The sequence below is a fragment of the Diceros bicornis genome, chromosome 29 (assembly GCF_020826845.1).
Source record: "Diceros bicornis minor isolate mBicDic1 chromosome 29, mDicBic1.mat.cur, whole genome shotgun sequence".
NCBI classification, from domain to species: Eukaryota; Metazoa; Chordata; class Mammalia; order Perissodactyla; family Rhinocerotidae; genus Diceros; species Diceros bicornis.
Window position 1 is genome coordinate 12,719,460 of NC_080768.1, and position 72,089 is coordinate 12,791,548.

Consider the following 72,089-nt stretch of genomic DNA (forward strand, 5'->3'; position numbering starts at 1 on the left):
TCATACCATTTATTTAAAGTCATAAATCATATATTTATTTACTTACTGGTTTATTTGTTTGTCTTTCTTGACCTCTAAAGTGTTATTTCCTTAGAGTGGGGATATTTCTTGTGCAAAATTCTTGTGTGTGGTACCTACAATAGTACCTGACACCATTGAGGTATAAGGTTGTTGTAGGTTGTTTATTTCCCTAATAAACAATTGGTGAAAAAGTGTCAGTAAAATAACTGAATAGGACATATTAGAACATCAGGAGTTATACATTGAATTTGATTATGTTCAGTAAACCATATGGTACAGATATTTTTGGCATCTGCTAAATAATGAGGATATGAAACTAAACATCAATAACTTACAAACCTATATCAGATGTGAAGTGATTCAAAATATTAAAATAACCTGTGATACTTTCATATATATTAACTCATATATATTAAATCATGTTGCAAATAATCGTGTTGGTATTTTAATGATAAAATTAGTCATTGGTGTTGAACATGGCACTGATTTTAACAGAACTTCATTCAAAACATGACTAGTTTGGTTCCTATTCATGTGATTTAATGTCAAGTGGTCTGCATTGAGAGCTTACTTGTAGTATGTCTTCTGGGTAGCAGCTGTGGCTACGGTTTGCAGGGGCAACTGCTGTTCATATTTCTGTCTCTTCACCTTAGAAGCTATACGTGCTCTCTTTTTGTTGCCATTGAATCATGGCCACTTAGCTTACTGCATGTTGCATGATGCTGCCATCTCCTAGCAGTAAATAGCACATGCTGTCTTGTTTAAAGCTGTATTTCAACATTATGTTTCCCCTCCACATTTCAGATAAACTTATTTTGGATCCCAACTCTACAGTCTTTGAGTTATAAGAGTTTTAGAAGTATAATAATACTGATGATCATGATAAAAAAGAAGAATTTGGTGACGTTGTTAATGCTGATAATAATGAGAGTGATAAATCAAGAATGTTTTAGAGTCTCTGCCCATAGTAAACCTTGGATATGATGCTATTTGGATGACATTAATTAGCACTTTCTTAGTTAATCAAAGTAAGAGCTAGCTGCCTTTTACTTCATTAAGGATGTATTTTAAAAGAGGATAAGAACCCATCTGGCTTGCAAATGCTGGCTTTTCTTCACTCATTAGCCTCATTCTCAGGTGCTTAGTTGTCTATTAAAAGTTTTTGCTTGCTTTCCAACGGGCCATACAAAAAGAACAGAATGTTTTACCTCAACAAAAACACATTTTCCATTCAGTAATTGTGAATTAATTTAATGTTAGACACTATGGCTAGAATTGTCAATACTGTGCTAAATGCTTCATAAATGCTAAATGCTTTATAAATAAAATTATAATATCCAGCGCCTTTTTTTTTTTTCTTGTGAGGAAGATCAGCACTGAGCTAATATCTGATGCCAATCCTCCTCTTTTTGCTGAGGAAGACTGGCCCTGAGCTAACATCCGTGCCCATCTTCCTCTACTTTATTTGGGACGCCGCCACAGCATGGCTCTACCAGCAGTGCGAGGGTGTGCGCCCGGGATCCAAACCGGCGAACCCTGGGCCGCCGCAGTGGAGTGCGCACACTTAACTGCTTGCACCACTGGGCCTGCCCCAGTGCCTTATTTTTTAATTTATGCATGTTAATGAAGTGCCAATATGGAAACTATATATTTTAATGTTTTTTATCTGCAGTAGTTACACAAATGTGCTTAATTCTTTTTTCTTACTTAAATGAAATTCTGTTGTTCTCTATCATAATTGAAAAGCTCATGTTTCTCAAAAAAATAAAATTCTTACCTAGCTCAAAATTGTAAGATAAACAAAAATAATTACATGTAAGTTTCCATTAGGTTTGTTTGCATTTTTAAGAAAATTCAATTATACAGAATTGATTCATTCTTGGTGCATCATACACTTTCATCATAGACATTTATCTATTCATTTATTTTTCTGTGTGTTTTTAATAATATACTGAACAGTAATGAACACTCCACTCAGCCAAATAACTACCTATACGTTCTTTCCTTTAGCCATTTCTCTGATTTATTTAACAAGTTGTTACAATAAGTATTTTATACCAGGAGACGTCACATAATTTTCATTAAATTTGATTCCAGAAATTTCCATATTTCTGAAAATGTAAATTCAACACATAAATGCCTATAATTGTTAAAAGAAAAAAAAAGCAGTAACTATAAACATTAGAAGTTATTTTGTTGTTTGTTTTTTGATAAGTCTCAACTGTCATTGTATCCTCAATGTATTAGCCATGGCCAGTAGCATTTTCTATTTGTTTCCAAGAGAAGCAGAGGTAACGACAATACTGAATTAATTTTATTTGCATGGCATATACTACAGTTTAATTTGCGGGTTTAACACATAAGGGTCTTATGAAATATTTAGCTACAAATTGTTTTGTGTGGGCATATTACATAAAGATTGTGCCTTTATAAAACTATGTGAATAACACTCTGGCAATTACTACTTCAGAGTGCTGAGTTTCATAGGAGTTTTTATCTTCACCATTTGTGGATATGTAATTATTCTTTAATATTTCAATTAATAATTGCCTCTGAGGCTATACATGTATACTCAAATGGCAATTTATCTGAGTGACATAAAATTTTATATTTTGTATCATATAACAGGACTCTCAAACAATAAATGTCAACTATTATAACTCTTTACATTCAAAAATGGAAAAAGTATTGAAAAATCATACAATCAACATATTTTTAGTAAAATACTACTTTGGGAGTAGTGGTAGAATAGGTCAAAATAATATTGTATCACGGTTGTAATCATAGGAGTTTCGTGTTTAAAGACTTCTCTTTAAATTATTTTATTTTATTAAAGTATAGTTAAGTTTGAAAAAGGTGAAATTACTTATTAATATCACATAACTTATTAGCAAGAGACCAAAGGTGGAATTCGTATTACCCTGTGGTTCAATAGGGTCATAAAACATTCAAATTGGGCAAGAATTTCAGGAATCTTTCATCTTAGTCTAAAGGATTAAGCAATTTTTGTAATATAAAGTTTTACTTTCACTTCCTAGGATGGAGATTACTGAGATGCAATGAAAATAACTGAGACCTTGAAATCAGATAGATCTCAGGTTGAATATCAGCCCTGACACCATATTCCCTTGAACAAGTTCCTAAGTATCTCATCTCAGAGTTTTTCTTTCTTCAACAGGAAAACAGATGTTGTGCCTCAGAAATAGTAAAAGATGTAAAACTGAGGACGCTGTCTAGAATCTAGAGATTTTTCAATAAATGTTAATTATCTCTCTTTTCCCAATATGGTGTTTCGAGGCAGGTAGTCTTGCCTTTCCAACTGGGGGATGCTTTAAGCAACAATCAGATATAAGCGGAAGACAAGGCAAAAAGAAATGGGACTAATGTAAAGGCATGACTCATTGTGTTCCCAAAAAGTGTGCTAAGGAAATAAGGAGGGAGCTTTTTAATGTTACAAGAACTCAGAAGAAGTAGCGATTCTTATAAATGGACAAGAACAGAATGGAGTTAGTCAGAAAGACAAGGTTGTGGAAAGGGGCCAATTGGGAGTAGAGCAAATTAGTAATTCATAATCTCATTCACTTACCTAATTTTAAAACTTACAATTCTTGTATAAAAAGCACCTTGATTGGCAACTCAATGTTTCATGGAAGAAAGCTACTCTGTCTACATAACAAAAATAACATACAACATAATTAAAATGATAAACAGGATCTTGAGATTTCATACATTTTAAGATATATTTTCCCCATTTTGAAGTAACACTACATTTTATGCTGAGAAATATAATAATGTTTGTAATACTGGTATACTAGAATATTCTATAATTTCTTTTACTGCATTTGAGACCACTCCATGGAGTATTTTGAAGTATCAACAGAATGCTAGTTCCTGAAATTCTCTCTAAACACCAATAGCACAGCTAACTGCGAAGTCCAATCTTGATCATTGCCTGAAAGGGATGTGTGGCTCAGAGTGCCTGCTCCCTATCCAAGAGTAAATGGACACATGGGCCTGGACTGCACTTATTTGAAGGATTTTTACAATTAATATTAATGTCAAAATTAGGAACAAATATAAGGTGGTTATAGCTTACAGTGTTGAACATAGATTGAAATTGATGGAAATTGCCCTTGTCCAGTAAAAAAATGTATTCAAAATCCATGATGTTTCAAAAGCAAATGATGCTGAGAACTGCTCACATCTATATATAGACAGCCTGGGATAAATTGATTGGTCTGCCTCAGCCTCTTACTCATGTCTTTCAAACCAAAAAAAAAAAAAAAGGAAAAGAAAAACATTGGAAGTTTCCCAAGACATCAGCTGTTTTAGAAAAATCTCTTCCAGAAAAGTTTTCTTTCTTTCTATTTTGTCAAGATGTTATTAGACAAACTGTTGAATATTGAGACTGCCCACATAGTGCTAGTCATCTGAAAGAGACCTGAACAAATTTAATCAATTCAGGCAATCCTTAAGATGTTTTGTCTACATAGTGACTCCAAACATCTGTGCATTTGCACATATGAACGTTACTAAAATATCTGGAGAACCAACTGAATTTTTACAATTTTGACACAATATGTTTTTCTATTTGACACAGACTTATATTGTCACGTTTATCCAGCCTCTGTTTGATTTAATGATCTGAGATTACTTCTTACTTCTTAGTGGTTTAAAGATTGTGCATTTTTCCAAATTTATAATGGATATAGATAAACTGTTGATTTAAGTAGAGTTATTTTAACTAACTTTACGATATATTCAGTCAGTAGAGTCATGTCAAATATGTTTGAATATTTAAACCAGGAAAAAATTAATTGATGTAATCAAGAAATATGCAGATCAAATGCTATCGATGTAATACATTAGAGCATGATGTTTACACACCACAACTGTAGAGTAACTTAGTCCCTTCTGAGAACTCCTGCCTTAAGAGGGGTGCATATTTTGTCCCTGTAGAGTCCAAGATTCTGAGGAATATTTTTATAGTTTTGCACAGATCATGGAAATATTGATAGTCGAAAGTACCAGTATACCTCCTCGAACAGCCACGGACTCTGTTATGTTTTATGTACCAGTTACGTCTTACAGCAGTGACGTCACAATATTTTACTAAGTAAGTACTTTGAAAATAAGACAAGGGAGATATATTCTTGAGGAGTAAGCCAGGTCCAGTGTAATATTGAGCTAAATCCCAGAAGAAATGAAATGCCCTAGCTTAAATTTTCAGGTTTTTTACTCTTTTTGGAGGGACAGGATTAGTGGCTGGCTTCTAGCCCACACCACAGACCTGGTGAACATATTGAGCAAACGAGACAGTCATTAATCAAGAACATCGTATGCCCCAGTATTAGGGATGGAGAATTTCCATTTACCCTCGAGAAGCCCTTCGCCATATGCTATCTGGAAAAGCTCGTCTCCCCTAGACTCAGCCCTCACACTAAAGGTAGCATTATCATTTTCAAAATGGTAAACTAGCCTACCGTTTTAATAGTCTATGCTGGTTAAGATTCTAGTCATAAGATAACCAACTGTCCTGGTTTGCCTGGAATAGATTGATTTCCTGGGATGAAGGAATTTCAGTGCCAAGCCTGGGAAATCTCCAGTCCAGCAAGGACACATTGGTCACTGTAAGTCTAGAATAGTTTCACTTCCTGAAGTTTTTTGATAATTTTCTAGTTGGTTAGTAGATTTAAAAAAAAAAAAATGTTGTTTTTCCTTATATCAAGTTCTGTCATGTTCTTGCTCTCTGAATTTTTAAAACTCATTTTTCAATTGGTAAAATCCCATACAGAGCCCCATACTTGATGTAGGAGTTTCCATCAAAAGAATTTTCCTTAAAAAAAAAAAAAAAAAATTCCCTTTATTGTTCGGAAGTAAACCTGGTTTGGTACCATTGCTTAGGTCCCTGTAAGTTATGTGCTCCTTAAGGATAAAAGGTTTCCTAATCTTTTCTCTGGAAAAACAAAAGATCTCCCTTCTTACTACATAAGCAGCCTTCCAAGCCTTCATCCTCGACTCTGAACAAAATAGGAGAGGAAATCAGAAACCTTAGTAGGAGATGCAACCTGGGAAAGCACACCTTAGCTATGGACACCTTGATTTAGTTCTATCTTGTTTGGAATGAATGGGAGCATCTTTGCTCCATCATTCTTTGGTACTTACCAAGTTGGCAATTTTCACCATGAACCGTCTCCTACAGCAGAAAGTATTGCTAATACAAAAAGAAGGGGTATGGATAGATGTTACTGCCATAAGCCTTAAATTTTGAGGTCTAAATAACCTACCCTCAATCTCTTAGTGATTTCAGTGTTAAAACTATCCACAACCCCCTTTTATTGGTTACATTGTTAAAAAAAATCTCTTCCAAACTAGATTCTCCAACCTCTCCTATACGAGTGACCTTAAATATTGGAAAGAAAATTAAAAATAGATTCTCCTCTGGAAGATATTGGGATTTTTTGGCATAAATACAGCACTTGTCTCTATATAAGACAAATCAGAAATGGAGATCTTATCCAAGCTAAATGAACTCAGATTTTACTTTCATTTCCATACATTTAGGATATTTGGGTGTAGTAATTGAATTCTACTTTTTAATTTATGCTTTATTGGCAAGCTTACTACCTATTGGCTTGTTCTCAGGGCCATTCCATCACAGCCAAGATGAATGCCAAGAATCTCCAGCCTTCTATGTTTTCTTTGTTGATTGTTTTTTTAAGTTTGGATGAGGTAGCATAGGGTCAAAATTCTGTTTTGAACCTTTGGTTCATTTAAGATAGAATTCTGAAAGTGACCATGTTTTATTTTTTTATTATATGTCATCTATGGACCATATATTTTTTGAATATAAAACATTCCTGAAATATAAAAATATTTTGTAGTCATCACTGTCATTAGACATCATCACCATTATCAACATTATCAAAGAATATTTCCTGGAGCAGGGTCGAGGGGAATCACTGGTAAAATTGCTGACTAAAAGAATAAAATGAAAAGCTAGACCCATTAAGTATGTACTATTTTTGAGAAGGTAGACATATACATAAAACAAGAAACAAGCATGGAAATTAATATTTGAAGCTGCCAGATGAATGGCTAGTGAGTGATAATGTAGTTCAGGATGATGAACACTTACTGGAAATATGGCACTTGGAGACGTACTTGAGAAGAACCATGGTGAGTTAGCATGGGCCCTTGGACCTTTCCCCAAATTCAGCCTGAGAGATGCCAGACCAGAGAAAATAAAGTTGAATATAGTGACAAAGGAAGAGAAAGTGTGTGAGGCAAAACTTTAGAAAAATACGTTCTCGTCTAAATGAATGGTGATTTTTAAAGACTATTTCTGTAATAATCTGGATTTTGCAATGCACCACCAACATGGCAGAGAATGAGGTGAGTATGTTTTTTTTGTGTGACCAGAGGGAATTAAAAGCATAAAATGACTGTAGTCTGGCTCAGCATTTAAAATGTATATTTTGATAAGATATTGATATTTGTGGGGGAAATTTGAAAATTTTATGAATTTCAATCATTCAGGTGCAGAATAAATTAAGATGTTATTGTTAAACCAGTCAAAGATAATTTGATCTATCCAATTAAAATGAAGAAAGGTTGGTAATTATAAAACATAATGTATCACAGAAATACGTCAATATGTCTACAAATATAGCAAATAAAAATTAAATTCAATTTTTAAAGCAGAATTAATAAGGTATAATTTAAATAGCATGAAATTCACCCACTTTAAGTTTGAAGTTCATGAATGGTAGTAAATTTGTGTAGAATTTAATTTAGAACACCTTCATCACTAAAAATTCCCCTTGTGTCCATTTGTAGTTAGTTTCCACACCTACCCTCTGCTTTCGGGAACAATTCATCTTCTTTCATCTTTATAACTTTGCTTTTTCTAAAAATTGAAATTAAATCATATAATATGAATTTCAGTGGCAAATAAAGAGCTTTTATTTGTCACTCTTCTACGTGTTGGCTCTGCTCCACAAGTATTCATTCTGAGTTTGGAGGAACAGCAACTTCTGTGATTATGGAAGTACAAGAAATTGAGCCTACTGTATAAGCATACTGGCTTTTGTGTTTTCTTTAAAAAACTTAGAAGTTTAATGAATGTTAAATTTAAATCTAACTTCTGAGTATTCTAGCAGTTTGAATGTGTCAAAGTTTATTTTTTAGTGATCTATAAATTTCATGTTAGATATGAGAAACAAAAATTATATGCATGTCTCATAATACAGGATTTGTATGGCTATATCCATGGGACACCAGGATGTAGCAATGGAATTAAGATATTAAAAAAAAGTTTGACATTACATAGAATTTATTTTTGTATGAGATATAAGAGCTATTTATTTTTTGACAGAATTTAATTAATTTTAAAAAGTTAGGCAAAAACTAGTTTCCAAAATTTGTAAAGAAAATAGCAGAGAAAAGTAGTTAATCAATCCTAGATAAAGCCTTGAATTAATGAACTTTTTTTTGGTGAGCTTTCACAGACTTTTATAGATTTTTGAGACACATTTCAAATTGTCCTTCAGATACACTCAGAGTGATGTATGGGTGTGTGTGTGTCTCCTTGTATCTATTCCAAACCTACAGACCTTTAAAAAAAAAAAAAACCCTTAAAAAGAAAGCCAGTTTGGTGAAAAATGATAACTTGTTTGTTTACTTTTAATTTATTTGATATTAAAGTCAAACTCTTAGCCTTTTATTTCTTCATTTGCTTATTATCTGTTCATGTTCTTTGTCCAATTTTTATGTTTTTCTTTAATTACCTCTAAGAATTTGTGTTAGAACTTGTATATAGAGTTGTAACCCAATTAGCATATTTGTTGCAAATATTTTCCCAGAATATCATTTGCCTTTCATTTCTTGATTATTACCTACAGAATATTTTAATTATGTTTTCAAAGGTATTGATGGTTTTTTCTTAGTGATTTATTTCCACTATTGCTTTTCTGCTTAGAGAGAGATGTGGGCATATTTCTTAATCAAATCTTTGGTTCACTGGTGAAGAAATAAAAGGAGTAATTTTTTTTCAATCTTTTCTATTTTTTCACTTGAATTTTCACCCCTATGGCTCTAATCTAAGGGAACAACTTCTTCATTACCCATCAACTTTTAAAGGATTGTCAAAATAGGCAAGAAATCAAAATGATGTACGAAATACAAATGTGACAGTGCATTCTTTGTGACATCAATACCAAATTCTTTGTTTCTGTGGAAATATATGCACTAGGGAATGTTTTAGTAATTTTTTAAAAAAAGAAAACAACTGGAGCTTTACGTCATAAAATACTATTAACCTGACAATTTGAATTAAATAGACCAGTTTAGGGTTTTTTTGCCTCTCTCTTTGGGAGTGGCAATCACATGATCTTTACCTTCCATTCTTGCCAAGCATATTTAATAACAGGCTCAAAAGCAGATTGAGGCAGACACTTGATGTGAAATCAAAATTTAAAAAATTTTTCCACTGAGAAATTAAAGTTAGTCATTGCAGAGCATAAATATATGCGGCCACTCTACCTCCCATTCCTCTACTTTAAAGCTGGGGACATTTATCCTCTCTCTGTAGATTTAGTTTCATTTCACAATTTGATCCCAGTCTTGCTTTAGAGAGGAGGAAACAACACAAACAATCAAATTGGCAATAATGAAGAAAAAAATAAACATCATAATCTTGTAAGCCATTTGTAATGGTTTTCTTATGTATGTGGTACTTTACTAGACACTTCACATATATTTTCTCATTATAATCCTCAATAATATACAAGTTGATTTTCTTATATTCTTTTACAAGTGAAGAATCAGAGAAAAACTTAACAAAAGTCACACAGTAGCAATTTTTTTATTGAGGTATAATTGACACATAACATTATTAGTTTCAGGTATACAACATAATGATTTGATATTTGTATACATTGCAAAATGATCACCACAATAAGTCTGGTTCATATCCATTACCATAGCTACAAAAAATTTTTTCCTTGTGATGAGAACTTTTAAGATGTACTCTCTTAGCAACTTTCAAATACGTAACACAGTATTATTACTACAGTCACCATGCTGTACATCACATCCTCATGACTTATTTTACATCTGGAGGTTTGTACTTTTTGACCCCCTTCACCTGTTTTGCATACCCCTACCCCCTACCTCTGGTGACCACCAATCTGTTCTCCCTATGTATGAGCTCAGTTTTTTTTTTTTTTTAAGATTCCATGCTTAAGTGAGATAATAGGGTATTTGTCTTTCTCTATCTGACTGATTTCACTTAGCATAATGGCCTCAAGGTCCATCAATGCTGTTGCAAATGGCAAAATTTCATTCCTTTTCATGTGTCAATAATATTCCATAGTATATATATACCTCATTTTCTTTATCCATTCATCCATCAGTTAACACTTAGGTTGTTACAATATCTTGACTATTGTAAATAATGCTGCAATGAACATGGGGTGCATATATCTTTTCTAAACTAAACTAACTTAAGTTAATGTTTTTATTTCTGATAAATTCCCAGAAATGGGATTGCTGGATCATATGGTAGTTCTACTTTTAATTTCTTGAGGAACCATCATACTGTTTTCCATAGTGACTGTACCAGTTTACATTCTTACAAACAGTGCACAAGAGGTCCCTTTCCTGCACATCCTTGCCAACACTTATCTCTTGTCCTTTTGGTAATAGCCATTCTAACAGGTGTGTGATGATAGCTCATTGTGGTTTTGATTTCCACTTCCCTGATGATTAGTAATGCTGAACATCTTTTCACGTACCTGTGGACCATCTGTATGTCTTCTTTGGAAAAATGTCTATTCAGATCTTCTGCCCATTTTTTAATCAGATCATTTGTGTTTTTGCTATTGAGTTGTATGAGTTCTTTATATATTATGAATATTAAACCCTTATCAGATATATGATTTGCAAATATTTTCTCCCATTCAGTAAGTTGCCTTTTCATTTTATTGATTTCCTTTGCTGTTCAGAAACTTTTTAGTTTGTAGTCCCACTTGTTTATTTTTCCTTTTTTGCCTTTGCTTTTGTGTCAGATCCTAAATATCATCACCAAGACTGATGTCAAAGAGCTTACTGCCTATGTTTTCTTCTAGGAGTTTTATGGTTTCAAGTCTTACATTCAAGTCTTTAATCTATTTTAAGTTAATTTTTGTGTATGATGTAAGATAGTGGTTCAATTTCATTCTTTTGCATTTGGCTATCTAGTTTTACCAATACCAATTATTGAAGAGTCTGTCCTTTCCCTATTGTATATTCTTGGCTCCTTTGTTGTAAATTAATTGACCATATATGCATGAGTTTATTTCTGGGCTCTCTGTTCTGTTCCATTGATTTATGTGTCTGTTTTTATGCCAATGCCAACGGTTTTGATGACTGTACTCATTAGCATTTTTAAACCCAAATCTTCTGACCCTCCAGGCCAATCCTTGAATCCAGTAGAAGACATTAACCATCTTGACTATCATTGTTGTTGGCACCCTATTCCCTCAGTAATACGGTTGATGTTATGTAGTTGATTCCATGAATCCCTAGCTTGCACCAGGGTTAATTTATAATGATAATTTCCTCCCTATATTTCTCTCCTGGCCAGTGTCTAGATTTCCTAGGCCTTATTCAAGTGTTTTTTGTGAAGCAGTCCTCGATATTCACCACTAGGCATCCCTGTTGCTAATACCTATTTGCAAACTTAGCCTCCATCAATAGAGAGACAGCTCTTTGGATACTAAACACTCTGTACCTCAGTTTCCTTATATGTAAATGGGGATCTCGTGAATTTGATGGAAGAATTAAGTGAGATGGTTTCCACAAAGCATATAGGGCAGTGCTTGATACATAGTAAGCATTACATAAATCTTTGTTAGATTTTTTTTAAAGAGCTCCTTTAAATCTCTGTTATTTTTATAACTAATTAACATTTCTCTATTGCAAAGTTCCTGAAGGTTGCATTTGGAATAAGCTTTTAATTCAAATTCTGAATCTTAGATTTAGCTTTTTTAGACCTTTACATTTACAAAAACACATTGCCTTCGTAAATGGACTTCAGCCCTCATTGAGTTCACATACCTTTAATGCAGTGGTGAAAGAATTGATTCATTTTTGTAAAAAGTGAACAGCTTAGTCTCGACTAGAATAGAATACATAGAAATGAAAAATATTATACTTTACACTTGGTAAGGGTATATATTGTTTCATAAAACTTTTATAACATGTATGCATTAGGTTGTAATGTACATTATGTTTCTTATTCTGGGTCACAGTTATTCAAGTTTGAAATATATGGTTCCACATTATATAATGCCTACAGTGGCTAAAGGATCACAGAATTCTATAGTCTCAATGCCAAAAGAGACATAAAAATCTATACATATGCACAAAATTTTAAGCAATACTCAGTGAATAGTTTTTTCATTTTCTGCTTTAAGAGAACATAATCTTGTCTCTATACATTTATCCCTTTTTCGTTTTATTTTCTTTTAACTTCATATTTATGAGATTTGTACAGAAAGGAAGAACTGTGCTCTTCATTATTAGGGATAGAAGGTCAACAAAGTACTAGATCGTGTAAAGCTTTAGCTGACATATATAAATATACGTGTAATTTAGCTCAATAAAATAGATATTAGTCAGAGATCCTTGTTTTAAAAATGCATACATAAATATCTCAAAATTTATCTATATTTTTAATAAATATTTCCTGTTCTTCAGCTATTCTAATACTATTCCCCAGTTTCTTCTATAGAAGACATATTAAACAATTAAAAATCTGTTTTAAAGGATTAACTTTTGTAGTTTTTTTCTTGTTTTTCTTTCTCTTTTCTTGTTTTCCTTTTCCTTCCCTCTTTCTTTCCTTCCTTCCTTTCTCATTCTCAAGGGGTGGAATCTTTTCTAAAAATCTAAATCTTTTCTTTTAAAACAAAACACACATGTGATTGAATATGTACTGTAGGTTTCTCTAAGTACAGGAGAAGCCTCCAACTATTTTTAGTGATTATCACTTATATAGAGAATAAGAAATAAAGCAAAAGACAATTTTCTGCCTATGAAAAGGATGTAATTCCCATTAATTCCTTTCAGCAAAGCATAAAGAGGCGATTGACCAAGCAAAACAATTGGCCAGCTCACTTATCTAGCTGTCTTGAGCTGAAAGAATTACTCATAATTTAGCTCTACATTTTTATATGGATAAATGTCTATTAGGAACTTAGGTACGTTCATAAAAATAGTATCTATGAAATCCCAAATTAATTCTTAACTGTTGTCACATTTTTTCTGTTCCCAGGAATCTTGTCAAGAAATATAAATTAATTTTAATTACATGTAGTACAGACGTAATACACCTTTGTCCCTTTTTTTTTTAACTTGTTGAAAATGTATAGTTGTTATAATTGATGTTGCCTAATTGAATCCTCCATTGAGTGTAGACCTTGTTAATCTACTTTAGATTATAAACCCAGTTAGTCTTTAGGGATTTTATAAACCTCATTACATTTTTTCATACATTTCTCTTCTCTCATTTCTTCTCTAGAGACACCTAGTCAATCAACGCTACCAACAAAAATGACATTAGGTATATGATCCACCTAGTTTTTCACACATGCTCCTCAGCTGCAGTGAGTTTTCTGCAAACAAGGTTCTATCCTGCCTATTTTATTCCATGTTTTATCTCATTTTGATCATACCCCAGCCCTTCCAATATCTTGAATGGAGTCTTGAAGACATTATCACTTAGAAACCCATTCAAGAGACTATTTCCCCCATTCTGATTAAATACTGAAGACAAGTGATAATTACTCAAGAACAGTTAACCAGAAATTACTCCAGAACTTTTAACCTCTAAATGAAATATAAATTGTGACAATCTTCTTTTGTTATTGAAATGGCTTCACCTATTGCGGTTATCCAGTTGATATTCATATTTACTTTGCTTGATGTCTAATATCTAATACATATATCAGAATTTAACATTTTCTTTTACGATGGGTTTGAGTGTGAATATTATGGTAGGAATTGATTTATTTATCTTCCTTTGGCAAATTCTGTCAATCCTCACATACATAGCGACCTTGGACATATAACTTGCTTTTATGGAATTCACAAACAAGTAGAGTTGACAAAAGTTACACAAATAGATTAATAGAAGGAGAAATGTGATATGGACAGTAAGAGAAGTGCCAAGAGTTACAGAACAATAAAATATTTTCCCTCCATCTGGTGTTCTTTTAGTCCTTCTCTTCGGCTCTGATACCAGTTAATGGGAATCAAGAGTCAGGCGTAATCCTAGTTGCAATGCACCTGGCTGGCAGTCCTCGTCATTATCCCATTCTGGCCTTTATCCAGACTATTTGCATATCCCTATCCTCGAAATAAGTCAACTCACTCCTTGTGCAGGCGCTGCTAACCATATGCTCCTACACCAGTATTAAGTACAGAACTCATCTCTGAAAGTCTTGATAGAGCAATTCAGGCAAAACACTTACTGTAAAATCAAGAGTTTCCCATCTTGAGAAAGACAGTGACTTGTGACCCTGTAGAATCATCAACTATTGCTTATTCAGTGCCAGCACTGTTTTCTCCTTGAATCCTCTATGAGTATCATGCTGACTTTGGAAATTTGGACAATAGGAAGTAGGGTTTATGAGACAGGCCAGCTGGTTTTGAAGAGCCAGATGCTCTAACTACTTCCATGCCTCTTAAGACATGGCTGATACTGCTACAGCTCGGGAGTGCTGCTAGCCACATGTGAGTTATGAATAAAGTAGAACTCAGTGGGGTATGTTCCAAAGGAGTTTCAATTTTAAATATAATATTAAAGGTATAATAAAATGACAATGAAATCAACGATGGAGTCATTTATAGAGCCTTACTGTGTCCGGCAGTGCATCTAGTTCTCTTCATGCTGTAGCTTATATCAGTCTCACAAGAACCTAAGAGGCAGAGACTATTGTTGGCCCTATTTTACAGGTGAAAAAACTGAGGCTCAGAGAGGTTAAGTAATTTTCCCCCAAAGTGTACAGATAGGAAGTCACAGAGAACTAAAACTTAAATCCAAGCAAGGCTAACTTTAGAACATTTAGAATGATGTAAGGACTGTGTCATACTGCACAGACAGAGGAGCTGGAATTTTCCAAGTACTCTCTAACCATTGCAGCCAAATTTTAAAAATATATGAATAAATGCTGTTTCAAACATTTTTAAACCATAACAAACTCTTTTCTTTCAAGAGTAATTGATGAATGAATTCTTTGAGAATGCTGTTAAGGGAAAAGCGGGTACTGTATTAAAAAAATCAACAATTCCAATAATTTCATTTGAACTCAGAAATGAGGATTCTACTTTGTTATTTTTCTGCTTATTGCAGCTGAGCTAGTTCTTACAGTGACATTTTTAATTTATTCAATATTAAACTTATAACCTGATTTTTAATTTAAAGTTATTTGCACCTCTTTAAGAATTCAAAGTTAGAGTCACTAATTAAGCAAATAAAACATATTACTAGGTATGCAATATAAAGGTTTATTTTTCTTTTTTAAAGCATAGCAAAGGGAAAGGAAAGCAACGTTAAGTTTTTTTTAATCATGTTGACCTTTATTAAACATATAGTTATTGAATGCCTACCCTATGTCAGGTACTGTACTGGTCACTGGGGATACAAAGAGAAGTTTGTCACCATCCTTTCCATTAAATGGAGAGAACAAATAGTAAACAGAGCGACAAGCCCTATGTCACAGTCAGCACTGCCTGCCCTGGGGATATATGGCACCTAATCTCTGCCTGGAGGGAAAACAAGGGCAGAGGAATAAAAGGTTAGAGAAAGCTTCTGAAAGGAGATGTGTGGAAAAAGTGAGTGGGAGTTAGGTGGAGAAGTTGGGTGCTAAAATTCCAGGCATACAAAAAGATGGCATGTGGGGTATACACTGTGCTTTCCAAAACTGCAGAATGACTAGAGAAGAGTTTACAAGTTCAAGGGAGGAGAGGAAGTTGGTTAAAACTGAAAAAAGAAAAGTAAGCTGGAGCAGATTGCATTTGGCATTGTATATCACGTTACACAGTTTTAATTTCATCCTGTGAAAATGGAAAGTTAATCAGATTTTTAATTTGAAAAGATCATCTCTGGTGATAGACAGCCTCAGCCTGGAGAGATGTTGGAGGGAAGCCAGAATGAGGAGGAAGATACCAGCTAAAAGGCTGCTTGAGTAGCAGGAGGGACGATGATGGGGGCCTGAGCTGAGATCAAGGCAGTGGGGATGGAGCAGGGATGATATATTTACAGCTGATTAACAGGTAGAATTCAAGACTTGGCAGCTAACCGGTTTGGGAGAGTGAGGTGGTAGAAACACATCTCAGAAGACTCCCAAGTTTCTGGCAAGACCATTTCTTTTGAAGTTGGCACTATTCTTAGAGACTGGCATAGAGAAGAATTTGGTGAACAAAATGATTAATTCCACTGTGGAAATGTTGAAAAAAAAGCTTCCAGAGGGAAATTCAAGTGGAGCTGTCTAGTGAACAATGAAGTTTGTTGAAAATTCAGTGAATTCAAAATTCGTAAACTTAAATGGGTACCGGAATAGATAATCCTATTAAATTACTAATCAATTTAATTGCAAATACCCATGTGATCAAGATGATCCTTTGGTTACAACCTATTTGTTAGCAATGTAAAGAAATAAGAGAAAAGTTTGGGGGAATTTACAATGAAATTATGTGTAGAATTGTGTCATTACCATGTGGCTACTTGATGGGGCTGGAAACACAGCATTATTTCCTGTTTCTCAATTCGTGTAGTAGCCCCTGGGTTAGGCTGCCTTTGGAATTTTATTTTTGTCTTCTATTGTTGGCCAAACCTAATTACTATTCTGCTAATAAATCAACTGTTTTCTTGTATAGATTATACAGAGAAAACAAGCTTACATTAAAATTTTAAGAAAAATGACATGAGCTTAATGTAGTCACTCTTTCTCAAGTCTGGCAATACGGTCTGGGGGTAGAGAGCCCACCTCTCAAGGTAGAGGCTGCCTGGGATCAAACTCTGATTCCAAGTTGACAATCGCTGTGACTTTGGACAAATTGCTTAGCTTCTCTGTGCTTCAGTAAATGTATCTGTATGATGAGGTTAGTAACACCTACCACAAAGTGTCGGTTACAAATTGGTAAAATGGCTGCTTGGGACAGTGTCTGACACATGGTACTGTAATCACGAAATATCATTAGCATTATTGTTGTTACTGTACTAATCCTATTTTAGGAGCTTTAAACACAAAGACAAATAAGACACAATTGTATTAGGCAATGGTACTATTTTTTCTTTTTCAATGCACTAGTCAGCTCTGTTCAGCACCAGAGAGCTCATGTGTCCCTTTCCTTGTAAAGTAAAACATTATAAATGACATCTTCTATAGTTAGAGTTTAAAAAATAAGGAATGATGTCCTTGCTTCATGGAAAACCATGGTAATCTAATTTACTGGAAAAAAACGTTGAAGAGTGAGAAAATTCATCCTGAATTTGGTGGATAAGTTATCAAAATGCTTTTCTCTTCTTTAAATGTAATTTAAAAACAATTCCCTGAAACAATTTGTTTTCTGGTTAAAATATTTAGTTTACTTTGTGTCATCAGTTTTTTTTAAATCTAAGGTATTCAAGACACTTTTAGCCAAATATCTAAACAACATACTGTATGGAAAGATTTTTCTTCCTTTTGTTTTTTCCTTCACATTTATTGTGACTGTGTATCTCCTAAGAGGGTTTCCTAGAAAACTAGGTGAATGGAAATCTGATTTTCTTCTATTTAGTTTTTTAAAAATTTTTTTATTGTGGTAACATTGGTTTATAACATTGTACAAATTTCAGGTGTACCTCATTATACTTCTATTTCTGCTTAGATCACATCATGTTCACCACTCAAATACTAATTAAAATCCATCACCACACACGTGTGCCTAATCATCCCTTTCACCTGCCTCCCTCCCCCTTCCTCTCTGGTAACCACCAATCCAATCTTTGTCTCTATGTGTTTGTTTGTTGTTGTCTATTTAGTTTTAGACTCTGCTTGCACAGCTGGTCCCATGCACATCAGTGAGAAAAGCAGGGCAAAGGCAACAATACAGAATGGCACAGTAGCTGTTTAGAGGAAAAAGTTACTCACCTTACAATTTTCTTGTCCTAATGGGTAGAAATCTACAACTTTTCTTTCCAAGATAAACAGTGTTACATCCCCCAACCTTGGAGAATAGAAACTTGGATACATAGTGAAATAATAAGAACTTGGCATTAACCATTAGCGTCCAAAACCATGAGATTTACGCAACCTCCACGATTTTATTCCAGAGGATCAAACCACTTGTAGAAGCTTTTCTATAAAGCATCACTTCTCCATGTGTGGTCTGGGGATCCCTAGGGTTCCTCAATCTCATTTCAAGGGATCCTTAAACTCAAAACTACATCCAATAATAATGCTAAGACATGATTTGCCTTTTTCATCCACTGGTGTACAATGAGTTTTCCAGTGGCTATGTGGTGTGTGATATCACAAAGCAGAAATTGACTTGAAAAAATATAAAACGATGGCATTCTCACTATTTTTTGTTCTAAAAATGTTTTTTATAAACATTTATGTCAATGTGTGTAAGGTTATTAATATTATTTTAGACTAATATTTTTAAATGTTCTCAGTTTTAGTTTCTAATATAGTAAATACAGTAGATATAACCTACATAAACAAAAGCTCTTTGGGGTTGTCAATAATTTTAAGAAGGTAAAAATCAAAATGGGATCCATATGAGACCAAAATATTTGAAAACTACCACATGTTGTGTATGTAAGTCATGATAGTAGCTAACATTTATTTAGTGTTAACAATATGTCAGGCACTGACTTAAGTGCTTTTTTATGTATTAATTGATTTAATTCTCATACAAAATCTATGCAAACATTTTACTACTGTCAGCCCTGTTTTACATATGAAGAAAATGAGGCATAAAATGATTGCGGTAATTGTTCCAGTGTCACACAGGCTGTACCCTTTAGTCTGCACTTGAACCACACTGCCTCTCAGAGAGAAAAAATAGTGGTCAGCTCCCTTCAACATACAATTGTTGGTGTTCTGTGAATCAAATCTTTTGAAATATATTTTTTATAAACTATTATTTAAGACATAATATATTTAACCTATGGGCTGTTATATCCCTACCTAAAAGAATAGGTGTTCTGTTTCCTAATTTGGAAAGTATAAATTAGTTCAGTTCAACAATGTTTGACTGGTTGCTAGATAGTTCTTAGCAGGGCTCAGAGTGCGAAGGGCCCTGATGGGAGTGGGTTCGCGGGGACCCACAGAAAAGAATTCAAGCGGGAGCCACAGAGTAAGACAAAGCCAGTTTTATTAAGCAATTAAGCAAGACTTAGGTAAAGAAAAGGGACAGGCTACAGAGAGCCTGGGCTGTCTCAAGAGCAGCCCCGAGGTGGGCCGAAGGTTGGTATTTTATGGGATTCTAAAAGAGAAGTGGGCCCAGGGCTGGGCATTGGATCTTGGGACACGTGGTCAGTTGTCTGATTGGTTCTGGAACTGCATGTTCAGTTTGTGGTCCCTCTGTCGATTGGGTTTTAGCAGGCGTGGACAGGCTGCTGACTTGTCCCATGTCACAGGATGTGTGGCCGACTTCAGGCGGATGTGGCTTCCTGTTTGTGCAGGCTTGTTCCAACCTAGGGCCTCACCTAACCCGCCAAGGTGCCTGTCTCATTAGATTGTGTCATTGAAACTAAAGATTAATAGGCAAAATCCCTTAAGAAGTTCATATCTAGCAAGGGAGTGGGACAGCATATATATAGTTATCTGTAATTGAGTATGAAAAATGTTATACTGGCAGCAGAGGAAGACAGTATTGCATGGAGATTATCTTCATGGGCCTTGAAGTCAAAGAAGATTCTATCAAAATTCTCATTTGGAAATTAACTCATGTATTTTTTAGCAAGTTACTTCTTTAAGCCTCATTTTCCTCATCTATTAAATCTTACCTGGTTACGATGAGGTTTAAATGAGATATTATAGATAAATCGCAGAGCACATCTGTACATAATTGCATGTTCAGTGGAGGTTGATCATTATTACCATATAGATAAAGTGTTTTCAGAGGACCGAAGCCATTATTGATTCAGAAAAATGTATGGATGATGCACATAGCTCATATGCATTTATATTCTGTTCATAAATAAAATTATTGGCTGAACTGAGCCCTGGAGCTGGACTTTTACAATGTTGATTGAAAATAAAGTGATGAGATTAAAAGCCAATCAATATTTAGATCCTATTTAAAAAGGAATTCAGTTTAATAAAGAAAGTAAATGGATAAAAAATTTCTACCATTTACACCAATATTTCTTCCTCAATAAAAAAAAGCAGATTTTCCATTTCTGATAATCATTTCCCAGTGCCATAATATATTAGGTAGATCTACTAAACGGAAGAAATTTTAACTGGGAAAATACCTTTGACCAGAACAATCAAGAAGTACGAAAAGCTTGGAGATTCCTTCATAAATGGCCATTAATATTATTTTTCTCTTTTGACTCTGAATAGAATGTTAATCATAAATTGTGACTCATAGCACATGTAGTATCACGGATGCACACAGATCCCTTCTCTTGGGTGGAACCCTTCATGGATGCCAGCAACAGCTAAGCAGGGCCAAAGGCAGCTGTGTTAGCTTCTTGAGCAGGAAGTCATGATAATGCAGTGCTCTCAGAAGATGAAGTGGTGTGGCAGCAAACGATGTGGACAGATGAGAGAATGGTGGCCGGGAAAACAGCTAGAAGGCTCTTACAATTGGTTGGGTCAAAGAATTGCACTGTTAAAATGGAAAGGAAGGAAGAAGCAAATCAAAGAATCTGCAAAGGGAAGCTCACAAAACTTGGTGCTCTGGACTTAAGTGATCACAAAACCAGCAGAATCCCAAGTGACTCGAAGTTTCTAGACGTTACCAGTAAATCCAGTGGCTGGTGAGTTGTGGTGAGGCAGAATCAGCTTATAGGGAAAAAGAATGAATCCAATAGTGGACAAAAGTTTGAGTTCAAAGCAATACCAACAAGTTCAATTCTTTGTGTTAAGTTGTAAATAAAGAACGTTGGTGACAAATAAGTATTGGAGATTTACAGGAAGTCTCCTGTAACAGAGAGGCAGTGATTGACATCAGTTGAATGAGTGACTGCCCCCGAATTGAAGGCGTAAGTTAGAGAGAGAGAGTGGACCGCTATCGGATACCCATTTACTGCAAGTCAGGTTGTACCAGCTTCTCATGCAATTGCAGTGCACTCCTCTGCTGCAGAGTTGTGTGCTAGAATCTAGCTTGAGCTGAAGTGAACTGTCATTTATGACGAAAAAAAGAAGTGTACAGATTTATTAAACATTTAGGGCTATAATCTCAAGAAATAAAGATGTATTTGGAATGAACCTAAACTTCATCATTCCTATCTTTATCATCTACCTGTATTCAATCAACTTCACTATAATTACAGCATGTTTTGACATTATAAAAAGTAGCCCCATCCCCTTACAGAAATAACTAGCACATTCTTATGTTTGGATGGGGATAAGAATGGCAGCTTTTGACAGTGGGAACTGTAAATAATGGGTTTCACTGTTTATTTGTTGAAATTGTCTACGAAGAAAGAGTGACAAGTAGGCCTATAACACACTTAGCTCCAACAGCCGAATACCAGCACTCACTTTACGTGGCCAATGTTTAATGATACTGTGTATTTATGAGACATTTTAACCTTGGTTATTTTTAACTGAGAAATACCTACATCATATTATGTATAAGAAATATTGACTGGGAATCAAATTTATGGAGAGAAATATCACCCTTCGGGTTGAAAAATTGACCACCACTAGAATATAATTTCTGAAAATGCAGCCTGAAGGCAATTCACTGGAGGGTAATTTTTCAGTGCAGTAGGCAAGTTTTCACAGGATTCTGACAGACTCTCTCAACCTCTAAGGCATATTTTTGTTCTAAATATGCTTCAACATTATTACTCCTTAAGACATCTCCGTTAATTCATATAGTCATACAATATACGAAGCATAATTAATGCCTAATATCATGATCTGTGATATTAGGCAAAATTTTTAAATGATTAATTTTCAAAACAGTATAAATATCTTAAATCTAATTTTGATCAGTAATGATAGACACATGTACTGTTTTGTGCGCAACTTAACGGGCTGCCTAAGTAATTTCCCAGTTCCTAGATATTCTCCTTCCTGAGGGATCCAAGCACTGCTGTCAGACTTTTCTTTCTTACGCATGACATTGGCCTCGTCACCCAGCTCAAAAACCTTCAGTGATTTCCTACTGTTTTTGGAATAACATAGAAAATTCTTAGACCGGCATTCAAGGATACTCAAATCGAGGCCCAGTGTGTGTATCCCAATGATTTTCCTCACACAATACACTAGTTTCCCCTCAGTGCTTGTGCGCATTGTGATGATTTTATTACTAGATTTTATAACATAATAGCCAAAGGTGAAATTTAACAGAAGTATCCCTTAGAAACAGTTTTTAATGTTAAGTAGCGTACAAAGTTTTCAATGTTTCAGACTTCTTTTTAGAGTCCTTTAAGGTACACATGCTTTTATGGAGAAAGAAAGTGGGAGGGAAGGAGAGTGGGAAAGAGAAAGAGACAGGGAGAAAGAGAGAGAAATCTAACCCTTTATTTACTTGCAAAATAATCCCATCAAATGAGAGGCATTCCTGAAGTGCTGTTTTGGACATAGACTTCCTTCCAAGTTTATACTTTCCCTTTTTCCTTTGGGCCACTTTGGCGTAATAACTTATATTGGAATGTTAAATGTTAGTGGTTTCATATATTAATGATATTACTTTGTTATGTTAACTTATTAAATATATTATATTAATGTTAAAAGTCCATATCTTATGAGATGATGTAGATCATAGTAAAAACCAATACCTCAAACTAAAAACGTAGAAACAAAACTGATTTAGCATGGTACTGCCCCAGATTCTGTGTTACCTTGTACATTTTGGTCCCTTTATTATGATCTATAGAGATTAATATAATAGCTTTGACATGTTTGTTTATGTCTTGAATTCAGCCTATTTGGTGCCTTTTTTTATAATTTCAATATTTTGGTCAAGTTATTAGTATTAAGATTTCTTTTGTTCTTCCATTGATATTTTATTTGACCCTTCTTAACCTTACTGATTGTGTGATGATACATTTTCAGCATTGACCTTAATAGAGGTGTTATTAAATCTATTGGGTTAGAAAGGCCAGTTTATTAATTGACGTGCAATTGGGTGGTGAGCAAGCCTTTCTTCATAGGATTATGAATAGTCATGAATAAGTAGCATTATATTTTAGAATTCAATTATTTTTGAAACTGCTTCAAAAGTATGGTTTCTACGTGGTAATGAGTTCTTTTACCCCTGCGTGCCACCCTAAAGAAGGGAAAAAATGATAAAGGCATATTTTGAGTAATTCCTTGCTAAAAAAAAAAAAAATCCAATTTTAACTTAATTTATATAGTTAGGCAGAAGGTAGTTTGTATTTTTTATTAATTGCTGAGCTTGGATGTTTTATAAAGTGTTTTGATTAGGCTTCATTGCTTTTTTTTAAACTGACTGCAATTCTTTATCCATTAATTCATTCTACAAATACTTATTGAACATGTGCTATGTATTTGGCACTGTGTGAAGTGCTTAGAATATAATGGTAAACAAACACGGCTCCTTCTTTCAGAGAGCGTACCACCTATGAATAACTTCTCGATTTATCTATAGCTTGCCATAAACATTGACATAGAGCATTTCTTGAAAACCAATTAAGAGAGTGTCTATCCTAAAACCCTTTTTCCTGTACTATATAATTTTCAAAAATACCACTGTTGCTGAAAGTATGTAGATATATCTAAAAATGTCAATAACTTATGAATTAAAGGAAATGTTGCCTTTTTTATTTAGAAATATGATTTTGAACAATATATTTAGACTCATAGTTTAACGTCAAAATATCTTTTTCTCATTTGGCTAAAATTACTCTAATATTCATCTCTATTATGTTATGTCTGATAAAAGACTGTTCTGCATTTGACAGGGGAAAGATTGATTTTAAGTGTAAATTCTGACCATAAACAAGCTCACATGAGTTCAATTGCCAGTGAGGTTTGGCAGAAATCAGGATGGATGAATGGAATATACATAAATGTATAGGTACAACCAGTAAAAACAGCCTTGTATAATTCGTGATTCTATTATTCCTGAATGCTGCAGTGCAAGACTGAGTTGTTTATATGAATGTATAGCTGATCTAACTAGGACACAAGTTCACAATTTCTTTTTTCTGTTCCAATGATGTAACTATAGCCCCTAATCTATGGAGCATATATGCTTTTAAAGTAAATTTCCAAATGTTATGATAAAAACAAGAAACAAGCTATTATTTCACTTGATATTACATTGTTTATAAGGCTGGTGGTTTGGAGAACGACTCTTTAGAGCATCCATAATTTCGATGTATTTTTCTCAGTTCCAGCCCAATATGTGTTGAATACAACCCAAAAGCATTTTCCAAGGCTGTAGCTTATGCTTTTCGAACATACGTCGCTCAAATCTGCTTAAGATGTTACTATGCAACCCAGTTTTATTTTTTCATCCATTTGCATTTTTAGATGTGTTTCTCTCCTACTCAACTTATTCGAGTTGGCGGCTGCATGGTATAGATAGTGAGCCCTGTGTACAGAGGTGTCTTCATGGAAATCGCCTGGGGCCCAGAGTTCTGCTTTTCTCACCTTATCATATCTAGAACACAGATTTGCTCTGCTCGTCATATTTTGGCATCTGTGAATCACCATCACGTTGTCATATTCGCAGCTACAAAGTAGCTGATGGGAAGGGAGCCAACTACTTCAGGCATTTGCAATGAAAAAAAAAAGTCTGATTTCAGCATTATTCATTGGAAATGCTATTTGTGAAAGCGTTTACTTCAGTTTCTGAGATGCTGGCAATAACTTTAATAGGCAATGCATAATCCTGCTTTTTAGAAGAAATATTCCTATGAGCTGAAGAGTGAAGGAGGCAGTAATTCCTGAAAGCTACAGGTAAAATGGCACGCTTAGGAATCCAGAAGTGAATAATTATCCATGATTTACTTATAGTTTATCAATAGTATCTGCTAACTAAAAGGACAATGAACAAGTCATGTCAACATAGGCGATTTATAATAATCTTCTCAATCTTATTAGTCTCATAATTTTACCTCATCTCTTCATAAATGTGAATTAAGTGACAAAAAATAAAACTAAATATTAAAATTATGTTTAATAACTTACCAAGTGAATTCAGGGTAGATCTTGAAAAATTATACCAACTAAAAATAAAAGGCTTCCAATAAATTTTTAAATAAATGTAAAATGTATCAGAAGTATGAGCAAAAATAATACTAAAAATATTTGAATACATCATAATATTCTTTTTTACTACTTCTATGTAGTAAAGTCTTCTCAATTAAGTTCTCATTTTTGTGTATATATTACTTCATATATATATTATTTGAGTTAAAAGAGTGACCCCTTTTCATAACCTCACGGAGATATGATATACACACACACACACACACACACACACACTCTACAACTTCTAACTACATTTGGCTTCTTCCAATTCAACACAAACCTTGCAGTAAATTTATGAATCTTTTCAAAAATTTTCCACTAGTAATTTTATGCAAGGTTGGCAGTTGTCTCTGAAAGATTTGTGGTGACAAGATGACAGTGCTAAGGCAAATATATAGGGAAAAACATTCATTTACAAGGAAAAGTGTAGATATTTCCTTAAGTCAGCATTTATAAAAATTTTATTTCATGAATACTAGCTCTGGTGGTGTACTTTGAAAAATAAATCTCAAGGGGCTCTAGTCCAATAATTTTGGGAATTCTGCACATTCAAGTTTTACTTAGAGTTTCATAATGAACATTAGCATTTAAAAGTGTCTGTGACATTCTTCAATAAAACCACTTTGCTCAAAAGCATTTCCAAATATATTTGGCCACAGACTATTTTTTTTCCTTAACACACAGTAGCACCCCAGGGAATATATTTTGTTTGGGAAATCTACCTTAAATGAAAAAACTCATTATGACAGTTTAGAATGATCCAAGTGTCTTTCAAAGCAGAGGATTGATGACCAAGATTCTTATCCTAAAGCAACCAGCTTGTTACTTTTTAATTGCCAACTTGTTCTAAAAAATTGAATCATCTTAGTAACCTATATCTTAAGAATTCAGACACCTACCTGTTGTACTAACAGGAATATCAGTCTTTTCTAGAGATTCCATTCCTAAATTTCTACAAAGGAGATGTCACAAGCTTTCATTCTTCCAGGAGGTGATATTAGGCATGCATCAATGATTTATGGGGATATGTGAACAGTTTTGCAGAAATACACTCATATTAAATGAGATGATCTTCTGAAATATGACAAAGATTAATGTTCCTAATATAAAAAGTTTCTACAAATGAATATGAAATAGACCAAGAGTCTATCAGAAAAATAAACAAAGAGTATGAATAGGCAATTTCCAGAAAAGGAAATGCAAATAATATCTATATAAAAAGAAGCTTGCCTTCAATAGTGGACATGAAATACAAATTAGAGCAAGAATGAGATGGCATTTTTATTTTTTATTTTTGCTGAGGAAGATTTGCCCTGTGCTAACATATGTTGCCAATCTTCCTCTGTTTTGTATGTGGGTTGCTGCCACGGTATGGCTGCCGACAAGTGGTGTAGGTCCGTGCCTGGGAACTGAACCCGTGCCACTGAAGCGGAGCACACCTAACTTAACCACTAGGCCACAGGTCTGGTCCTCAATAGCATTTTTTTTTGCCCATCAGATTGCCAAAATTAAAGAGTGTTCACATCCAGAGCTAGTGAAAATTTAGGGAAATTGGCACTATTAAATCATTAGTGAAGTTATGAATTATTATAATTGTATAAAAGTATAATCTGTCATTAGCTCTTAAAATTATGTCTACATATCACATGACCCAGCACATTTAACTCTACAGGAATAAGAAATACATATAAAAATGTATAAGATCCTTTGTGGCTGAAATCTTCAACCTCTATACTCTCTTACCTCCCACCCCTCTCCAACCAACTCATGCACACATCTACCTCCTTATCTGTGCTCCATTATCTCAGTATCACAAGCTAGGTTAGTCACAATGGAGCTGAAAATCTGGACCAGCACTAGTGGGCTTGGAGGACTGAACTTGCTGCCATTGCTGCTGGCTGAGTTGCAGGTGCCACCCACCTAGTCACAGTCTCAAAAAGCTTCTGTCTCACACTGGCCTTGTGCTATGTTTGCATTTAGAGCATTGTGATTTGGGGAGGATGAGGCAAGCCTCCCTCTGCCCCTTCCCAAACCTTGAGACTACAGCTTTTTGGAAATGTGGCTCATCCAATTTGCACACATATGACAACTCCTCCCCAAAGGAGCACAGGATCAGAACGGCAGACAAGAAAGGTTTCCAATATCAGAAACATGCTCGGTGCAGAGTAGCGCTTCACTCTGACTCTTTGTTCTTAGACTGAGACCCATTTGCTGGCCCAGACTCCTTCCAGGCTCATGGCAACTTTCCTCTCAGGAACACTTTGCCGTTGTCTGGAATCTGACCTTGGTCAGCAGCAGTCCAGACACGGAACATATTTGCACGGCATTGTAATTCAGTAGTAGGGCAGAGGGCAGGCGGGAGGTCAGGGTACCCTGGAGGCACCCCCACCCCTTGTGCACACTCGTGGGAGGAGTGTTAGCACCCAACCTCATCTGTCTCCGGCCCTCTGAGTACCAAGCCTCAGACACAGCTAATGATATTGATATTGAAGAAAGGATGATAACCAACCAATCCCCCTCTATTGTCAGACTCTTGCCCAAGAAAAATGTCCTGCTAAAATAACTTAAGATTATAGAAATTTTCACATTGAGGCTGCCTCCTGACGTTTATAGGCCAGTTCTCTTTAGACACAGACCTGGAAGTGATAATTTTTCTGTCCTTATTTACCTGATCAAACTGAAGCATATGCTCACTCTCTCCTACTGGCAGCAGCTTCTTCTCCAGGATTCCAACCCACCATACTCATCGGGTTTAATTCCTCCCGAAGCGTCTTCTTGGCCAGATCCCCTTCCTCTGCTCAGTTTCTAATTTTGGAGTCCCCTGGGGTGAACTCTCTACTCATTTTTTTCTTCTTTCCATTATGAGATCATCCATATCCCTGGTGTCAAATTCAGTCTTTATTTTTAAATTTCAATGTATATTTCTAGCTCAGTAATTATCAACCTGGAGCAATTTTGCCTCCCCCTCCCCCAATTTGGCAGTGTCTGGAGACATTTTTGATTGTCACAACTGAGTCGAGGAGATACTGTCATTCAGTAGATAGAGGCAAGAGATGCTGTGAACCATCTTACAATGTGCACACACACAGGACAGCCTTCACAACAAAGAAATATCTGGGCCTAAAAGTGAATAACGTTGACGTTGAAAATCTCTGTAGCCCAAACACGTTAGTTACTCTGTTCTAGACTCATGTAGGCAACATTACCACTTAAATGTCAATATATACCTCACACTTGATATGGTTAAAATATAAATCTTCATTTTCCTCCCCAATTAGTTTCTTCTTCTCCGAATCCCATCTTGGTAAATGGCAGCATAATCTATTTTGCCTCCCTGAAACCTAGGAGTTGTACCTAATTCCTATCTTTCTGTCACTCTCATATCCAATCCATCAGCAAATCCTGTGACCTCTACCTCAAAACTTTATTCTGGCATCATCCATTTCTCTCTGTCTCCATGGTAGCCGCGTTGCCCAACCTCCATCACCTCTTGCTTGGTCCACTGCAATAGCCTCTAACTGCTCTCCAGCTTGGCCCCTGCTATCCATTCATACAGGAGCTAAAGAATTCTTTTAAAAACATAAACTGGATTATGTCACTCCTCCTAACCCTCAACACTGTCCCTTGGAACTTAGAAAATGGCCCTTAAATCAAAATCTAGTTCCATGCCCACGTCCCAGATCTTATTCACAAGCCTTCTCACTGGGAGAGGATTTGTCCTCCCAGATCTCACCATTTCTTTTCTCCCTTCATGCCCTCCCTCTTGGGCTTCTGTCTCCCTGGAACACTGTTGCCAGACCCTCCCAAGACCGGCTTCTGCTTGTCATTCATTCCTGTCTTAGATCAAGTGTCACGTCTTCTGAATGTACTTTCATGGCCAAGCAGAATGGCCTCTCCCACCCACTGGCACTGTATATCACCCTGTTTTATTCACAGTATCTAGGACTATTTTGTTCATTTTGTTGTTCTCAGGACACTCAAAGGCTGCATGATGGCATCGTCCTGTGCTTCCCCTTAATTGGTACTCAAAAATTACCGCTTACCTTAGTGGTGATTTTTAGCAATACAAGGAATAAGAAATGAGGCATTCGCCTTTAGGAAGACTGATACCGAAGCCTAGTGGAGAGACCAGCGCTTGTAAGTCTAGAGTAAAAAAGATTGCCAAACTGTAGTGTGGGTCCACATAAGATGATACAGCACAGAAATTCTGTCTGGAAGTTTGCATTTCTGTTAAAAATAACATGACTTCACCCATCTCTCTCCTCTTGTAAACTCCTTGTAGAAATACTCCTATATTACCTAGTACTTAGTGTATTTATTCCTAGTTACTGTCCAACCAGGTTACAGGTTGCTTAATGGTAAGGATTCTTGTTTATCTTGTATCACTTGTAGGACATTGCTGAAAAAAAGCTGAGGCTTCTCTGTATGGCCAACATACTTAAGACTTTGTGCATAGAATTTGTAACATCTATTTGCTATTCATATTTTTTCTTGCTATCTGATTTTCTACTGAGTTTAGGATAATTGAGGCATTATGACATTTCATATTTAGCAAAGCCTAAGTCTTACAATAATATCATTTGCTGGGCCGCCCGGTGGCGCAAGTGGTTAAGTGCGCGCGCTCCACTCTGGCAGCCCTGGGTTCGCCAGTTCAGATCCCGGGTGTGCACTGATGCGCTGCTTGTCAAGCCATGCTGTGGCGGCGTCCCATATAAAGTGGGGGAAGATGGGCACAGATGTGATCCCAGGGCCAGTCTTCCTCAGCAAAAAAAGAGGAGGATTGGCAGATGTTAGCTCAGGGCTGATCTTCCTCACACACACACACAAAAAAGATATATATATATATATATAATAATATCGTTTGGTAATGACTATACCAAAGAGTAGACTAATAGATTCACTCAAATCATTATAAAAACTAACATAAGTCAAGGGCTAATTATATGCCAAGCCGTATTCTAAAAGCTTTATATATACTAACTCATTTAATCTTCACAATAACCCTATGAGATAGTGATTATTGTCTTCCTCCTTTTACATTTACAAAAATAGTGGCAGACAGAGATAAGCAACTTGCCAGAGGTCAGGCTGTAACAAGTGTTGACATGCCCTTTGAACTCAGGCAGTGTGACAACCAAGTCAATACCTTTACCCTCTATCCATTCACCTTTGACAAATACTATGTAATTGACTTTTTAAAGCGCTTTATACCTGTAAGTAACAAAATCCTTTCTAACTGCAACTTTTTAAAATTCCACAAGCAGATTTATTGCTGTATATACTACACAATTAAGAATGGCTCAACCCTTCACTAACTTCAGTGATAAATAATATTTCTGCTTTATGGTATGCATGACAAAATCTTTTTTTATCCTCTATGAAAATGCAAGACTTTAGATGAATACACTAGCATATCTCTGCGTAGTAGAATGGGGGAGGGTGAAAACAAGGGAAAATAAATTACTCTAACAATGTATCTTGGCAGCGTAATGGTCCATTTCTAGCAAAGAGCGAAATAGACACTACATGACATGCTCTTATTTGAGATAATCTTTTATGTTTGGTGATGATTAACAATCCAAATAAATCAATATGAACAAATTTTAAGAATAAAAAGATAAAAAATGCTTTAATTGTCCTTTCTATCAAAAAGAATTACATTAGTTATTTATAACCCTAAAGAACCATACTAATTTTCACAAAAGGTTTACGATTCAACGTATTCAGCAGCAACAGATTCACATAACAACCATGAAATGCACAAATAAAAATCTACATTAAAAGAATATTAGGGGCCAGCCTGAAACACAGAGAAATGAAAAAAATTCAGAGTAAACGTCTGGCTAGGTAGCCAATTCAACGGTAAGAGCCATCTGGTCTCTTTTCAAGCTCCATCTCCGCTGTCCTCATCAGCGTAGACATGGACATGGTTTTTGGTCCCCTAATTAAGTGGAATCAATTTGGAATGGTAGGGCAGAGCTGCACAACCATTTACATTTTTTCTTTTTGACAAGGTAGTTGCCCGTAGATAATTAGGTTTCAAAAAATTCTTGCACCACGGGAACTAAAATGTTCACTTGAGAGATTTCTGCTTTTATTTATAAATCTTAACTTCACAATATCTACTTCAGATAATCAAATGGATGGATACCATCATTGTATTACAGATGAAGAGACTATGGTATTTAGGCGTGAGTTTACAAAAGCAAAGAGACAGTTCAATAACAGGAATGGAATTTGGAGTCAAGAAGTTGAAATAAAATCCTTTCTCTACCACACAGTAGCTGTATGACCTTGAGATAGCAAATAAGTATCTCAGTTTTAATTTCCTCAATTATAAAATTAGAGTAGTATATATCAAAGTGAGCCCAGTCTACTGAGTTTTTTGCTGAACATCAAAAATCTGAAACTTTAAAAATCTGAAAACAGATTCATGATGGTCTCCTCTCATTCTCCATCCTTCTGCTTTCTCTTATGATCACTAATTTGGTAATTTGTGCTTTAGTCATTTAAGCCAAACATTGGAAAGATATTCTATAAACCTCTGTTCTCAGATGATCAAAACTATGTATCAATTATACTTCTTCTTAAGTATCTTGGGAATCTCTTCATTGCCTTTGTCTCAGTTAAGTTTTTCACCAATTAGGATTACTGTAAAAGTCTGTTAACTGTTTCATCCACTGTAACCATCCACCATACTACTGATACAATTATCAAAATAAAAAATCTGTTATCAACCTTCCTTTTTAAAATCCTCTATATCCTTCAATTAAAAAAGTAGAAACATCTTAACACAGCATAAGCATCTGGACCCTTCAGCGTCATTTCCTGCCTTTCTACAAAGGCTTCCTCTAATTCAGCCAAAGTGACCTACTTGGTAATACTCTAGGCTGGTAGGTTTCCCCATGTGTTCACCTTTATCTATTCATTTGCCCTTGTCTGATTAAATCCCACCCATCCTTCAAGATTCACACTTTCACTTCACCCTCCAAAGAAGGAAAAATAAATTACCTTGCTCACCCAATAGCACATGCGCAATACACACACACACACGAACACTCACAAAAGAAGATGAACTTAACCAGAGTACTAAACATGTAAAAAAGAAAAATGGCCTATTTCAAGGACCCCCAGTGCCCATATATTCAGTTCCTCTCTCTTTACCTGTCTCTATGGAGAGTTAATTTGAAAGCTGATCATCTAAAGGGAAGTCTGCTGCTTTTCCTCATGCTAAAACTGTGCTCACCTCTCCCACTGAAAGTGTTCTCAGAGAAGACTTTTTGCTGATCTGGTTACAAAGAGAGTGGAAAGCTGTTGGAAGTGCTGAATGTCTACCTCTCTTCTACTATCCTCGTACCCGGACCATCACTGGTGCATTCGAGTGGAGGAGTACCATCAGCTCCCGCAGTCCTTGGTTGGAAATAAGCTGGTGAATGTGAATGTGTTGATGGCAGAAAAAGAAGCCGCTAGAGAGGCTGAGAAATGGCAGCTCCTGGCTCTCCGGAAATGAGCCCAGATAGCATTTAATTGGTGGCTGTGATTTGGGCTGTGGTCCAGCTGTTGAGAACCATATAAGTTCATTGCAAACTGTTTTGATTTTACTTTAAGAGGTTTAGGGAATTTTCTTATTGTAGTTGTTTGGTACAGGAGAAGAACACTAGGGATATTTCATACTTTAACTTTGTTTGTGTAACATGTTATGTGAACAACTACCAGCTTTTAAAGCTTATCAACTGTTTGCACGTTGTCCCTTCAGTTAGAGTTGGGCAGTCCTAAACATGTTAGCATCCACATACATGCTCGCTTTTCCTCTACAGCGTGGCTGGCCATATGCCCGGGCTTGCTCAGACCAGTCCTGGATCACATATAGTGTACTGGCATCTAGTCTGCTGTCAACCGATAAAAATCGGAAACAAGTTCAAGAGGCAAAGTGTTATCTGGGATCAAATAATTGCCATTGGGGGAGCACAGATTCAGGTAGAAACTCAAATAGGGTCCTGATCACAGGAGAGGTGCTCAGAGATTTTATGGGAAAAAGGAGGAAGATGAGATAGGATGTTTTTAAGAAGAGTTCATTGGTGCTGACAAGCTAAGCTACTGTTGGCTGTACGTGATTAGTTATTGATTCTATCTTCAGAAAGTCCATAGTTATCAGTCTTGTGATCAGGATGCCCATGTTCCTACTGACTTCTCAAACTATTGCTTATAAAACAATTGCTGTTTGGGCCCAGTCCAAGGTTCAAGGAAGGAGATGAGCTAAGCTGTTTCTCTGGAATGGCTGCTCTGGCTCTATTTTCAAATGGCTCCACTCATGTCCATTTTTCACACTTCTTAATGTCTTCTTTCAGTCTCAAAGTCTCCCAGTTTAGACAATAAATGTAATGTTCACTGTATCCATAGGGCAACTAAGCAGAGCTCAAAACTTCTCTCTACAAGGTTTGAAAAGGGAAAACAACAAAACATAATTACTAGATTACAAAAGGACCCAGTTTAGGGTTTGTGGGAAGACTCTTGAAGGAAGGAGTGTTTGAGCTCCATAAGTTAGGTGAAGAGTATTATAGGTGAAAGGGCTTTCTCAGCTTTCACATTTGCTGAGGTCCTGACCCTGAGACTAGAGAGAGGGTGGCTAATTTGAGGAACAGAACAAAAGCCCAATGTCTGCAGTATGATGAGAGAGGAGGTGTTGTGAGAATTTAGACTGAGAAGTTAGCAGAGTTCAGAGCAACAAGCCTTGGAAGCCATGTCAAGTATTTCCAAATTCATTCTATGAGCAATAACAAGAAAAATATTGCAATATTTAAGTAGGGCTGAACTTTTGATTATATCTACTTCTTATAAAAAAGAATACTCTGATGTCTGTGGATAATGGATTACGGTTGAGGTTAGGTGTGTGGACAGCAATGGAATTGCGGAGAACCCTTAGCAAGCTAAGGTGATAGCCATCATGAGCAATTGTGGGAATTTAGCTATAGTGGTGGTTGTGGCGGAAAGTAAACTGTTTGCTTTTAAGCATTAAGAGGACTAGGCCAGCCCTGACGGCCTAGTGGTTAAAGTCTGGCACGCTCCACTCTGGCGGCCCAGGTTCAGTTCCTGGGTGTGGAACCACGCCACTCATCTGTCGGTAGCCATGCTATCGTGGCCACTCACATAGAAGAACTAGAAGGACTTACAACTAGAATATACAACTATGTACTGGGGCTTTGGGGAGTTTAAAAAAAAGAGAGAGGAAGATTGGCAACAGATGTTAGCTCAGGGTGAATCTTTCCCAGGGGAAAAAAAAAACAAAGAATTAAGAGGACTAAAACTTAAGAATTTATTTTCCTGAATGTTTCTATTTATATCAAAGCAAAGAGACATCTAGAAATCATCTCTGTGGACAGGTGAATATTTACATTAATTGTTTCATTTACTCTTAATCAATTTTGCCCTTAATTGCTGGGAAGGCACCATCAGAGAGGGAATTTGGCCTGATGTTTTCATAGGGCAGACCAGAGCAGCATGAGAGAGCAGGGCACCGGAAAGAAGGAAAGTCTTACCAGAACACAGTGTATCTGGAAGAGCTAGGAGCATTGCCAGACTGGCACTCCATCCATCTCTGAGCATCCCTCCCCCTTTCCACATCTTATTAGAGAGTCAATCAAGGGCTAAAGTGAGAAGCGATTTTGCTGTCCTGACAATTTAACACTCAACTGAACTCAGATGAATTTACAACAGGAGTTACTCTGTTTACAAATTAGTATCTAAATGTTACGAATTTCATGTTACGAAGCCTTTGGATCTTACTCATTTTGAGGATACAATAAAATTCAGTTAAAAATTTTTTTTCTATAACACAAGGCACTTGAATGTCCGCATTTGTGACATACGCAGACAGTTGGAAAAAAAATACATCTTGTAGTCTTACATACGCAGAGTTCCTTAGGAAGTGATTCTTGATATTTTCAGTTTTGACTTCTAAGAAAACTCATTCGAATCCTTTGGGAAAGAAAGTATGATAAAGAGAGTTTCCTCTACTCCTCCTGCTTCTCCTACTGTATCCTAATGTATCACCCCTTTGCCTCTGATAAGGATTAAGTATTCTATTGATTCAAACCGGTTTCCTTCAAGTACAATCTTTGCTGCGTATTGTGCGGAAACATGACTTCACTTCATTTCATCTCAGTGATATTTGTGAGGTATTGTAAATAACAATCTTTCAGACTCGAATGCAATTCAGTGAAAAGTATATAAGAAACTCAAATAACTTAATGTAATACTTGAAAAGAATACATCTCATATTAATAACTTCTACCTGGTGGTATTTTACTTTTATTTGATAGAAATGAAATTCTCCATGACACCTAACCCTGAAAACTTCTGGTATAGGCATTCATTTATGTGCTTCTCATTATAGTCAGTGAGTGGAACAGACTGGAATCTACACCCATGACCTGGATAACGTGCCCTGTAATTTCTGTTTTCGCTCTCAAAGATGAAACTCATTAGCTTTTGTGGTTTCAGTTCACATGCGTTGAACAGAAAGGCATTTAATTATTACAACCAAGGAGGTGATTTTAATTTTTAGTAAAAAAGAAGCTAAATGAGACCAGAAAAAGTTTTTAAAGTCACCGTATAATTGTGCTAATGCATCATCCTTTATATTATTTACTGGATACCAACAAATGATATGTTTTATTTTAACAGGCAATTTGCTCTCAGAAGTGTCTTTTCCTTCCAAAAGGTAAGTACCTTTTAAGAAATATTATATAGAATTATCACGGTTTCTGATTTATAGCTTTGAAGAGCCTATTAATTTAAAAGCCCCATGGCTGACAGCTGTGTTGTTTAAAGGCAAGGATATATAGTATTAATTTTCTTAAACTCCAGATTATTGTTCATGGAGCAAACGTAACATAGAAAGGACAGACTGGCACATTTTTCTGTTTTAGTAAGAATAATTAATTAACCTGACAATTTTAAAAGAAATACCTGTTGAAGTGAAATACAAAGAACACAGTTCAGTTTGATCACATTTGTTTCAGTTCTGGGTGGTTTTTGACAATTTTCATGGAAATTACCAGCCACTTGGAGTATGGCTGCAGTTTTTGTTACTGGTCTTTGTTATTTGTTTAGTTGACTGGAATTAGAGAATGGCTTAGTCATTTTGAAAGTTAAAAACGATTCTTGTCTTTATGTTAGTATTTGCCAATAGGACTATATATATTCCCTACTTGAACACAGAGGTTTTAAAATTTAGTAATATATTAGATTTAAGCATGAATTAAGTTTTAGTGCTGACTCAATCTAGTATTTAAATTTTCAACAATCCTATAAGATTTAAAAGTAAACTAAACGTTTAAGTATAGTATATTTTATACTTGATTATGTAACAAGAGATGATCAGATCATGGGCTTGTTTCTCTGCTTGCCTTCTCTAAGCATTGTCAGGCAGCCAAAACATGACGGGGTTATAATTTACTGTGTACCCGGCACAGAGTTTTTGTTTCTCTCAAGTCATCGTCTGTGTCTTCAGAAGATGCCCTTCAACAGCTTCCGTCGCAAGCATTGATTTCTATTCCTGCTCTGGGTTCCGAGTCTCACTCATTTATGTTTGTTGGTAGACTACCATTGTTCTTTTACTTTTATACTTGGGGATTCTCTAGCAAGAGAAACTCTTTGTCTTTAGGGCATTTGACCCCTGCTGTGGGTTGTAATAACAGAGTAGCTCTCTGTATAATTACGTTGTTGAGATCAGTAAATTCGTAAATTGTAACTCTTTTCTCTGCCTAATAGTTGTTCCTTTACATGGTCTGTATTTCTATGATAAGGTGATGTTGGCATATTAGCCTGATTTACAACATGCTAACCATCATGTCAAGTTATTTAGTTACCAAAAAACTGTATTGTGGGGGAAAAAACCAAAACAGTTACTTTTAAAAGCCCTGTACTGTTATGGTAGGAGCCCATAAAACTTAAATAAGTGACCAAGAAGTATTTTCAAAAGCATAATTCACAAATTCTTCCATGTCATGGTGGGTACGAGTAGTGATAAAATTAGAACAAAATTCTTTCTCTAAGTTTAATCTTAACTATATAAACTTATGATATATGAATTACCATAGTCAGTGTTCAGACTACACTGTACAAAAAAAAAAAAAAAATCAAGAGAAGTAAAATTTTCAAACATTTCCTCCCCCCGCCACACACACAAATGCTGTGGTGAAAAGAACGCAGGCTTTGGGGGCAATTAAAATTCACTTGTAAACCTAGCACCAGCTCTTGCTAGCTGTGTGACCTCAGGCAAGCTACTTAACTTCTCTGAGATGTTTTCATCATTTTTCAAACTGGGTATAATAATACCTGTGTTGCAAGACTGCTGTAAAGATGCTGAAAGTGATTCGTTAATTGCCTGCTTTCTTCTAAGAGTAAATCTTTTATGTACACACAGCCTGAGACAAACGCCTTATTGCTCTATCTGATAAAACTATAATTTTATGGTGTGCTTTTTTGGTTTGTTTGTTTCTTTTGTGTATATGTATTTTGTCTTCAGAGCACCGGCTTGGTAGGTTATTGACATTTTTAAAATAAAGACATAGTATCTTGCTAAACTCTAAGTGAAGATGTTACATTCTGTCATTGGTGTCCATATACACACTCCACAGATTGCCCCACAGGCATTTGTGAACACAGACAACTCATTTTAGCAGCTCTTTATGTATCTTAAATACCGCTTTCCTTTCTTGTCCTTCCTTTGCTGTCCCTCGTTAGTCTCTTCGCTGTCCAGAGACCTACTCTTCTTCACCATATACTGAAGCTTGGAACTAGGGCCCTGTTCCTGGTTCTTTTATTCCTTTCTCTAGGGAAACATTTCCTTCTTGCAATGCTTTCTGTTAAAACAGTGCTGGGTACTGCTTGGTAAGCCATGCTGTGGCGGCATCCCATATAAAGTGGAGGAAGATAGGCACCGATGTTAGCCCAGGGCCGTCTTCCTCAGCCAAAAAATAGGAGGATTGGCGGATGTTAGCTCAGGGCTGATCTCCTCACAAAAAAAAAAAAAAAAAAAAAACAGTGCTGGGTAACTGGATAGTTAAGTAGCTGAAAATTGTTCAACAGCCTTCTTAGGTAATATTGACATTTTGTAATGACTTAACCTAAATGCAAGGGGATATGATGATCTCTGTGGCATGGGGAATAATTTGAGGCCAAAATTTTTCCCAGGCAGCCCTATAAACTATAAAAAGTAGAGTTGTGGGGCCAGCTTGGTGGCGTAGTGGTTAAGTTTGCACACACTGCTTCTGGGGCCCCAGGGTTCCCAGGTTCGGATCCTGGGCGCAGCCCTATGCACTGCTCATCAAGCCATGCTGTGGCGGCGTCCCACATACAAAATGGAGGAAGATGGGCACAGATGTTAGCTCAGGGCTGATCTCAGCAAAAAGAGGAAGATTGGCAACAGATGGTAGCTCAGGGCCAATCTTCCTCACCAGACCAAAAAAAATTGCTTCCTGTCCATACTTACTATAAACTTTTACATGCATACAGGACTTCTTGTTCATATTCTCTCTCTCTCGTCCACTCCTCTCTCACTGCCTCTAAAAAACTGTAAACTAACATAGATTGATATCTAGGCTGTGCAAAATTTAAACACATTTCCCCTAAATCTATTTTAAATCTCCTTTAAGCTATTCTCCAACACTTTATATTTTATTAGTTGCTTTCAAAACTTTTAAGAATAATTTACATTTTTAATCATGTTTTACTTGTCACAAATTTTCATACACCTTATCCAAACCATTCCATTAAGGTTGGAAGGTATTATTATATTTGTATTTCTGATCAGGAAACTGAGAAAGAGGTGACTTGGACAAAGTCAGAAAAGCAAAGGGTTAATTCTAGGGCTTCTGACACCCAATCCTGTTTGCTATATAGACATTATTCTATCACATAAAGGCACTTTATATGCTATTTTCCTGTAAGGATTTATTCATACATATGGAAATAAGAGAAAGAAAAAAAAACAAACAAAATGTACTGCAAGTGGTAATGTGACTCAGCTCTTCAATAAGCCAGACTCTCACCAGGCTACTTGCCAGGATAAATTCAGTGTTGACAGGGAGTTTGGTTTCAAATTTTTTATAGCAAAAAGCTAAAACTGAAAATAGTTTACAAATGATAAATGAGATATTCATTTTTAAATAGCATTCTGTGCTTGAGTAATGGAATGTATATATGACATTGTTAAAGTTCTTGAGAAAATAGTAGAAGACCCTGCATGCTACATTTTGGTGGACACAGCCAATGAATTCGAGGAAAAAAAGAGACAGTGGATTCCCCTGAGAAAATTCTAATTGACCTTTAAATGTCATTCCAAGTGCTTTAGTAATAAAAAATTGAAAACCTTTGATATTTGTTGATTTTATCTCAAAGTTTTATATTGATTTATTTTATACTATTACTGAAAAGTGACTACTGGGTTCTAATGCTTCCAGAAAATACCTTCCTTCATCTTAGTCCGTTCTTCTACGTAAGAGTATAGGTTCGATGGTTTGCTCCACTCTTCTCGAGCCAAAACTTACAGATTGTATACCATAAAACAACTTTTCCCCAATTAGATAAATTGTTCGTTTTTATTTGCTTCTCGATTGTTTTTAACAGTAATTCCATATTAATTTTGACAAATTCAAATAGTGAGGTTAAACGATCACGAGAGTAGGATCATTCTTGAAGTGATTGTCCGTGCAACGAGTTTATCTGGGATTATAGGGTAGAAGTTGGGTAGGAGTATCTTTTTATTATTAGGTGTCAACTACGTGAGAAGCACACAAATCGAAAGTTAACCTTTCTGAATAAATAGCATTTTTCATCATGCAATTTTTCCTAGAATGAAAACTCCATAAAGTGCATTTCTTTGCATCTAGAATGTTCTTTCTTACACACATTCTTTAAAACCTCCATCATGTACTATTGGTTTCCTCACCGTATGCAGAGATGTATCTCCCTTTTCTTTTTTGATCATTACTCCTAATCATTTTCAGTAACCACGAAGTTCTGGAAACCATTGTTCTGAGTTCTCTTGAGTGATGGTACTTGTCTTTCATTTCTGAATCAAGCTCTGTGCTTCTTTATTCCTTCCAACTTTTGACATATTTTCACTGGCAATTTGGTTGTTAACATATTTGTAAGACCTAAGTTTATATCACTATTTCAAGTAAATATTTAAAGCAGAAAAAAAGGTGTTTTTGGGGCCGGCCCAGTGGCGCAGACGTTAAGTGCACGTGCTCCGCTGCAGTGGCTCTGGGTTTGCAGGTTCGGATCCCAGGGGTGCACCGACACACCGCTTGCTAAGCCATGCTGTGGGGGCGTCCCATATAAAGTGGAGGAGGATGGGCACGGATGTTAGCCCAGGGCCAGTAGATAACTCCACATTCATTCCTTTTTCTTGCATATTGTCATTTGTTTTTATACATTTACCCTGATGGAGATATAAGTTTGTCTTGCTCAACTTTAGAGAATGATTCAAGAGTCTGCATATGCCACATTTTTCTCCTTAGAATTCCTAAGGACTAATTTTCTTCATTTAAACAAGTATAGCTGGTATAAAACCTTCATAATGAAAGTAAGTGTAGATATTAAAACCTGAATTATATAATAGAATTAACATGGGTAAACTCTTTCCATAGTGAAACGCTCATTGTAGAAACCATACCAATCGCAGCTAGTGGATTATGGGGAATTTAAAGAAGAAAAAAATCCACCATAATCCAATTGCACCACCCCTCGAGACATCTACCACTGACATTCCAGTGTATTCTACTAGTCTTTTTCGTGCATTCATTTATACATAAATATTTTCACTTGTGCATGTATATTCCAATCCCTTGTCTTAGATGTATGCTTTTCCATCCTGCTTTCTGTCCCGAGTCAACAGGGCCTCTTTTGCCCTCTGGCTTCTTCTGGTTCAGTGTGTGAAACGGCCTGAAAAAGATCGGAGGAAGAGAGGAGAGTGAGATCAGGTTTTTATTTCCCTGGTTCCCTACTCCCAAGGTCTCCACAAGCACTCTCGACCATAGCTCTCAGTTCCTCTCGGTGCACACTTCCCTAGACAGCAATTCTGGGTTCCAGGAACTGCTCCTTCCATTGGTCCTGCCATAGCAGGGACAGTAAGAGTTTTCCTGTGGAGCCCTGTGGGTTTTGTGAATACTCCACCTACGTATTTGTAAATGGCTCCTTTCTTAAACCATCTGAGAATTATCCTAATTTGACTGTGCCATCTGTTTCTAATTGGGACACTGACTCACAATGCCCTTTATAAAGGGTTTAATTGCCTACTTTTTGTTTTGCTTTACAATATGTCTTGAACGTCTTTGCATGTTGTTCAGTGTTACGTACCACACTCCAATAGTGCATGCTACACAGGTACCACAATTGAACAAATGCCTTCTTTTCTATTTTTCATTATTAGATGCAGTGCCGTAATGAACACCTCTGTAGATATGTACATCCTTGATTATTCCCTTAGGGTAAATTCCCAGAAATGAACTAACAGAAGTAGTTTCCAAACGGCGTTTTATTATTAGTGCTGCAGATTTATAATCAAAGAAATACTCTCTATTGATCATTCTTTGGCTGTACCATCTCTATATTACCTCAAGCAGTTCAGCACTCACTTTGAAGCCCGGCTGCTTGAAGATGTGAGACACTGCGTCTGCAGGCTCTAGGGTTTCCCCAGGGCACATTCTAAGTTTTGTTTACTCACAAAGTCATCAGCCCACTTTTCTTAATTAGCAACAGGAGCTCTTTTATTCCTAGAAACCAAACCAAGTGGACCCGTAGATGCCGCTGCTACCAAAGGGCTATTCAATGCTCTGAAGGGCAATCTGCTGGAGACCCCTCCATCTGCATCTGTCCGTGCTCCCCTCATCCTTTATACTAGTTCTTCCCTATTCAGGACAAGAGGGCTTGAGAACAAAACTATGAACCATATTCAAACATTTGCAGAATTAACTAATAAACAGTGCCCTTTAGCAACTACATGTTCATTTGAGTTGAATGATTCCCTTCGATCTTTTTTTTTTTCACCTACCCACACTAATATAAATCTGACCATTATGGCCATTGTTTCAATCATGTAAATGCCCATCTTTATACTCTCGAAGAACTGAAACAGTTGAAACACAAATAAACCAAAAATTCAGGCTTTTGTTTTTCTTTTGTTAAATAGAATTATAAATTTCACCCAACTCAGTTACTCAATTTGTAACTATAAAAATGACCTAGGTGATACAAAAATTGTCACTAGAGTTATCAGCATGTTTCTACATCTTGGCTAAAAGCCCAGAAAGAATAGATTTACAGAATGAAAATCTGGAGTGTTTTATAAATATTATAAATACTGTTATCACTGAGGAAAAAGTGTATTTGGAGGCTAGAACTCTTACAAGGAAAATGTAAAATGTTCATATACATCATTTTCTTAAATATTCTCCCATCATTTCTACCTCTGATTAATTGAAAGGAAAATAATTATTGTTCCTGGAAAATAAATAAATAAAAACAAATACCTCTCCTCCTCATGACCTCCAATGTTTTATATGTGTTTTTTAAACGTGGTTTCCTCAGAAACTGGACATCCTCAGATCTATTTTCAGAGGTCCATGAGTTTTCTATGAGATTTTTACGAATAAGTGTATGTCTATGAGTTTTCATTCTATAATAATCTTTAAAAATATTGATATGATAATATCAATGACATACTAATTAACTACCTTGTAAGATTGTGTGCCATGTAATATCAAATTGTATTGCTATAATTGACAAGAAATCACAGAAAGAGGAAGAGATATTCTTAAATAATGTGTTAATGTTAAGTTAAAACCGTGTAAACCCCAGAAAGCTTTACTAACCAAATTTTCACTGCAGTCAGAATGTAGAAAATTGTTGGGAGAATTAAGTTATTACATGACGAATAATAGCGCAGCCGTGTGGAGTTTATAAAAATCTCCAACGTGAAATTTAGCAATGTAGTCACACTGGAAGGGGCAATTTAGCTTCACATAAACAACAGCATTGGTGAGAATACATTAAGCCCGTTGTTTTGAATTGTATAGGCTTTACAGTTTTATTTATAAATTTGAGGTTTTTTTTAAAAGTCATGTAAGAGCTAATTTTCTGTTTCTACGTGAATAAATAATATTAAAATAAGGGTAATGTTAACCAAAATAAGGCATTTGTACGAAAATTTTGCTTGATATATAATACATTCATACTAAATTTTGAGAAACACTTCATATTGGTTATTCTCCTACCATCCAGGATCAGAATTGCATTGATGTTTGAACCATGCCTTTTCCCTCCCACTCGTTCTGCCCTGTATTTAGTTAACCATTAAGTGTGGAGGTTAAATTGTACTCTACTGCCTGAAAGTCGCTCAGGGATTTCTGCAGAAAATGTGGGCATTGGTGATGGTCTGTACAAATATTTCTCAATAAAACATAAATCTTGATTACAGTGTCTAGAAATCCGGAAGTTACTTTACAGAGAGCATAAGAAACCAAATGAACAAGCATGCCACTTCGCTGTGAATCATGAATTTGGAAGATGATTAAATTCCTAAGCAAACTGAGACCAGAGTTTCTCAAGGTGTGAAGAGCTCTTACTTTCATAGCTCAAAGATCTACTAGAGTATTTCTTGGTCCTTCTTGGCTTCTGGTTGCGCTAGAGGAAAACATCTGTAAGATGCAAACGTTTTGTAATATTATTCCTTACTAATAAATGTTGAATGTGATTCTTCACTTGTCATTTTATACCTCTATAGTGCAATATATTTCTAACCATTTTGCATTCAGTCTGCCAATCTATCCATACCATCTTTCTTGCCACTGCTAAAATAATCTCACTTAACATTTTTTTCACGTGCTGGACGATCTTCCATTATTTTCATGTCCAAAGGTCTTACACTGGCATTCTTTGTTCCTCCTCCTCAGCTTATCTCTCCAAACTTTCCCCCTACTCCATAGCATGACCCTTTGCTCCAGAAAGCGTGCTCTACTCACTGATGAATAAACACGCCTTGCTCATTTCAGGATCTCTTCTATGAATCTTCCTGCGTGCAGTCTGTAATTGTATTTCCCACCTCTGAACCCCCATTTCAGATAATGTATGGGTCACTAACTTGTCATTAATTATATTTCTCTTATTTGGAAATAATGTTTCCCCTATCCCTCCAATTAGATAATAAATTTCTTGGGAGTGGAGTTTCACTTCATGTAATACCTAGAATGATTTTAGCCCTATCACAGCACTCAATAACTTTTGCTGAATTGTCTTAATTTTGATTTTATATTTATTATATTAAAACTATGAACTGTCAAGTTGTGTTGCATTATCCATATGCCCTTTAATAACATTCTGGAATAAAACCAATGATTCCCTGGGAAAAAAATAAATCAACCACAACAAAATATTTTGGACAGAAGTAAGAAGTTCTGGAATTCCAAATTAGCTTCATGATATTAGAATATGGGTGTCCCTTATATGTAAGCAACTCATTTAAGAACTGAGAACTCCTAAACTCTGTACCTAATTTACCAAATCCTCAGTGCCACACTAAATGTAAAGTGTGCAAATATAGAAAAGATATTTTGCAAAACTAACAATACCTGACTATATATATATTATCATTAATCCCACTACTTTTTGGGTACTATTTGTCTTTCTTCAATACAGCAGATTTATTATTTGCAGGTGTAAATCAAGACAACTTCATACATATTATAAAAAACACATATCAAAGTCTTGACATAATATATCATTCTCTTTGAGGGGAAAACTTTCACAGCTCCCTGAACCACAGGCCTCACCTCTGCATGTTATTTGAGAATGTGAGAAATGTCAGACAGACTCAGATCTGTGGTCCGGTCAGTCATCGAGTCAGTCCAGAATAGTCTTTGATGGTGGTGCAAAAGATAATTTTATAGGAGAGTAGGGTTGCCCACTATGATGTCAGCCTTCAAAACTCAGAAAAGTTTGTTCCTCTACCAAAAACATTGTGATCTCAGCTGTAGAGGGTCATTGATTTGCCCGGTATTGAGGATGACAAGCAGATGGTGTAATACCATATATGTTCTTAACATGCTTTGTGTCTATGAGTCTGCAGCTCTTCTCATGATATAAATACCCATGGAAGCAAGGACCACAGAGGTTTTACTACTAAGTAACAGCAAAACAGAATGAGAACAATTTTGTTCAGAAAACAGGCTAGAACAAAAATATTTGTATGCAGTTAGTTCAGAAGCTTATGAAGAATGACAGTTTGAAATAATTTTTTCAAATACAAAATTTCAAGAAAGCTTTTATGAATTAATTTTATCATAGCATTTTAAACAGACTGTTTACACAGATGTAAATACACATTCAAAGGGTTGTTGGCCTTTATAATTAGATTTAGCCCTAGAAAATATAGAGCATCATCAACATTGTTACAATTCAACCATAGACTAATTAACATATATTTATTTGTTTTGACACATTGGGGAATCTTTCCATTCATTTAGACAACAAAATGCACATTCTTAATTTCTCTCTTGCTTCTTCAGGAGAATCCAAAGATAAACGCACTGTTTCATTAGGCTCTGACCTTTATAATGCTGCCTCTAAACAACATCTTATTAGTAAAATATGATGGAAGTGCCTTTAGGGTAGAAACGATGAATATTTATTTAGGAATTGGCTTTTGGCCAATTTTTCTGTACCCTAAAGGCATAAATGTTATATACCAGAGCACTTCAATTCCCATGCACTTATAATATTTTTCTCTACACATTTGTGAAAGGCCCAAGTATCTGTGCAACACTTTCGAGAATTCATTTGTCAATGGCTCACTTGTGGTTGAAAGCTATAACAGGCATTTCTACTCAGTCGTGAAATGTAAAATAGGTATAAGTTCTGGTTCACTATCTTACGTTAAATAGTAAACATATAGAGGACAGTCTGATAATTTTCTTAGTCTCCTAAATTTTGAGTAAGTGGCTTTTTAAAAATAGAGGGAAGTAGTTAAAATGAAAACAACTTGTATCCCTGAAGTCAGTCTTTGTGACAGAGTGTTGAAAGCTGGCAAGCAATTTTTTTTAGAACATTCTCTCTGTTGTCATTATGTTTTCTTGTGGAGAATGTGGTTGCCACACTTCTCAGCAGAATCACTGTAATTGAATCAACAGGTAAGTTGAATTATGGATAGTGAAGCCACATCTTATGAAAGGGAACCAATGGCATTATTTTCAAAGGTCTAACATCCCCTTGAACAAAATGCTAGGGCTTCTTCAATGCAATGGAATTCCCATATTACCCATCTTTTTCATGCCTCCAACTACACTGGGATGTCTACAGCATTCCCATCTCTAAATTACTTGTAAGTAATGAGGGACAGCTCATGAAAAATTAAATTTTCATCACTTTCACTTCTCTGCTACTATTTTTAACGCTTAATCTGTATTTGTGTTTAATACTCATTTCTCTTTATATCCTAAATGTTTTTATTAAAACATTATATGCTCATAAAACACAAGGACTGATGTTTTTTGTTAATTTAATTTCAGTAAGTTTTGTGCCCACGTAGGAACTTCGTGAACCGCTTTGATATTAAACTTGTCAGTGTTAGTTAAACGTAGTCTGTCTTCCTTTGAACTTGAAAACACATTGAAAGTGTCTTTTATGACACTTAGCTATAATATTAAGTAGATTGAATTATTTGTGTGTAACCTTTCCTACAACATAACCCCCAAGTACCTAAGTTCTGCACCAACTAGCTTGCTGTTCTTGTCAAATACATAGTAAATATTGGTTGAATGAATAAATAATTATTGCCAAGTAGAATTCACTATCTACATAAAACATGGACTTACACATTCTCTAATAACTTCTTAAAAGAACTATACCTCAGCAATGTAGATAAACGTTTTCAGAAAAGCTAGATATGTGGGTGTGAATTAAGTATGTGCAGTAAATACAAATATGGTAAAAAAAAAAAATTCCCTGTTTTAGAAAATGGAAACTACAAGTGAATAGTTGGGGAATGAGAAAGAAACAATCAGAAAAGTCTTCGTGGAGTTTCAGGAGCCATTTGATTACGGCGAGAAAGTCCTACTTGGGGCCAATCCCATGGTGTAGTGGTTAAATTCACAGGATCTGCTTTGGTGGCCTGGATTTGCAGGTTGGGATCCCAGGCGTGGACCTATACCACTCATCAGCCATGCTGTGGTGGTGTCCCACATACAAAATAGAGGAAGATGATTAGCACAGATGTTAGCACAGGGTGACTCTTCCTCAAGCAAAAGAGGAAGATTGGCAACAGATGTTAGCTCAGGGCCAATCTTCCTCAAGCAAAAAGAGGAAGATTGCAACATATGTTAGATCAGGGAGAATCTTCCTCACCAAAAATAGAAAAAACAAAAGTTCTATTCTAGCGAGAGGAGCCCATGCAAGCCTAGGGCTTGCCTGACAGGAAGGAAATCAGATTGAAGAGTGTGAAACAAGCCGCCCACAAGTGTAGACTGACTGTCTTCTGTGTGCAGGGAATAGTGCTAGGTGGGGGAGAGATAAATTTTCAAGATTAGAGAGGATAGTCATAACCTTTTAGGAATGTAAAATCCATAGAGAAAGCAAGATATAAGAAAAACCAACAACATTAGTGAAAAGTACAGTGCTCAAAAGTCACTGCTGAGAGATTTGGATAATAGACATCCCAGGAAGCCAGAGTCTTGTGAGCAATATATTCTATGAGATAATGGATATGAAAATGCTGTGTAAACTGCCAGGTGATATAAAAAGGTGAGATATAATCATTATGTAGCTCACTGGAAAGAAGTCTACAATTTTCTGCCCTGCCCTTTTGAAAATGATGTATGAGTTAACCCTAGGAGACAGAGGTTATAGATTCAACCACCAGTTGGATAATGGCAGGTTAAGCTGATCTGGGATAACAAAGGCAGCAAGAGTTAGGAATTGTTGATAAGAATTTACATCTTTCTTATTAAGTCTTCAAACAGAGTTCCTAATATTCACATTGGTGAATAACAGGAGTTCATATTTAAGTCATAATTTGAATGATTTATTTATAACAGTGTTCCCACAATCACTGATAAAGATGGTAGTTATATTTCTCAGCCTGTCCATACAGCTGGTTAACATTGTGTATAGAAATCATAGTATCTGTATATATGTCAATGGTGGTCACCAGCCTTTCCTGGAACTCTATTAGTAAAAATATTTTAAGAATGTATACCCAGCATATGTGTATATATTTATTTATAAATCCCTTGCATGTATTTTATACTCGTATATTGTATGCCTTATAAAACATTCATAAAAATAGAAATTCAAAAAGGATTAGATTAAAAAATAAAGTTCTACTTTTCTCACTGTACTCCATGGATCATATTGCACACTCAGAATTCTGGGTTTACATCTCACTTCGATGACTGTTGATTTACATTGTACTGTAGTACATAACCATCATTTGTAGTAATAAAGGTATTGCCATTAGAATACCCATATCCATTTGTTGTTTGGTAGGTCTAAGAGATATTTCTTTCTGCAACATTCTCAACAAGCGGACGCTATTTCCTCTAGACATTTTTATCAGGTGAGGACATAGAGACTACTCCAACTTTTAGGCAATTTTCTGGTTTCAGGCAAGCCCACCAGGAAGATGGGGGTTGGGGGGCAAACAAATAAAGAATGAGTGGAGGTCAGCAAAACTTTTAAGTCTCAGGGGGAGGCAATGGACCCTGCAGGACACCCTCAGTCTATGTAGGCAAGCACCACATGTACCCAACTAGCAAAGGCGTTGAGGATTGACCTCACCTGGGCAAGGCTTTAACATATTTGATCTTGTTCCTGTTTAGATTTTGTGTTTTGCATAGGTCCTTGATTCTTAATTCTCCTTAATTCTTCCATTATCCATCTTTATGAAAGGAGTTTATGGCAACTCTCATACTTTACATTGTAGTACAACTTATACTATCTCCCAGTATTTTGTATGATTGATACTGCACTTTTGGCTTCTAATTTACTGCATCTTGAGTAGTCCTAGCTTGTATGCATAATTAAAATACACTTGTCCTTGATACACTAGTGATTCAAAAAAGGTGCTTAAATGAGACATTCCTGGCTGATTTTGTATATATATTCCATTCAAGCACTAGACACAGAACATTGTTTCTTTCTAGGTGCTCAGTAAGGAGTATAACTCTAAAAATGAATAATGTCTGAGGATCTAATGTAAAACATGGTGACTATAGTTGATAATACTGTATTGTGTAATTGAAATTTGCTAAGAAAGTAGAACTTAAATGTTTGGTGATGGATGTGTTAATTAACTAGATGGGGGAATCCTTTCACAGCGTATGCATATCAAATCACGATCATGTACACTTTAAATATTGTACAATTGTTGTAAGTCAATTATACCTCAATAAAACTGAAATTTATACAATAAACTAAAATAAAAATTGCAACTGTCCGGAAGTTAGAGAAACCAGAGTAGTGATACCCAGGAATTGACAACTAATTATATCTTTTCATAAGGAGCATGAAGCCAGAGTAAGTGGCAATAATATGTACTATAACAGAGTCCATTTCATTAATTGTCAGAGGCAAACAATGGCTGGGAGACCCAAGTGTAGGTATTAAGCCTGTGGTGTAGGAAACTCAGCCAATATGGGAGGACTATCCATTCCAGGCTACTAGTTTCAGGGTAGGGAAACAGGATTCATCCATTTCTTTTCTTTCTTTTTTTTTCTCCCAGCAAGGTTTGCTGTAGTAATCATGTTATACGTTATATCCTCAGCACTTACTTATATTATAGCTGGAAGTTTGTACCTTTTGATCACCTTCATCCGATTCCCCCACCCCCATATCTGGTAACCACAAATCTGATCTCTTTCTACGTTTTTTTTTTTTTCTTTTTAGATTTCACACATAAGAGAGAGAATATAGTATTTGTCTTTCTCTGACTTATTTCACTTAGCATAATGCCCTCCAGGTCCATCCACGTTGTTGCAAGTGGCAGGATTTCCTTCTCTATCACCAAATAATATTCCATTGTATATATATACCACATCTTCTTTATCCATTCGTCCATTGATGGACACTTAGCTTGTTTCTCTGTCTTGGCTATTATAAATAATGCTGCTATGAACAAGGGGGTGCAGATATCACTTCAACATGGTCTTTTCATTTTCTTTGGATGTATTCCCAGAAGTAGAATTGCTGGATCATATGGTAGATCTATTTTAAATTTTTTAGGAACTTCTCTACTGTTTTCCATAGTGGCTGTACCAAGTTTCCAATCCCACCATCAGTGCAGAAATGTTCCCTTTTCTCTACATCCTTCCCAGCATTTATCTCCTGTTATTTTGATGATAGCCTTTCTAACAGGTATGAGACGGTGTCTTCTTGTGGTTTTGCTTTGCATTTCCCTAATGATTAGTGGTGTTGAGTACCTTTACATGTACCTATTGGCCATTTCTTCTTTGGAAAGATGTCTATTCAGGTCTTTTGCCTGTTTTTTAATTGGATTAATTAGTTTTTTGCTATTGAATTGTATGAGTACTTTTTATATTTTGGAGATTAATCCTTTATCAGATACACGGTTTTTAAATATTTTTTCCCATTTTGTAGGTTGTCTTCTCATTTTGTCATTTGTTTCTTTTGCTGTGTAGAAGTCATCCACTTCTTTATGGGTCAAATTACATTCCTTAGGAGAACTGGGGCAGTGACACAGAATATCATGGCGGGTGGAGAAGAGAAGATCAAATGACTAGATATTTCTGGGAGTTGTTCCAATGTTGTAGACAATGACCATTTCAAATCTTTGAATTATGAGCAGGATTAATGCTGCTCTGGACTAGGAATCCCATGTTTTTTGAGAGTAAGTAATTCCCCAGGGAGCCCGCAGGTTCCTCTGCTGGAACTGAGATTTTCTGCAGTTCAGAGAAAAGAACTGTGTGCGTACAACATGTACCTCTGCCCAGGCCAGCACCATCGCTTCCAGTGCATTTGGTTTCTCTCGAGTTGAACCCATGGCACATTGCTTCTTTTTCACTTGTTTTTGACCTTTTTTTTTTTGTACTTTGTGACTAGGAAAAAATGAAAACACATGAAAAGAGTCGCTAGAAGACTTTTCACGAACTGCATCAGGAAATTGCTTCGCCACGTTTCTCTGCCATCATGTTCTGTGAAACCGAGACCCTGATAGTCCCTTCTCAAGCTCCACATTGTAACAACTTTAGATATGGTCCCTTCAAAGCACACTCATAAGAAAAAGACCTATATTATTGCTCCCGTGTTTCTTTGAACATCCTCCTGCTGGAAGTTTAAATGTAGCTCAAAATACTATAATTTTCAGATCTTAACTCCATCAATCTCAGGACTTTACTGCTAGAACCAAATGAATCAATAGTAACCATCAAACCATCCCATGCCTCAAACAAGTAACCCCAGGAAACACAAAATATAGCAGGAATAAGTGACAGGCAATGCATGTTTTATAGCCCATCATTTAATGCTTTAACTACAGTATGCACTCATTTAAAGATATGACTTTGCTCTAGCAAACAATAAAAGCAACCAAGTATTTATTTGATTGTTGCCAAATGCAGTGATCCCACTGCAGTGATTTAAGGAGAAACAATTGCAGTCTGTCACTAGCGGGGTTTATTTTTTACACACTTGAGAGAAGTGGTCAATATTGTTGCAGTGAAAGCATCATTACCCATGACTAACTAGCTGGGAAAATAAAAACAAATGAGGAGGGAGTGACCAAATAATGGTGCAAGGGAACATGGTGATTTGGAGTATATCAAATTTGTTGATTTGGGAGCTAAGCGTGAGCTCGACCACAATGTGTAAATAAAGGAAATAAAATTTCTCTGTTACTTATATAGTAATAATTTTGCTATTTCTATTTGTTTTTTTACTTATTGCTATTTACATGACTCTTCAAAGAAAAGAGTGCCAAGTAGAGATTTTGTCTACATAAATCATAGCCAAATTGTCTATGTGTCCTGAACTAAATTGTGTCTTGAACTATCTGTCACTTGAATCATTTCTTTGTGTATGTCAGAAAGGGAGGATGTTATGGTCAGGGTTAGAGATCTGAGACAAGTTTTCTAATATCATCATTAACGGAGGATGTCGTCCTTGGCTGTGGCTGCTGGGGGTGGGCGGAGGGCAACGCCTTATGAACTGCTGACTCCTTACCCCACCCTTGAATTGGATAGATTCATTTGTTCAGTCATTTGTCTATTTATGCATCAGTTTCTCCATTGATTCAACAAACACACGTTGAACCCATTCTATGTGTCAAGCATATCGTTAAGACATAGTTTCCTGCAGTCAGGGAATTCATGTGCAGTTCTCTAACCAGTCTACAGGTTCTTGTTTGCACCATGAGAAGCATTGCTCAGTCTGGAAGGATCAGAATGTCTGCTTCCATTCCCACCCAGTTCTATCTCCCTCTCTTCTTGTACAAAGCCACCTTTGAGGTTGAAAACTGAAGATGCCTCCTAACAAAGTCTGCATCATAGCACCTATGAATAATTATTAATTTACAGAGTATTGATTTGGTCTTTGAGTAGAATTCGGTTTTAGAAAAGATTATCTGTCTTTGGAGTTTTCTATTACTTACAGAAAAAGAAATTCATGTCAAGCACTAAAAACTATAGTGAGCCTTGTAAATAAAAGTACGAGATTAACTTTTCCCCTTAGATACAAGAATGTCATATGTTATTTGGCCAGCAGAATTAATTTAATTCTTTTCTAATGACACTGATATGGTACCCAAGTAATGCAAAGAGATTAAACCAACTTGCCCTCCTCCTGGCATTTTGAAAGCATCTCTACAGTAATAGATCTTTGTGCCATGGGTGAGATGAAGCCAATTAAGATAAATAATGGGAGATCAGTGTGCACAGATCACTCTGAGCATAAACTTTCTAAGAAATTATTGGTATCTTTGGATTGCAGATAAATCACTTGAAGGTATTTGCTAAAAATCAGAGACTTGGAATGGTTTTAAACACACGCCTCTTTGATTTATTTAAAGCCATCAAGATTCCACCGTGAATAACATTCTTTTCAAACCTACATTTTAGAAATGTTGTCCTGGGCAAGGACTTTTTCATCCTTAGTCATACTTTTTAAATTGTATCCAAATGGTCATAAAAATTATCTATTAATATAGAAAGCAATTTTTTCTAGATTATAATAAATATATTTTTAAAATGTTCTCCTATCATTAAGAAATTAAGATATAGCATAGATTTCTTTTATTTCTGCTTAAACACTATAATAAACTCACTCGTTCATCAAAAATCTATCTTCATTATTTTTACTAAAGATGTGTCAGGTTATGTTAGAAATTTGGGCAAAATATTTTATATTTTCATTTTGCTTTCAAAGATCATCTAATTTTAAGTAATTAATTCAATTAACATGTCTAATAATCTTTTTTTTTTAATTTTTTGTTTATTGCAGTAGTATTGGTTTATAACATTGTATAAATTTCAGGTGTACATCATTATACTTCTATTTCTGCATAGATTACATCATGTTCACCACCAAAGTACTAATTACAACCCATCACCACACACATGTGCCCAATTATCCCTTTCGCCTTCCTCCCACCCCTCTTCCCCTCTGGTAACCACCAATCCAATCTCTGTCTCTATGTGTTTGTTTGTTGTTGTTGTTATCTACTACTTAATGAGGGAGATCATACGGTATTTGACCTTCTCCCTCTGACTTATTTCACTTTGCATAATACCCTCAGTGTCCATCCATGTTGTCACAAATGGCTGGATTTCATTGTTTCTTATGGCTGAGTAGTATTCCATTGTGTTCTAATAATCTGTTTTTATATTAAAGCTCAATACCAAAAAAAAAATGTCAAGGGGAGGTTTTATATGTCCTGTCTTACATGTAGGTATGAATTGCCCATTTGATATATGTTCATACTTTTCAAACCATTTTTTCTTCACTAATACATTTGTAGATTCCAGACTCCATGGTAGCTTATCAGAGAACTGGTTAAAACACTTCCATCAGAAATTTTCCCCAGGTAGAAATCTACCTAAGTTCCTGTCACTTGAGCCTACCAAAGAACATTGAAAGGTAACTTTTGGGGAAAATGAAATTGTAACTTTATCTGAAAAGGAATATAGGAAATAACATTACATTAATCATTTTTTAGGTAAATCAGATTGAAAGGTGGCCTTTTAAATTATCAGTAATGATTTTAATAGTAAACAGATTCCAATATAGTAAATTCAGTTTCAAACTTGGATAATTACATTGACAAAATCAAGGAAACTGTTTGTGTGTATATTAATGAAGAAAATCCCACTAATCAGGTACCTTTTGAGGTTTTTTCTGTTGGACATTGTCTAGGACACAAAAAAATTTCAGTGTGGCTAGTCTTTCTCTTGTACTAAAATTTTGAGATATATCCACGGACATGTCACTCTCGTGACCATGACATAGTTGTCTGAAGAATCTTTCCTATTGTGCCTAGATTCAGCCTCTGGAGAATCTTCTACAACCTATTCCTCTAGCCAGCCACCACCAACTTATTTGAAATGGCACTGATGTAAGCCATCGCTGCTTCACGTCTTGCCTGTTATTTTAAGTTAGCCTGACATGTGCAGACTAAACTCCATTTTACCTTCCATTATCATAATCCCATATGTCTTGAATAATGAAACTACATTCCTCTTGGCCCGTTCTGTTACGAGGCCACCAACATCACCTATAGTCTCACTAGGTAAACACGAAATCCAGTGCAGTTACATTACAGAATATTAGTTGAGTGGTTTTTAGAGTGAAGCACTAAACTAAGGGTTTCAAATATGTCATTTCATTCAGACCTCGTAGAAGGTATGAGGCAAGAACCATTATTATCCCCACTTAACACAGAAGAAAGCTGAAGCTTAGTAAAGCTATACAACTTGCTAAAAGTTATATGTAAGTTGCAGAACCAGGGTTTTAACCAAGACTGTCTGATACTAGATTCTGAGGTTTTAACCAGTATACTAAAAACTGCCTCCCTATAAAGAAAACCCCATTGAGACACATATGATTTTATGTTTCAATTATAAGAATAAATTTTGTTATGTTGTGGGAAAATTCTACTAATTATAGTTAATATTCTGGTCTCAGTTTATCTATAAAATGAGGTTGCGTAACAGGTTTTCTAAGATCCTTTCTCCCCAACAAATTCTATCTGTGTAATGTCACTTGAACTATGAATCAGTAAACTTGTCGGATATCTCAACAGAAGCAGAACTCACTAATCAAAAGTGGACAAAGTACTGTAAACATCTCAGGGAGAAAAAACAGAAAAACTAGAAAAGAAAGGACTTTTTAGGGTGTCATGAACCAAAACAGGCTGAGTAAAGCTTCAGCTCAGACTCTTAAATGAATAGAACAAAGGTATCAATGGTATTACTATTCAAAATAAGTCTAACATATTAGTCATGCTATTAAATTACCTGTTCACCTTGTATTTAAATTCTTAAATTTTATTTTTTATTTCTCTGTACTAAAATCAAGACGTATCTGGGATTGTGTAAAAAAAAATCACTCCTTATAATTCATATTTTATTTATCAGCAAAAATTATAAAGTCAAAATTTTATTATAGTATCTGATTATCAAGAGAAAAGATGACAGAGTAGTGTATTTCCATCTATTTATTTATTTACATCTTCATCAAAAAAGATTTTGTAAGATTAAAAATCCTACCCTATAGACAACTCTCAAAAAATAATGTAGAGAAAATCCCCATATCGTATGGATGAATTTTTTCTCCTACACCTACCCAATTTATATATATATATATGTATACACACACACATATATATACACACACACACAGAATATTCCTGTAGATTTTTAAAAAAATGATAAAAACTTAGGGATTAAAAAAAGCAAACAAATAAATCATACTGAACTTCTAACATAACCTTTTAATTTTATAGGAAATGAAACTAAAGTTAATAGTTTAAATTATTTTCTTGTAATCTACTTAGTTAAAGGCAGAAGCAAGACTTATTGCTGAGTAATGTATGTATATGTGTGTGTGTATACATGCATGTATGTCACATGGATATAACTGTATATTTAATATGTATATAACTTTGGTTTTATTTTACATAAAATTAAAAGGTTAAATTAGAAATTCAGTAGGATTTATTTGTTTGCTTCTTTTTTTTTTTGTGAGGAAGATCGGCCCTGAGCTAACATCTGCAAATCCTCTTCTTTTTTTTTTGCTGAGGAAGACTGGCCCTGGGCTAACATCCATGCCCATCTTCCTCCACTTTATATGGGACACCACCACAGCATGGCTTGATAAGTGGTGTGTGGGTCCGCACCTGGGGTCCGCACCGACGAACCCTGGGCCACCCCAGCGGAGCATGCGCACTTAACTGCTTGCAACACCAGGCTGGCCCCTGTTTGCTTTTTTAAGTCTTTAAGTTTTTATCATTAAAAAAATGTTTAGAATATTGCAAATACTGAAGAGTTTCTGGACAAAATTGAATAAATACACATAAATAAATAATTGAAAAAATAAATGGTCTTGAGAGATAGGTAGCAGTTTGAGATGAATGGATCACATTTCTCATGAATTCTCTGTTGCATTTAACTTAATGCTTTTGAGGTTGAGTTAGTATTAGGGCCTACTTAGGGTTTTCTCATTCTCAGATCCCAGGATCCAGGAAGATTCAGGAAAGCAGTCTCAGCTAAAAAAAAAAAAAAAGAAGAAAAAATGCGAATGCCATCTGGTGAAGAATCATTCAAACTGAAGACACAGGATCCCAGAATTCAAAAAAACTGTCGACAGAGTTATCTCTAACTGAGATAATAGTCATGTGACTCAGATGCCAACTATATAGAAATAAGCACAAAATATTTCCTGTCTTTGGAGACCTCACAGATAAATGTGGAAAATGAAGCATTGAAAAACCAGGAGAAAAGGAAAAAGAGAGAAAGAGAGAGAGATGAATATCTTATAATTAAACAATTACATCAGACTAAACCGTTCCTCTTTTGTTTATTTTAATTTTAGAATTTCAAAATAACTTACTTATAGATTTAGATTTCAACAAAACTAACACAATGGTTTTCAAACTTTAATATACATCAGAATCATCTGGAGGGCTTGTTAAAACATATCTGTTCCCCCCAACCTCAAAGTTGCTGACTCTGTAGGTCTCTGAAAGGCCTGAGAATCTGCATTTCTAACAAGTTCCCAGGTGACGTTGCTGGTCTGGGGAACTATTTTGGGAAAAACTGCTCTAAAATTTATCTCAAATAAGGGTTTCAATAATTCTTGAATCATGTATAGAAATAACACAATAACTTAAGCAAAATAAAGAATTTATTTCCTATCATACTGCTAGATTTAAGGGCTTTTTTTTATGTCGTAGTAACCCAGTAGAATGTGCAAATTTCCCAAAGTATTAAAATCCATCATTGCATCATCCTAAAAAAATTGTTACTCTCTTATAGCATTCATTCTCAAAGATAAAATACAAGTGATTACCACAATCCACCCTTCTGTGTTCTCTGTGTCTTGGAGATAAATTCTATATTATCTTCAGTCTTATCATTATATTGATTTTTGTAATGTTAGTTTTTCATTGTATGCCATACAGAGGAAATAGTGCATTCTTATAGACTGAAGGATGAATAGTTAAAAATTTTCATGGTCCTGTTTAGAGAATTTTAAAGTAGAAACATTTCAAAAGTTGTCACTAATGATGGAATATGTGTTAATAGTAACTTATACAATTCTACTTCCGAAACATGTCTCCTTAATTCCTGCCTTGTTCTTCATTCAGCCTGTGTCTTAACAAAGTAATGCCTTTGAAACTAGCTAAATTGAATATGTATCATTTTTACTGAAGGCCAAAGAGATTAGTAATCCTTCTGCTTTATCACTGTCTTTGAAACTAACAGTTAAATGTATGAAGCGTTACACAGGAGTCTACATTATGACCATCATTCTTCTAGTAATATTTTCAACAAGTACTGGTGTTTGCCTCTATTAGAGAGTAAACACTATGTTAGCTACTGAGAATTCAGATGAATAAATGATCCTGCTTTGGAGGAGCTCAATGGTTACTGATGGGTACTGACAGGAGAACAGATCAGTACAATACAAAATACAAGGTGCTGTCTGGGATAGACACACGGAGGACTGGGATTTGCTCAAACGGACCATGGATACTCTACATGTGGAAATCAGGGAAAGCCTTCAAAAAGAGGCTATATTTGAGCTGGCTCTTCAAAGTAAATAGGAATATTCTGGGCCAAGAAAGAGAAAGGATCCTCCAGAAAGACAGAAAAATTTAGTGATTGAAAAAAAAAAATGCCATCCTATCAACCTAAATTTGCGGATTAGACATATATGCCTACAACCAAATGTGTTAGTAATATGCAGCTATTTATTTTATTGGTATTATTACATTTTATAAAAAGAATGACACAAACCTGAAAGAAGTATACACCAGTATTAAATATCTTGGTAAAGGCCATGATAGATGTTTACTGAAAAGTTCAAAGAGGAAATTTTTCTCAAAGTGAAATACAGAAGGCTCCATAGAAGACAAGAGTCTTCAGTTGGTTCTCAGAGAACATTCAGGATTTGAGTGCAGGCTCGAATCTGACAGTGGAGAGAGTAGAGAGAATAGAAACAGCCACAGATTTGCAAGAAATCAACACGAAGGTCATGAATGTTTTCTGATCCTGATTTGTTTAGAAGATCACTGCCAGTGTAAATAATGGTATATATATATATATTTTTTAAATCTTCATATTTTATGTATATGCATTAAAATAATGGATTGTTTGTTTTGCATTTTTGGCTTATAAAGGGCCACTCTCAAATCATAAATCTTTTGACATTTATATTTTTACATGATAAAACATTTATGATTTTGGCAATGAAGAATGATTTCCACTCCAACTGCTGTTAGTCTTTTCTAACTCAAAAAAATAAAAACTAACAAGCTTCTCTGACAATCCAAAATGATAAGCTTTTTTAAAGAGCTGTCATAGAAAAAAATAAACAAGACAAATCCTGAATGATGGTAAAGGAAGATTTTTGTATATGTTCCAAAAAGTTTTTAGATGCATTTCATCTTGGGGATCCTGTGACTGGCTTACTTTCTTTACTTACATTAATCAGTGAAGCACATTACAGCCATAATATCTATCTATATATAGAATATCTGTCATAGTGGGAGTGATTCACTTGGCCATAGGGCCTGAATGGATAGAAGGTGGAACTTGGCTGCATGGCAGTCCACTCTCTGCCTGCTATGTGCTAGTAAGCTAAGTTTGGTTCCTGAGCAGTGGTTGATGATTGTTGAACAAACAGATGAATGACTTTGCTGATCCCTTCGTGTTATCCAGACCACATCTCCCGCATTAACACATAATTAAAAGTTTGTTATACTTGCTATTTGTTCTGCAAGTCCCTGTGTGTTAAAGTGAGGGCTATTTTTAAGTGAAAGAAAATAATTACTAAAATGGAATTTATATTTGACTGTTTCACTTTTCTGGTTAAAGGCAGTTTTACTGTCGCCCAATCTGCTTTGAAGATGGCAATAAAAGCAGCAAGTTATATTCTCTTTCTGGATTACTTTCTAATTAATTTTGTATTACTACCTGTCTCTCCTTCTCTCACACAGTTTAAAGCCCTCTCCTTACATCTGCTTCTCTTGGCATCCATATGAGTCTCAAGAAACCAGTGATAGCGCCGACTATGAAAAGAAACAATACCAGTTAGGGCGGAGTGTTCATGCCTTGAAGAAAGTTATGTGTCAAGCTGGCGGATAGTTAGGGAGCTCACTTCACAGCCCTTAAAGTGAAGAAAAAGAATCTACAGTGGGTGATTATGCTTCAGAATTCAGCAGTCAGAATAACTGCCAGCAAAATTGTTTAATTCTACTCTTCCATGTTCTTAGATTAAGAGGGTCAAGGTGAAAACTTACTTGTTGGTGTGTTTAAGGAGTACATACATATTCTGTGTGACCAGAGGGTTAATTGCTTGTGGAACGGAGAGAGTGATGAAATTGGAGAGAAAGGGAAGGAATCTTAAACATTTTTTCGCCTGGCCTGGATTCCTGCAAGACTGCTGTCCCAAAACAGTGAAGGTGTTGTGTTGCCTCTCATGCCATTATGAAACTAGAAAAGATGTGTTGACCTTGGCAGTTGTGCCTGGAGACCCTGGGATTCTCTAATAATGACTCCCTTCATCATCCCTCAATCCATCTCTTACTCTCTGAAACAGAGAATCCTCTATTCCCAGACTGATAAACCAGGAGTAGGGTGATCATTTGTCAGTGGCATCCCTCTGACTGAGTACCACTTCAAAAAGTGGAGGACTTAATTATGATTAGCATAGCTGCCTTGACCAACCTGGGAAAACCTAGTTTAATAAATACCGGGAAACAAAACATTCTTATCGTCTGGTATTCATTGTTCATTCAGTATTCAGTATTTGTTAATTCATTTGAGAGATACTTAGTGAGCTCCTAATCTTTGTCAGTGCTACAGCGGGTGATATATATATATATATATATATATATATATATATATATATACACACACACACAGATCAATGAATCCACACAGCTCTTCTCCTCATAGGGCTTACAGTCTAGTGGTGTATGATTATTAGGAGTAATCTACAATTAGTATATTCAACATAATGTATCATAAGACAAAACATTCTGTATGATTTGTCTCTTTCTCAAGGGAAGATACAATGAACATTCTGGAAAAAAAAATCTCTACATAAGGGCTGACATAGTATACTTTTCTCATCTCTTTTGAGGGTTGAGTGTGGGAGGAGAAGGATTTAAATACGAATAGAACTTCACAAATCTTCTCTACATGGTGAATATGTTTTGGGATTGGAAAGGCATACTTCCTTCTGTGATAGTTTGTAGGGAACATCCTGAGGAGGGCCACTCATTGAACACACCTGTGTGCAATTTAGAGTTTGTCCTTCAAAACCTTCAACAAATATTTACTGAGTACCTATTATGTGCCAGACACTGGCCCAGGTGCTGGGGATAACAAATTTTAGGAAGATATTTAAAATAATATGTTGAAACATAAGTTATCTCTGGCAACAATTCATTTGGCTAGAAAATCCAAATTATTAAAATAGTCCATTCTCGAACAGACTATTATTAAAATAGTCTGTTAATAATTGTGCTTTCCCCCAGCACTTGCCTCTATCCTTTTTAAATGGCCATGAACCATAGCAGTATTCATAATTTATTACATAAAGGTCAGTTGCATTTTAAGACACATTAAATTATAGCGTTAGTTGTAAATTGAGATCTTTTTCTAAATAAATCATTAATATTTTAAACAAAAAATATTACTCTGAAACCCTAACAAAAGACAAATTCCAAAGACTTGCAGAGATATACTCATCTCATGAACCCCTCTCACATACTCACAGAATTACAAATATTTGTGTTTAAAAGATGGGACGCATTTAAAGAACCTTTTTTCCATCCTTAGAGAACTTTAAAGGTTTGCAATATACTACTTTTGCTTAATTACAAGAAAGTCATAAATATTTTAAATAGACATTTAATCCACTATGCTTTTCTTGTGTCTGGTGGCCAAGGTAACATTTCAGAGGATTTAGAAATCCTTGGGCCATCCAAGTTTTTACACTTTGATTGAAGTCATAGTTTGGAACTTAGTATACTAAAGAGTGTGTTGCCATCACTTATGCATTTGAAGTTTAAAAGGCTTTATTTTGAATGCACTGAGGCATATTAAAAATAAAGTGGAAATTTTTATGCTTCAGATATAGCCAAGGAGATTCGCTCAATGTCGTTTTGAATTTTCCCCAAATCTAAGAAGGGAATCCCTCAGGTAACATTTGAAACATTTTGAGCGCTTGTATTTCTAAAAGAAGCACTTAAAATAAACAACCAAAAAATGTTTTTAAGAACTATATATATAGAGATATGGCTTTGCTTTGCTTATTTAAGAGGGAAATCTGAGATGGTGATTATAAAATACAGCAATGTTGGGTCACTTTTACTTTTTTAAAGTAATCACTCAATATTAATTTTCTTTTCTGAAATGAGAGAGCTAAAAACAATTACTTAAAGCATCATGATTCCCTACACCCTCCCCCAGCAAATAAAAGTAATTCAAATATGCTGTGAAAAGTTTAGCGCAACAGATATCTTTTATTCTGTTCTATACATTTATTAACAAAAAATATGTGTTGACCTCTGCTGACATCTTTGATTAGTCTTTGGTGCTAAATTATTTGTCTGCAGACAGAGCTAAATATAGACTACTTCTACTTTTGTTAAAAATTTTAATTTAGTGTTATCTTTCTCAAAATACATGACAAGATGGAAGGCAGAAGGAATGGGGCGGATGCAATATTTGCTTATCAGAAAAGGCCTGAGTATTTATTCTGGTGCATCTGACAGCAGTAAATGAAGATTTCCAAATAAATAAACCAGCTACATGGAAAGACATCTGAGCAGAAATGCCACAATTCCCATTAGAGAGAAGAGCAATGGAAGGAAGTAATTGTATTCTCTCATGATTTAGCTGTATAAAATCTTAATAAACCCAATTTGTGTGTAAAAACAGAAAAAATAAAGACCCCTATACTTACAGTGGTGTTACAAGATTCCAAGTCATAGCAGGACATTTTCTATCTATATTTAAGGGGAAAAAAGAAGACAAATTAATTTCCTCTTTCAGTTAACTCTCTGTGGTATGGATTTCTGGGAGCGTTTGTTTATTTACATATCCATAGCATGGACAGTGCTCCCCTAAGGAAGATGAAGTGAAATGTAAACTGCTCATAGTTCCCCCAAGATTCTACTGGATTCTTGCTCCTGCCTGTCTCTCCAATCTCATTTCATGCTATTGTCTTCTTGACCTTGGTCCAGCCACACTGCCTTGATTCAATTCCTCCAGAGAATCTACTCTTTCCTTACTTAAGACCCTCACTTTTATTTTTCACTTTAGTTGTTCACTTAAATCTTTCCTTGAGTTCAGGTTTAGGTTCTCATGTCATAGGGAAAAGATTTTCCTGTCCTGTCTAACCCTGACTCTTCCAGTCCCTCTCTAGTCTAGCCTGTGACCCCACCTCCTCATTCACAGCTCTCACAGCCACCTGAAATCATATCGTGCGTGTATTTCTATATATTTGTTGACTGTCTTGCCCCCATCCACAAGGAACCTCCATGAGAACAAGCCCTCTTGTTTGCCTAGTTTGACCATTGTATTTCTAGTGCCTAGAACAGTGTTGTCTCTGGCTCCAGGTAAGAAGCCAAGAAATATTTTACAATTAATTAACAGTTTATCAACTTGGTTGATCCAAAGCAATATGTTAGAATCATGAAGCCTATGGATGGAAAGAGTAGTTGGCGTCAACACTCTGCACTTTCAGACCTCCATTTTCCCCAGAAACAACTCCAGGGAAAGAAGCGATTCTCTGTGGAGAATCAGGGTACCATTATCTTTTCCTACAGTTGTGACCCCCACAGCTGTATATCTTGAAATGGTAGTAGGTAGTAAGCAATTCTGAGAGTGAAAGCCCTAAAGTCTCCAAAATGGCTTAAACACTGCGTGCCTGGAACAATAGACAGCGGAACCCAATCACAGCATCTCACTCTGTCTCATTTTAATTTACGTTGATGGGAGTGTGGGTCTGAGAGGCACTAGAAGTGGGTGTGCTGCAGACAGCTCTTTCTGTGCATCGAGCAATAAAACAGTGGTGCTGGCAACTGTGGACGGAAGTAATGTAAAACATTTTGGTCTGAGCAGCTTGTTTGTGATTCTAATGATTTTCAGTGTTACTTAGATGACTTCTAAGAAGTTTACAGCCATCCATCTCAAGTCAAAACCTACATTTAGAGGGATCAATGACGCATAATAGACACGCCACTTGGCACTGGATGAATTCTCATTCTCAAAAATCTACAGCCTAAAAAGTCATCACAGAACATTTAAAACAGCTTTCAGCAATGCACTATGGTGTCTACAGTATTATGTTAAGCATGCTCAGGGATGGATTGTGCACATGTTTCAAAAGTGTTTACGTATTCATGAAAGTGAATGTTTTTAGTCCTTTTACAAAGACAATGGAAAGTGTATTTTATTGTTTGGATTTTTTCTAAACTTTTTACACAGAGTTACACAAAATCCTTTTCTCAGCCAGATCATGATAGTTCTTAAGGTGTGAAGAGGAAAAGTACCTCCCCTGTCTCTGATTTCTTTTTATTCTTAGCCTACACCCCACTTTCCCATGCGGAAGTCTTTCCTTATGCTTAGATGGAAGGAGCTTTGTTTTACAAAGTGAACAGTAGCTACTATAATGGACTTGAAGCAACGGCTGTGGGGTGAGGGAAAATGCTGTACTTTATACTCTAGCAGCCTCTCGCAGTATACCCACAGGGGTACCATTAGATAGTTTTCTCTCTAGTAGTAGCTGGTCAGGCTCTGAGGTAGAGAGCGGACATTCCTCAAAGGGGTCATTTCCCCACATGCTCACCGAGGAAGTTCCATATCTCAACTGTAAATGATCTAAGACAGTGTCATAAAGCCAGTTCACGGACCTGTGTAGGTACATGTCAAGAATAAGAATGTATATAGGAAAGTTTTTATAAAATCAAATAATTTCATAAAAGCTCCTTTATTTGAAGGTTATACACTTCCTAATGTTTTGTGCTGCAAAGTTTGCCCTTTTATGACATAGTGGTGTTAATAGTGGTAGAAGTGTGAAGTTTGGTTTTTAAATTTCTTAATTTCCTCTCCCCTGACCTCACAAACGGGCAATGTCCATTGATCCTCAAGTGGTATTTTAATTTATATTGATCCATCAAATTCTAAAACATAGAGACTGCTGATTTAGAATTCACTTTTTAACCTTATAAAATATATGTATTGTTTCATTTTAAATATAACTTTTACAGCATGCTTCCCAGTGCCTGTTGTTAACTCCACCTCACACCTTTAATAAAGAAACCCAGGTGGGCTATTTTCACCTCTCCAACTTAAAAGCTGCTTCTTATGCATGGCTTACACATATACACATTGCTTTTATTAGGAGTGAGGGTGCATTCTTTAATTTCATTAGATTTTTATGATGCAGTTTCAATTGCAACTGTCAAAGAGAATGTGGCATTTTGAAGTTCTGTTCTATGAGTCAATCGAAGTGTTAGGAGAATGCAGTGCATTGTTCAGTAAGTTCATTAGGCCTTCATGTTTGGTCCCCAAATTAATCTCTTGGTAGCTGCAGGGTCGTAGACAATATCTGAGAGTCACTTTTATCTCCATCTCTAAACCTAAAATGAGATGATAGCAAGTACCCACCTATCCTGGCCTACCTCAGTGTGCCCTTAGTCATCAATACACAGAGGTCACCTGACACATTGATCGTCTTCTGTGTGAAGCTGAGATATTTACCCCACCAACGTCAGATCATTGACATATTCTTCCATTTTAAGTGCAAATATTTTGCTTTGTGATTTTGGCCTTGGGCTGTGTGGCATGTAAGTTTCTTGAAGGCAAGGAACATATCTTCTCATTTTGATATCTCCGGTACTTAGCACAGAACCTGGCATGAAAGCCGATTGTTGACTGAGATAATGAATACCTAGAGAAATGATTATAAATTCTTTACTACTGTGTCCTAGCTTTCTAGTCAGCTCTCCAGTTCTGAGTCTTTCTGTGGCTCTAAGGAGCTGAGTGTTTCAAGGTCAGATGTACACATTTATGAAAGCAGCCTGCTTACAATGATGTTGTTAAGAAAATGAAACCTGTGTCTTCTTTCACATCTAAACACAGAATGCTTTTACAAAAACATATTGAATCTGTGTTAATAAAGCACCTTAAAGTAAATACATCAAAGAAAGTGGACTTTACCATTCAGATTATAGTGAAACATTTATACATAATTGAAAACCCCAATTAAGGGATAATTTAAGGTTGCTCTTAGATGATCTGGGAGATCTGATTTGAAGGGAATTTGTGCATTGCTCTATTCAAGATCAAAATGAAATAATTTTGAGTTTTGGTATTTTCTATTATCTACCAAAGCGTTTCTTTTCAAAGAATACCTATTTTTATATCCTGTCCCCAAATGCTATCTTTTCAGAAGGCATGTTATCAACAAACTCATTTTCACAAAGTGTAACACTTTATGGGATTTGAATGAAGAAAGATAATATATTTTTAAAAGCAATATATAGTAGTTGGAGATAAATTTTGTTTTCGAATATTAAGCATGATGAATTGACGAGGCAGATACTTGTCATTAGTAACAATGACTCGTGGTTAAACACAGCATAAATAAATGGCAAAAACGATCATTACAGAACTAAAATTAAGAATGTAGGCTTAGGAGAATCCAAGTTTTGTTTTGTTTTTTTCCTCAGACAGTGAAACAATTAATACACGAGTTGTAAAACAGGAAAGGAAAAAGGGGAAATACTATGTATTGAATAACTACTATATGCTGTGCCTAGTATTTGCAGATAATAATTATTTTCCAAACTTCCACATGGGTAATTTTTGTTTTGTTTTCTGCTTTTTTGTGTGTGTGTGTGAGGAAGATTAGCCCTGAGCTAACATCCGTTGCCAATCCTCCTCTTTTTGCTGAGAAAGGTTGGTCCTGGGCCAACATCTGTCCCATCTTCCTCTACTTTATAAGTGGGATGCCTGCCACAGCATGGCTTGATAAGCAGTGCATGGGTCCACACCCAGGATCCGAACTCCTTGAACCGTGGGCAGCCAAAGCAGAGCGCTCGATCTTAACCGCTATGCCACTGGGCTCGCCCCCTCCACATGGGTAATTTTCATCAAAAAAAGCTGTCGCTCAGGAAGTTTAAATAACTTGCTCAAGATTACAGGTAATCAGTGGCAGAACCAAGATTTGCCTGACGTCATTATTCATAATCTTTCCAGTACTTTGTGATGCTCTGAGCAATTGATACCGACAGTATTGCCACAATCTGAGAAACGTTGAAGTTACTCTGATTTAAGAGTAGCCTTCATTAAGTTTCCAAAAAGGAACAAAATGCTTTGTGAGAAGTAGCAAGCATAAATTATAATCAACAATGATAACAACTGTGAAACAGGGAACTTATTTGTGCAGAAAGTATAGCAGAAGAATAAAATGCTTCAGACAGATGGTAGTTTGGGAAAGAGCCAATGAACTTGACCAATTGCAGACCCCTGGTGATTTTCAAGAGAGTAGTTTTGGTACAGGGTTTAACATGTACTAAATAATATGGTATAGGAATAAGAAGAGCTACTATGTTTAAGTTCTAACCACGTGCCAGACACTGCTAAGAACTCAAAGCTCATGATCTCATGGATCCTTTTGGCCCTGAATTATCAGGACCATTTTAGAGATGAGGACAAAAACTCAAAAAGAGAAACAAATTACCCAAAGGCATCCAGAACTGAGATGAACTTACCGGCCACCTAAATCCAAATGAAATGTTCTCCACAATATCACCTTTGCCTCCCTAAGGTATCATTGAATCACAGGACCAGGCGGTCTAGGAGAGAGGTGATCTAAATGATGGAAAGACATGTCTGAATAGAAGGTAGAGAGAAGGAGGAGGGACACAGATGAAGGAGATCATGTTAGAGAGGAGAGAGTTTGCTTCTTTTTCTGGGAGTTTAGGAAATAGTCATCCACTTGGCGTAGTTAACATCAGGTTAGATCTGTGCCTGTTATTTCTATATACTTTGCCCCTGACTGTGGGAAAATGATGGCTGATTTATAAAAGGTGAATAAAGGGCACAGAGGGGAAAATCATTAAATGAGAACCTTTTCTTTTCCTGTGGCATTGTGAAGAGAGGAGAATTTTCTCCTCTTAATCTAAGTTGTTCAGCTGGCAAATTCACTAACCCAGGATGTGCACACATTGACCTGAGAAGTGGGTAAGGGCACATCTCCTTTTGGCATGATGAATCCTGTACTATGTTACCAACTGATGTTCAGGATATGGGCAAATTGATGAGAATGAGCGTTCTACTGCAGAAATTCTGAGTATGTTAGAATGGGGATCCCTCTGTAAACCAGTGCTTCTCAAAATTTAATGCCAATACCCGGAAATCTTGTAAAACACAGGTTCCGATTAAGTCTGAGATAGATGCCTGAGATTTTGCATTTATAAGAAATATTTAGATAATGTGTGTCTTACCTGTTCAGGCTGCTACAAAAATACACTATAGACTGGGTGGCTTAAACAACAAGCATTTATTTCTCACAGTTCTGAGGGCTGGAAGTCCAAGATCAAGGTGCCCGCAGATTTTGTGTCTGGTGAGGGCCCACTTACTGGCTCATAGATGGCAATCTTCTGGCTGTGTCCTCATGTGGTGGAAGGAGCCAGAGAGCTCTCTGGGGTCTCTTTTGAAAGGGCACTAATCTCATCCCCGAGGGCTCTGCCTTCATGACCTAATCATCTCCTAAAGGCCCCACCTCCAAACACCATCACATTGGGAGTTAGAATCTCAACATATGAATTTTGAGGGACACATTCAGTCCATAGCAAGGACAAACGTGCTGATCCTCAGAGAACACTTTGATTTGTAAGGCTGTGGAGAACCTTGCTCTGTTGCATTTGCCTTAATTGTCCACTTCTGCTGCAGATCCCCTGGGCAGCAGCCTGCACCACCTCTTTCTAAGCCATCTGTGAGGGCTTTACCTCCTAGATGCAAACTAATCATCCAGAGCTGAGTCTGCATATCTCTTCCCAACACCACGCTCTGTGACATCACGCTGGTAGCTTGATGATGGCCGCAGTGGGAGTATTTACACCATGGAAATCAGCAAATGACACCCATCTAAACTTTTTTTTAATAGTTTACTCTCCGTTACTATTTTATGCCTAATCATGTTAATTCAAAGGTTTTCTTCCAATGTATTTAATTTCTGCAACACGATATTAATTTATGAGTATTTGTAGGATAAAATTTCCAGGCTACCTAATAGGTTATATTTTCTAAGTGTCTAGGCTTAGGCATAAGCTGAGTAAAGTGTCGTGCCCACGTCATACAACCTGGGTTATTCAAAATGTGACATATTTGACAAAAAGACTACAATGAATTACTAGTAGTGGAGCAGAATTTTGAACCTCATCTTGAAAAGTCCTTAATGTACTTGGGATTCTGTTTCTTAACGTATGCAATGAGGACATTTGTCACATTTAATTCATTATTCTCAAAAAGACAACCACATAGCCACAATTTAAATGTTATTTCAAGGGAAAATGTGCTGAGCTCAAAACAGCCAACTTATAAACACATATATGAAGCTGAATTGATTTAGCAAGTTGTGGGGAATTACATGACCAGAGTCAAGTGTTCTCATTAGATTGGGGTTAAGGTTTGTGCCAAGATACATAAAACTTACAGTCAAACAAATATATATGTGTGTTTTTTATATAGAGAGAAAGAGAGAGAAGGAGAAGGGGGGATGGGTGGGGAGCTGAGTAAGTGAGGTGAGCCCTTGCTAGGTAAAAAAAGCTATCAGCAAAAACTTGCTGAAACTAACTTAAAACTAAGTGGCATTGTAGTTGATATCAAGGGATGGAGTGGCTCAGCAATCACAGATGGAGTGCAAAGGAACATAAATCCCATGAGATCTTGTAGGACCTGCTTTGGAATAGAAAAATGAGCTGTACTGAATGTTTCTTTCTCTCTCTCCTTACTGTATGCTCTAATAAATGTGCTTAGGTGTAGTGAAATTATTCCAAGACAGGCAACAGAGGGTATAGGGATGAAAAATGTAGAGGACCATTGTTAATTAATAAATGGATAATAACTCTGAAGGTTGGCTGTGCATTTAAGATGTGCATGGGGGGCAAAATAGCAAGACCCTTGTAAAATCCCAAAGTATTGATGAAAGTCTTTTCTGAAAACAGACTTCATTATCATGGTTATTTCATGATTACTCATCTTTATCAAAAAAAGCAAAATAAAATTTGATTTGAACACTATTAATAAGAGATTGAGCAGGAGTTTGAAGTATTTTACCATCTAGCTAAACCATCTGAAAGCATATTGAGCTTCCAAGCAACATTTTGTCTATAAATAACAATTCACAAGGCTAATTTTTGTGTATAAGTTCCAATAGCAATGGATATAAACATTGTGGAGAATGTCTTAACTGCCAAGCACAAGTAACAAATACTGCAGATCTGGGAGTTGCTGTCAGAGATTTTTTTCTTCTTTAGCACTCATTATAGTAATATACATGGTTTTCACAGCATTAGGGAAGGCAGCAAACTGCAATAAAATGAAAAGTGGACTGAGTCAGAAGGCTTGGCAATGCTTAATCTGAGTTCTAATGATAGCTTGTCATAAGAGATATTGATGAGTCATTTAAATTACCTGGCCTCTGTCTCTTAACATATAAAATAAGGATATCTCTATTAGAAGGTCTCTAAGGTTCTAAAATTATCCAATGCCGTTATTATTTTGAGATTTGGAAATGGAAAAGCTTTCACAACCATGTGACATCATTCTGAGATTCCCTCCAAAGACAAGCGGTGTATAATCTAACCTTACTTTTCTACCATCTCTTGGTCATGAAAAGTGTCTGGCAACAGAGCACGGTATTGATAAGATGGATAAAACTGACTAGATGAGAACTGTAGTAAAGGGCTCACTGCAACCAAGGATGAGAGAAAAAACGGTTGATGATCTAGTCAAGACCAGCGTTACAAGTGAAGCTCACTTTATGATTAGGAAACACGTACAAGATTGAAACTCATTGTATAACCCCCATTATCAGTCATTCTCTGAAATACTGTGAATATAATTTGACTTTGAAATTGAAAACATATATTCACATAGTATTCTTAGAGTAATAAAATGGACTAATAAAATAGCAGAACTTGAATTAGAACAGTGGTTTTCACTCAAAGGTGGGGGTGCAATTTTGCCCCCCCCCAGGGACATTCAGTAACATCTGGAAACATTTTTGGTTATCATGACTGGGAGGGTGGTGCTGGCATGTGGTGGAGAGAGACCATGGATGAGCCAATCACCCCACAGTCACAAGACAACTCCTCACGACAAAGAATTATCCTTTCCAAGACATCAGTAGTGCCAAGGTCAAGAAATTCTGAATTAGGAGAATCTTCTCCAAAATCAGTTGACCCAGAGCGCTGCTTCAAATGAGTAAACCCTTTAATTCCACATCATAGATAGGACAACTGATAAGGCACTGGAATGTCATGCAGGATGTGGAGGTGAAATGACAATGTGATCATCGTCTCCTGGACACCAGTTCAGTTTCTTCCCTGTAGTTCCTCAAAATGTGGTCAGCAGGGCTGGGCATTAGAACCAACTGTAAGAATGTAAAAGCAAAAGCAAAAACAAAAGCAGATCCTGTCCATTCTCCCCCACCAGCACTGCTGAGTTGGGGAAGCAGAATCTCGCCAAGGAAGGGGAACCAAGTATCTGCATTTCCAAAAGCCCCCATATGATTGTAATACACATGAACACTTGGGCAACACTGTACTTTACCGGACCCGACACTTACTGTGCACCAAGACGTTTGCATTGTACT